A 71,695-nucleotide genomic window follows, 5' to 3' on the forward strand; every position below is an offset into this window, starting at 1 on the left:
CATTGTCTGTTCTCATTATAAGACCTGTTCCATTGCGCTACCTCAACCAAAGGGTGACGGAAAACCGTTACGGGTGGTTCCAGTTTTTTCCGCACCATCTACAACTTTTGTCAGTGGGGCCACACGAAAACCCGTCCCACCACGGTCTACCCCGGCACAACCAGCGCAGTGGGACTGTAGCTTATGTCATGAACTTGCCAAAATTAAGAAAATTACTAAAATGCATTCAAAAACAGACACTTGTGCCATGAAATCCTAAGACAAAGGCATAGGGTATTTTGTAAGCAGGAGGGCTTCAGCACACAGAGATGTCTGCCCTTCATATGAAAACAACTGAATGATTTCACCACAGACGTGCTTTATGGGCATTTTAATGATGTTCATGAATGTTGTTAATTAGTAGGCAATGAAGTCGAACAAGCATGTGGACCAGGGAAGGAATGTTAAATAAGAGTTTAATAATGGAGTAGTGGAAACTGCGAGCTCACAGCTGTGGCTTCAGGACAACATTTAACCCAGTTTCACCTGCGTGCTGTGAAGCAAACACTGCGGTTCCTATTTATGATGCAAACATGTGACTATAGCAACATTTCATCAGTGTCTGATCTCATTACAACATCATTTCGAATGCTGCTTGCACTGGGACAGCTGACAGGACATGATGGATTCCAGTGGTTGATGGATTCTTGTGGTGTTGTTAAAGTCCCTGGTTTCCATTCCATTGACTTTTTGTTGATGGGACCCCGACACTCATTCATTAATGTCCCATCTTTCCCCAGTCAATCCTTCATGTTGGTTTGATGCTGGTGGGTGTGCATCTGCAGCTCTCTGCTTACACCCTTGCACTGTTTATTTGTTTGTCATGTGTGTTGTGATGCCATCGTCTGCTCTATGGATATAACCAGGTCAGAGCCAAGGACACTGGACGGATAGACTGTGACCCTTGTTCACAAATCAGGAAATAGGGCATGACTGAGAAGAAAATAATTTGGTTCTCTAAGTGGGGAGCACGCCCCTAGTGGAGGTCGAATGGAACACTTACATTTTTTATTAAACCACAGATTTATTTTACAACCAGATGAAAACGCCTGAATTCTTATAAAAACGGTACAGGGCAACAGCGTCCTCTAGTGGCTCCTTGAAGTGACTGCATCAGATTTTAGGAGCCGTGTTTATGGGTTCTTTCACGTCAGCACTGTTTGGTCCGGACCAGAGTTCATCTCAGGGAGAGTCCACTTGGACGGCATCTCAGTGTTATAAACGCCACATCAGGGGAACAGCGTGTTTCAGTCACTGTAGTGTCGGTATACCACCTGTTGTTAGAGTAGATGACCAGTCCTCCTAATCTGCTTTTCCCTGAGATGCTCGTCCGGTCGGCTTAGTGTGCTGTGCATGATAGCTTCATCTGCTACACCCAAGTGATTTTTGTTAGAAAAATTAGTTTTGATTCAAACCGTCTTGCTCGTGGTTTCTTAATTCTGTGTGATCCTATGTAAAGTGAAAAACCTTAGTCAAGAATTTCCTGGGGTGCAATTCCCCTGGTGGTGTTGTCAAATGTGATATTCAATAATTTCTTATGACACCCTCTTCTCGTCTGAGTCAATGAGTATAAAGAGCCGTTGCATAGCAGATAGATAACTTGTGTAGCCAGAGTAAATGCCTTGTGTGCACAAGTCTCTTTCTACTACATGTACATCACATACAATAAGCCTCAGAAACTTAAATAGCAAAATTATTTAGGAAAATAGGAACATTTTACTCACTAAAAATCCTGATTATTTGTATACAAAACCCATCCTCCTTTCCTTCCTCAAAAAGAGTTCAATTGCTCTGTCATGTAGATTATCCTTGTTGTGGCGAGATCAATGTATTGTTTGTTTTTGCCTTTCCGACAACGCCACCTGGGGAATTGCGCCTGAGGAAATAATAGCTAAAGTTTTGTAATTATTAAGGTCACACAGGTTCAATGATACCACGGGGGCAAGACGGTTGCAATTAAACAAACTTTATTTCCAAATCAATCATTAAAACGATACCTCCCTAAATCAGGATCACACTCCAGTAAACAGATGGGCGATGGGGGGGGGGGGGGGGGGGGGGGGATTAGGTCAGGGCTGGGGAAGCAGCGCAGCCGGGGGAGAAGCTATTAGAAGAAGCAGACAGATCATTTGGAATTATTTAAGAAGTATTCATGGACAAAATATAATCAATAATCAGTCTGTAATTCAGATCTTTTTCTTCGGCCCTCAGAGAAGGCCTTGCGGGCCCCGACGGCCCGCCACTGACTGGACCTTCAAATGAGTATCACAAATGAACACACAACCTGCACACACAGGCAGTTCAAACGCAATTAGAGAGAATGTTTGACTCACCAAGTCTTTTTCCACGAATACTTTTTGCTGCTCCTGCTGGATTCCAACAGTCCTTTGTCCATTTGCACAGCCCGGAAGAAATATTTGCATGAAAAGTCACAAATCACAGAGATCTGAAGTTCATTTTTGATCAACTCAGTGTCGCACTTGTTTTTGGAGTCAGACCTTCAGCAAAGCAAAGCTCAGAAAATTGTTCGGACTTTCATGTGAATTTGTGCCGCAATAATAGTTTCAGCACCGAAGACATCTCAGCCGTACGAGTTGTGTTTCTGTATTTCCAACATAAACAATGGAGGCACCGCCGTGCCATGAGCTATATCTTGTTGGGAGAGTCTGGAGACTGCTATTGAATAATTGTTGAAGTTTCTTTAATGGCGTTTTACCATCTTGATTTTGTTAGATTAACACTTGCCAGCCGAAACATATTGTAGCATCACGGAGCTGATCGCTGCAATGCATTATGGGAGTTGGGTCGGTGGTATTACAAATGTCTTTATTTGGGGTTAGATTAGGCTTGTTGTTGTCGGTAATGACTGTGTTGTGTTGTGTTTTTGTTGCTTAGTTTGTATAGTTAGTTTGTTGACCTAGTTTAGTTTAGTCTAGTTTAATATTTGGAAGGTTGCAACCAGGAGTGAAGAGGGTTTTGTGTGTCATATGTTCCTGCCATGGTGTTCCCCCAGGGCCTTGGCTGGTTACTATAGTTATGTAGGGATAAATACAGCTACACTTGTTAATACTGTGTAATGAGCTGCATTACAATACTGTCATCGTCTCACCAAGAAACTGACAAAATGAATAATGGACTAATTTTCTCTGGGGGAAAATGCAGAGCCTACCACAAAGCCTTTATTCAAATAGTTATTGGATTTATTACATGGAGAGGATTAGAAAACTCGATACATTACAAAATTTTACATGAGCAAAGTAACCCGTGACTTTCTGATGGTGTTTTTTTTTTTAAACTGTATTCATATGCAGCATTGAACTTCTTCCGATCACATGATATATCTGTGTTGTGTTCAAAGTAATTTTTTTTATCGACTTTTGTTGATGAGGTCCAAACACAACATTGTCCAATGTCACTCTCACGGTTAGCCCCCTCTGTGGAAGCAATTATAACATCATGTATTGTCTGATTTGTCCATTCAGGAGACGAATGATTGTAGTGTCACTTGTTCCGACTGTGAAGGTTAGTTAGGTGCTTAGCTTTGACCTCACATTACACTTCTACAATAGAGTTTCCACAGATCACTCCAGCGTCTTCATAGTGAGCACAGTTATGAGTCCCGATTCCAGCGTGTCTGCAGTCCAGCAGTCTGGACTCAGTCCCTCCACACTGAACGTCATCCAGGAGAATCCGCAGATGAGTCCCTTCTCCAAACTCTGAGTTCTTACTGGCCTTTAGAGCCAACTGGAAGCCCAGCTGGCGGCAGACTACCGCAGCATTTTCGGTCGTCCACAGGTCGTCACAAACGGTGCCCCAAATCCCGTTGAAGTAGACCTCAACACGTCCGCGGTCACCGCGGCCGTGCTCGTCACCCGCGAGCCTCACTGCTCCGTTCTGGAGCTCAGGTTCACTTCCAGCTCTGGATTTGCCCTTTCTACGCCGACCTTTCCGTCTGGAGCTTCTTGGTTTGACTGGCGCAGTGGGTACTGATGGGGGCAGGTTTGCTCCGTGTTCTTCAAGACGATCAAGGAGCTCTTGCAGCCAGTCGTTCGACTCCGTGGGCAGTGGCTCTACGTTGCCTTTTGGTGGTTCAAGTAGAATAAGTGCTAATGCAGCAATGAAAGAAAATACAGCAAATACATATATAATGCCTGATAAAATGTTGTGTTCTTTGATTTGAATGCTTTTCAAGGCAGACTTACTTTCCTGGGGAACAAACCTGATGACATTACTTTTCACTCTGACAGGAAGAGGTTCATAGTGACACTGTCTTGGTGGAGCACGTCTGAAAGACAGAAAACAAAAAAACACGTTGACTGTGATCATCAAAAGGCAGCACGAAACACTTTGTTACCTAAGAGCATCTCATGTGGAACCAGTCCCAGTGTGTGGATTTAGTGGATTTGTTGCTTGTTGCTGTCTGTCCTGTTCTTTTCTCGTTTTCCATCCTCGAACAACAGAAAGTCTCCACCTCTAAGTCTGGTTCTGCAGAGTTCTCTCTATTATTCCAGTGCTTTTTAAGTTTTGCTTTTCCACCGCCTCTTCCTCCTCAAGTGGAATTGTTGGGTTATTCTCTGTAAAAGTGCCTTCAGATCATTATGTACTTTTTGTTGGTTGTGAAAGACCCCACATCTGAAGGTCTTCAGCAGCTAGAGGCCAGTGGCTTTAACATCCCACCCTGGAGAGGCTGGTCCTCGCCCATCACTGCCTGATGGTGAGGCTTTACATGGACCCGCTCCAGTGTGCCTACGAACCTGGTACTGCGGTGGAGGACACCGTCATCCATCTCCAACATCAAGCCTTGTCTCACTTGGAGAAGGCTGGAATCACTGTGAGGATCATGTTTTTTTTTTCTCCATTGCTTTCAACACCATGCAGCCTGTGCATCTGAGGAACAAGATGAAGCATGCAGGGGTTGACCATCACCTTACATCCTGGGTCCTCACTGGTCACCCACAGCATGTGGACACGAGACTGTTTTTCTGCCGTCATGGGGTCTCATTTATAAAGGTAGAATACACACAAAACGGGGCCTGAAAGTTGTGTACACAACTTCCCACTCAAAATGGAGGGGGGATGAAAACAAACTTGCCGGGTGAATTTCAGCAGGTGAAGCCACTTTTAAGCAGTGGTCTGCTGGAGCATGTCATCTCTATGTAACTGTCAACCATGCTGCTGTGACTCTGCAATTTCCCACTTGCGGGACTAATAAAGGTTTATCTTATCTGATAGAAATAAAACTGAACTGTATGAACTTTACTGTACAGCTCCGGTAAGGCGGTATAGAATGTGGAGACAACAGGACATCAGGACCGTTTCATAATGAAGATTTATATTTCCCACGAAGTTGCTTAGAGGCTGTTTCCCTTGAATGAATGCATTTTGTGTTGGAATATTAATTCATCACCCTGACGGTAGAGTAGATAAAATTCCATAAATTCATATTTCTGCAGTTATATCAGACGTGACCAAAATGTTTAACCTCATTATTACAGATCAACCCTTGTAGAGCTAAACAGACTTCATAACAAGTCAAAAACAAGAACATCCTTCAAAGCCTCATTGACGAGGATTTATTTTATTATGTCATAAAGATTTCTCTAAACACACCCTGCTCCGCTGCACTCTGAGTATACCAAGTGGGCGGTACAATCCACCCACCAATCAAGATATTCTAATAAATAAGCAGGTAATCTTCCATGAGATCTGAGAAGTCGGTGCTTTTACGCTCTCATCCGGAGTTAAACATCAGAGTACGGTGGTGATTTATCCTGGTAAGAAGTGGATCTGCTTCACAGTACACAAAACCCAGGGTTAACCCTGAAGTTACCTCGATAAGAGGTAATCCTGAGTTGTAATATAGGCCCGAGGTTGATTTGTGGCAACATGTTTGTTTACATGTACATGCCGTGTTTTACACTGAAGTCAAGTTTTACTACGTGAGATTTGGAATATTGAGCGTGAAGAGCCTGATACTCTGCTGAAGGATCTGTTAGTGTGGTGAGCTCTGTAGTCAAACCACACACTATCAGATCAGAAGAGCGATCTTGTGCGATCTGTCTTTTGTGGTCATCAAGTGTGTGGTTTCTAAATCTGTGAAGATTTGAGAAATCCTGTAGTGTATACTAGCCTTGAGAAGGGTTAGAGGTGTTTCTGACTCACCGTACTGAGGTGTAATGGCAGTTCCATGCTGCTGTGATTTTATTCCCTGAGATAAGAAGTTTTCCAGTTTTTAAAAGAACTCTAATAAGTGACGCTGTCTGGTTGGCAGATTTTTTCTGTCACACATCAAATAGTCTCAGCTTTGTTCTTCTGCAGCAAACAGTCATTAAATAAGTACCAGCTGAGAATGTCCCAAACATGAGTCACATCATGGCTCACTGAATGAGCTGAGGACACTGACTGACGTGAAGACATTATGTAGATTGACCTGAGGACACTGTGAGGACTGACTGGAGGACACTGTGAAGACACTGGGTCCTTTACTTCTGCTTTGACATACAACAGTCTCATGGTGAAGCTGAAGTTAATGCTCAGCTCACAGTTACAACTCAGTTTGGGGACATAAACCAGCAGTGTGAGGAAATCTGAGGACAATAAGACGTGAAGAGAAAAGACTTTCAGTGTCCACACAGCTTCACCCTTTATCAAAACCTAAAGACAGCTGGAAGACATTATGTCCCAGCTCTTCTGTTCACCTCAAAGACACATGATTAAAATCATTTCCAGATGTGAAGCAGCTGTGGTCAGTTTAAGGTTCCTGTTCTTCATATGAAGCAGTGAACACATCCTATCACACTGCTCACCTCGAGGGATCCACCAGCTTATAAACCACTCCTGAAGCTGAGGTGGCACTCGGGATTCCAGTGGACATGAAGTACAACTCACCTGGAGAGAAACAAACACGTCAACCAACAATGAAAACACTCAGCAAACACCAACCTTCTGATTCATTACCAGATTCATCTTCAGCGAAGGAGATGATGTACTGGTGATAGTTGTTGATCAGTCCAGGAAAGGCACAGGTCAGGCCCATCCCCATACAGATCTCATTGTAGCTCCATTTTCCCGTCCTATGGTCTTCCTGCAGGCTCATCAAACGCCTGCAACACAAAGTTCAATACATGAAAACATGTTAAGTTACTTTGTACTCTCTGTCAGAACTAAAATACCAGAATAAAGTCGATAAAGAATAAAACTGACGCATAAAAACCTAAATGCAGACTCTTGGACGGTTTCTGTGATTCACTGCGTTTTTCTGACATGGTTCATTTCCTCTCATCAAACCTGTAATATTAAAGATTCATTTATCCTGCAAATAACTCTGAATGTTTCTCTGAACTTCAACACATTGTGAAATAAAGTACTTTGAATAAATTAATTTTTTACTGTTGATTAGCTAGTTTTATTCCTTGAATTGTTTCAAATAGATTCAACAAATAAGTAATACATTACTGATTTTCTGCCCTGAATGTGCTAAATATCTTATCTTCCATGTGGTTTCATTTTAGATTAATGCAAGCTGAACATTGGCATTGATCACAAGCAAAATGTGCACGTTTTTATAAATTCACTGTCACATGGTATCTCTGATGCTAATCTGCTACTTGACCAGCAGTTTGCTCACGGTCACCGCAGCAGCTGAGAAGAATCTTTAGAGAAACTCTTTTCAGACAATCTTTTCTCTACCGAGGTTTTTCAACTTTGCAGTATCACCCTGCAGGCCAAAGTTAACCTTCTGGGGGGCCCGATTAGTCTTGCAGCATTCATTGACAAACTTGATAGATTTAACAAACATTTCTATAATGATGAGAGTGTCGTCTTCACACAAGTCACCAGCGCTCCCTGAATAATGTGATCTTATTGTTTCCGTTGTTTCCAGGGCATCAATACAACCTTCTGTGTTTCATCCTGAAAATATTTCCCGGCCATCTATCATGTCATACATTCTGCTATATATATGAACAAACCGAGCAAACAGAGGGACAGTGGTTGGGATTAAATACTATTTGGTAGTGTATGTAAAGGAGTTTGTTGAAGCTTTTCTTGAAGGGAGGATTTAGTCATTTCCGATTTTGTGAATACATTTCTCAGCAGGACTAAAGATTTATCAGCTCATTATTCAGGGTTAGGGGTTATAAATCAACCAATCTGCTGCTCTGGAAAGAAAAACAGTTAATACATAAAGTGAAGATGTGCTTCATAAGATTGATATAATGTTCCAAGTAAACGTGAAGCAAGTCAAATTCTGATAACAGATTTTGAAAAGTGACCTATGAACTGTTACCATGTCAAGATGGTCATGTACTTTATTATTTTATTTCGACCTACCCACTCATGAAGTCCCCAAATATGTACATCCCGTTGAGATTTGGATATTCACAGCCTCGGTACACATAACCACCAGTCACTGATTTTCCCATCTTGTGAGGATACGCATAAATAGGCAGGACATCATCTATGGAAAAAAATATATATATTATTCATTGAATTAACAATAACATGATGTCTGTGAATTGTTTTGTTCATTTTCCACTGTGTTTTCCAAAGTTTTACAGAAATGAAGAGGATGAAGAGTCAAAGTAAATACAACCCAAAAAATATCAATGCAAATGTGGATAGAGTGTGAACCCGTCATTGACAATACCTGCCGATTAGCAAAATGTTGCATGAACACTAAAAAAGTCTTAAAAAGACCTAAAAAGCAAAACATGCACATTTTGACTCTTTCCCATAATGAAAATTGTGAAGCCAAAACAAAAGCTTATTATATATTTTTGCCAGTAAAATGTGCGAAACCAATTCCTCAAAATGTGGGTCACTGAGTTCAATATAATTAAAAACTGAATTCCAGTTTTCTTATCCCCTATGGAAGATGGTATCACAGACAACACCGTTCACAGCTTCAGAGAAAATGTGAACTCAATTTGGATGGAACGACAGTAACACATCTGAAAACAGAAGAGCGCATGACAAAGCGCAAATCCAAAGGAGAACTCGAGCCATAATTAGGTTTATGGGTTAATTAACAGGTCAGACGGGCATTAAAGGAACATTTCAGAGAGCCTTAGAACACCCAGCTCTGAACGACAAGAGTATAAAGTCAACAAAGATTTAGAGTCAGGAGATATGGCCGCATGCCGGGACAAGGTCAAAGGTCAAGACTGAAGTTGGTGATCTTCGAAACTCTCACTGCATTTAACGACCGCATGAACTCCGGGTCACTTCCAGTAATCACTGTCCGTGAACACAGTTCATGGTCCTATTTGTACTTCTATTTTGAACATTTTACAGATTTTAAAGATATTGTCTTTACGTTTGAGTTTAGCAATGCAGAACCATTTGCTTTCTTGGTACTTGCTGCTCTAGAAATGACAATCTGAAGCCTCTTGAATCTCTTGAATTTGGCAGTCCATGAGTACACTTTAAAGCTGTTACAAACACTGCATCTTCTCTAATCCAAAGCTTTTTTGAGACGTGCTGCTGCCATCAAAATGAGCCAATATTTTCCATTAAACTGTGAAACGTCTCATTAAATCTGAAATGTAGCTTGTGTTCTACAAGCTGTGAGCTGAGCTTTGTAAATGCTTGTATTTGTTTTTTAATTAACTTTCCACACTGCAGAGACAAATCTTGTCACAAACATGCTGGATGTGGAGGACACATTTAAAGGACTCTATACAAAATTAATTAGAATTCTGATTAAGAAATCAAAGTGGGAGACATTCTGCTCCAACACATTTCAGGTTATGCTGCATTACTTATTTGGATGTTTGACGAACACGCATCCTTTTGGTGCATTACCTAATGAGCCGTTGCGACAGAGCTTTTTATCATAGCAGGAAAAGCCCTCTTTGGCTCTCCAGCCATAATTACGGCCCTTCTCAATAATGTCGATTTCTTCAAATTTGTTCTGGCCCACGTCCCCACAGAAGAGACGACCTTTGCCCTCTTTGGTCAGAGGGTCACCACGGTCCACCGAGCACCTCCACATGTTGCGGACGCCAAAGGCATAAACCTCGGGGCGTGCGCCGCGCTCGTGGATGAAGGGATTGTCTGGAGGGATCCTGTATGGCGCCCCTCTCTCACTCACATCCACATCGATACGAAGAACCTTACCCAGAAGAGCTGACCTGGAAAACATGACAAAGAAAATCTGAGGGGCATCTTTCACAGAAAAATACAAGTTTTCCTCATTCCAGTACAGAAAGTAAATGGACTACCCATCTTTTCTTTTGTAAAACGAGATTCGTCCTGAGGGCAATATGAAAAAAAATTATCAATGGCCATAATTGAGAAGGAAACATTACAAATTAATTGTTGATATGAGCTTAGAATGTCACAACTTGAGCACACACGTAATATAACAAGTGTCATAGTAGATTAATTAAAATTTGTGTAGATGCCATGTTTGCTTTCGGAGTACATTCAGTGTCGCCCCTCCAGTACATTCACTTCAATTGAGGAAGGACGTTTTTACAATTTTAATATAATCAGAACTCACTGGTTTCACAACAAATTTTCATCTGAGATGTTTTTTGTTTTGTTTGAATCTAAAATGCTCATACATTAAAAATGTATTTTTGATGTGAATTGTAAGAAAACCTGTTTGATATCACAATGAATCAACTTGCAATTTATTATGCGGTGTGAAAGGAGATGGTTATGCTGGTTTTCTAGGTTACATGTGCCACACGTGACACGTTCTATTGAAACTGTTTGTGGGAGGGAGGTGGATGCGGCGCACCCGACAGTCATCAGGGGCTGATCACCTCTCTTCCCTCAAAGGGAGGAGCCACAGGGATAGAGGTGTGACAGGTGGAGGAAGCACGAGGGAAGCATGGATGAAGGACACACACGCATTTACACGTACCCGGGTTTTTACAAAAAACGATATTTCCCCGTCGACGTTTACAAAAAAATCTTAATTTACATTTGTTTATAAAAAAACATAATTTATACGGACCCGCATATACACCTGGATTAGAGCTACTATGAGCATGCCAAACCCATAGGGGGCAGTGTAAAGAGAAGCATGAGCCATGATAGCCAATCAGAGTCTTAGAAAACGCACAATGTCCTCAATGCGAGTAATTTCAGTGAAAGTTTGTTTGTTGAGACCAATAAACAAGTGTTAACATGTGGGGTTAGAATATAAAACAAAAAAAGGAAAACAAAAAGCAGCTTTCACTGGATCTATTTTCATCACAGCGTTCAAACTGTAAACACAGGTCACACAAAGATGATGCTTCTCTCGCATATTGTGACGAAAATCTCCACCTACCCCGCTTTAGATGCAAACGGAGACAAGACTTTTTCCAAATCTCCACTGTGGCCGGAGTTTTCAGAAATCATAATTTGTTGTTATACTCGTAGCTGTGTTCATGTGTAAATGCAAGGCCAAATGCAGAGAGATATCATAGCTTTTGTAAATACCTGGGTAAGTGTCAACGTGGCCTGGGATACACACAGCAGCCAAGCAGCAGAAGAGCTGCAACATTAACAGTCAGCAGGGAAGTGTTTGCAGTGAGGTTGCTTTGGGTGGATGATTGTGCAGTTAATTGAATAAAACATGTTGACGAGGAAGATTGGCTCTGTGTCTGTGTCTGTAACCTGGAGTAGCAGGGTTCCCTGCCACACCGTTGAAATAAAAATAATTCATGGAAATATGGATGTGTAAGATGTATTGAAGATGCAATATTGAACAAGCATTTAGCAGCCTCCATACTTATTCTGGGCATTTCCAAACATCCCAAATGGATCTCCGGCCATTCCACCATCCCCCGTGAAAATGTACAAGTAACCATCATCTGCAAAGAGCAGCTGCCCTCCATTGTGGTTGGATGCTGGTTCATCAATTTCCAGAACAACTCTAGGAGTAAAACAGACATGACAAAACAGACAGATTTGTACAAACAGATTCTCTGAGTTCGTTAGAAATCGTAGTGACCTCTGCTAACTAATCTGGAACTATAATCCATACCTACCGTTCAGAGGTGTGATCCGCCACATTCATGTCATGGCTCGACACGCGGAACTCACTGATCCTGATCCTCTCATCTAGACCAATCTCCACTGAATAGTACACGTAGAACTTCCCGTTGTATTTGTACTCGGGGTGAAATGTGAGTCCCAGGAAGCCTCTCTCATCCCCCTCCCAGGATGAAGTAAGCACAGCCTTGGTAATGTTTAGAAATGGGTTGTCCAATTTGGAGCGATCAGGAAGGAAAGTCCAGACCAAGCCCACCTGCTCTGCCACAAAGAACCTATGTGTACCATCGTTAGCATGCACCATGGCTAAAGGGTTGCGCAGGCTGTTGGCCACTTCTTCCAGACACAGCTGGAGACAGCCATCCGAGTCTGACTGGACACTACCCAGCTTCTGGTTGAGCTTCTGGTTGCTGAGTAGATGAGGATAACAGTAGTCCATGTCTCCGAGCTCCAGGTAGGAACAGACACGTGTCTGGTCATCTATGACCCGTGCGATGTGTTGGTCATCAGTCAGGTAAGGTAAGGTGGAGTGGCACTTGGTGTAGAACTCAGAGCAGTAGTCAGGACAGAGTCCAGGGATGGTCCGGACCGGGGTGCTCGGGTCCTCTGCATCAAAAAGGTGAGCGGCATAAGGAGAACATTCCTGAGAGAGATAGAGGAGAGAAGAAGGAGGAAAAAAGTTTTTGGGTTTTCAAAGTTATCTTATTTTGAAATTAGAAAAGACAAAATGATGTTATGTATTTTTTATTTTAACAACTGTATTAATCCCTTTTGGGCAATTTGACCGAATGACCCATCGGTAGCAGCGACAGAGAGCAACACTGGGGGGGGGGGGGGGGGAGCTGGTGAGGGCCGGGAGTCTTGCTCAGGGACTCGCGGGGCATCTTTTTGGGACTGTGGGAGGAAACTGGAGTACCCAGAGGAAACTCACACACACATGCAGAGAACATACAAACTCCAAACAGAAAGGCCCCGTCTGATATTTGAACCAGGCAAGCAAACCAAAGCAGTTAGTAAATCATTAGTTTCCAGAACATGAAAGTCCAGTTTTTGCACCCAAATCCAACCACAAAAAAATCAATCCACTCGTTCTGTTCACAGTTCTTCTGTTTTGCTGAGATAAAAATACTGCAGAAGAAAAGTATGTGTGTGTTTACATGCGTGCATGCGTGTTGGGGGGGGGTCCAACTATGCCCAGTGAGATTATACGCATCTGTGGGTCTTGCCAGAAGTCAGAGTGATTTTCACCCATCCAAGTTTGGCTACCAAAAGAGTCCTGATGGAGCCCGATAGACTGATGCTAAGATCCCATGCCAAGAGCCTCAGGACCCGACACCCTGACACCTGAATGACCGCAGAGAACGCCCACAAGCCCAAAGACCCGGAGGCACAGGGGCCGCCGCCTGAGGCCCCGGATGCCCACCCAGAAGGAGCGAGGCAACAGGTTAGCCCCCCCACCCCGACCACCGTCAACTCCCACAAACCGTGTAGGTCGGTGGTGGTTCACCCATCTTGCCCCCGCCCACCCAGCACCCAGGAACCCACTTCACAGAGTAGCAGCTAGCCAAACGTGAAAGTGCTGGCTACCATCCCACAGGGCAGCAGGACATTACTGCTCTGGAGCCTTCCCACTGGAAACCCCCTCCCCGGTCTGCCCGAATCCTTCACTCCAGTTGTGGGGGTATGTAGTCGGTTAAAGACATGCTCCACAGGTGTGGGGCTTGAAGATGAGTACAAGGTGTGAAGAAACAGTTTAAAGTCCTGACAAAAACAACTCTCCAGATGTAGGATTTAGCTCCCTGGTGAAATCAAATGAGACTGTGACTGTGGCAACAATGCTGCGGTCAGTGAAACCTGCAGAGATTATTCTGCTTATTGCTATTTTGATGCTGAGTGTCTTTAGAATTAGGACATTTGTGTATGATATTTATGTATGCCAGCATTTTGTCTTTCCAATAAAATACAGTGATGATGGAAGAAGAGTAGTGGACAAAACTGTGTGTTGGCATTGTGGTACCAGAAAGTAATATGAGAGATGGAATACCATATAGTTCCCAATAGATGCATAGTGCATGAGATAGGTAATTAGCTCAAAATATTGTACTTCAATTCCATTCTTCTCCAAATAACAGTTGGGACATGAGTCTCCATTCATCAAAAAACAGTTTGTTAAATTTAGCTTGAGTTAATACTGCTTATCGACCACGTCTGATTTGTGTGCATCGTTTAGTGAGTCATGTCTGCTGTAACAGACTAGTGACATTTCTGTTTCAAGAGTTCATCATCAGTATCACCAGTAGCATGCACAGATAAACACTAGGTGGTGGTAGAGAGCACTTACCCATAGCTCTCTGGACCTTGTCCTTATGAAAGTTTTTTCTTTTTCTTTTCTACTTTTCTATCTGTAAAATCTGCTATCATATCTGCCATTATAAGGCTGATATAATAGGTTCCATATGCTGCACAAGGTGCCTTTATTCTTCACTGAGCACCTGCCCCCAAAAACGCTGCTGAATATCACGCATGTTTTTGTCCCGTAATTGTATGACAACATGTCATTAAGGGGAGTACAGGCACTTATTTGTTTGCACTTAAAGCACTGCCCCAAAACAAAGTTTGGTGAAAAGCTTTTACACTACAACATGAAGTGGGAGGAGAAATATCCCTGGCTTAGCTATTCATCTTTAGAAGATTCTGCATACTGTGCCATTCGTATATCATTTAGCACAAAAACAACATACGCAGTCTTCATCAATGAAGGATTCCGTGACTTTAAAAAGGCCATTGGGGACAAATGAGGTTTTAATTCATATCACAGTTGTAGTCCAGGACACCAAAAGGCTGCTGAGTGTTCTGAGGATTTCATGTCTGTTGCACAAGGACAACAGAAAAACATTCATGCTGTACTGTGCGATGCCTATGAAGAGAAAATTTGCACAAATCGCAAAGTTTTGCTTTCCATTCTAGATGTGGTCATTAACCTGTCAAAGAGAAATGTTGCACTCCGTGGAAACGGGACAGGAAAAAGTGAAGATGGTAACTTTAATGATTTTCTAACATGGAAAGCTTCATTCGACACCATTCGCCAAAACATGCCAAATGCAGTAGAACCTCTGAGGAGTGGACCTGGTAAGAGCGGACACCCAGTACTGGGCAGACACGTCACTGTGCACGGACACATATTTAACTGTTAACACACCTTAATGAGCGGACAACCTGCCTGACGCGGACAACGGACAGGTTTTCCTGCCAAATTTCAAGCTGAGCAGACACTGAGACGGCCAAAATACTTGGGCTGGACCCTATCATTGGAATATTCAGGCCACGGGTGATACACGATTGCCTCCATACTACACTCCTGGTTCACTTCCATGCGCGTTCCATAACATAAACATCCCGAAAATCCCCGCAGAGGGTCGGAGCGGAGCCTAGCGCACAGGATGGATGACGATTTTGACGTCACGCGTATTAAAGTTTCACTTTCCCTCGACCGCAGAGAACTTAAGGCCCGTGGGCCAAAGCCGATTTGGGAGGACATACATTGTTAAAGAAATTAAAAAGGCCAGGTTATTTACAGTGCAGATGAATCCATGGATGTAAATGGGACTGAACAACTGTCTATCTGCATTCGCTATGTGAAGCCTGCCAATGCCAAAACAACAACATGGATTTCTACTTACTTTCCTTCAAATCACTGCTTCTACAAGACATCTCGCATACAATATTTTAGAAACTGAAAGAACATGAGTTTTTTTTATACAGAGACAGAGAGTCAACTAAACAACAATACTGAACCTAGGAGCGAACTCAAATCTAAACACTACAGTATGAGCTAGATTTGATATATTGGGCACATGTGAGAAATACTTATCTGCCATTGGTTGTATAACACGACCACCAGCCTCATATGTGGACTGATGAGGGTGTTTAATTCACTTAACTCCTCAGAAGGAAATTATTCTTTAAGTTTACTGAAAGTAAAATTCATCTTTTCACAACGCTGAGCGGGGACACAGCGATAAACCACTACCCAAGTCAATACACTCACACCAGTGTTTCTAGATACTTGCCGGACCAAGATATTAGCTGCAAACTCCGGAGCAGAGTGCACAGCCCGCCGCAGAGCTCCAATGTGTCCACAACAGAGTTAATATCTTACCTCTCAAGGAGCTGTTGATCCCAAAATCGAATCGATTGATCCTTGGACAAATCATATTTGAAAATTGTCATGCAATTCCAGCCAGTGTGTTTTTTGCAAAAAGCTGGTAAAATACATACATACTCTGAGCTCACTTTTAAAGCTGAAATGATAAAATACCAAATGGAAATATTTAAAAAATACACAACTAAATGTATAACTGGCCTTGATGTGGCTCAGTTATCTATAAAGTTGATCATTCATTATAAAACCATGGGTTGAGATTATACATAAAAAACGTAGAGCAGTAGAATAAAACCAAATTGTCAAATGAAATGCTTTAATAATAATAATAATAATAATAATAATAATAATAATAATAATAATAATAATAATAATAATAATTAAAATCTCAGATTTAATCCATCATTTCACCAGTCTTTATCCTTTATCCTTTAATAAAAAATTGATTGTATACCGTTTTTTTCAGTATCGAACCAGCAACCTTCAGGCCCCGTTTACAAGACAATAAGAGACAATAAGACAATAAGAGTGAAGAAGAGTGTATCTCCAAAACTTTCTTCACTTTTGGGGGATGCTGTGTAAACGGATCCCCCAAAAGTGAAGAAAGTTTTGGTGTTCAGATTCACTGCATCCACCGGCTCCTAAGGTGGAACGTTTCTTTCGCGGGTGCAATTCCCTCCTGCAGAGACTGCTGGAGAGCTGCGACCACACATGTGTATCCCACTCCTGCTCATGTGCCTGTAAACAAACATGGCTGTCCCCGTAATGGTATAGCTCAAGTTTTATAGTCTATATTGGTAGTTTAATAGTTGAGACTCATCTCTAATAGCATCTGATTTGTCATCAGCCCATACGAATGTCGGGTGCTGTCAATTTTGTTCACATTTATAGCGTATTGTTCTCTGCACACGTCTGTGTCGTTTCATTACAAAAACAAGCGACAGCGCTCTCCCATGGCCCCGCATACTAACTACATCGTTGTCAGTGTGTCCGTTCCTGCTGTGTAAACGCAAGACTTTTCTTTAACGGATTCGGTGTCGTCACATCTAATGTTGTCGTGGGAATGGGACCTCAGTTTACCTGGCAAAGCAGCTCCAGCACGTAGCCTGCACACCTCTCATATCCGCGGGAGTCCAGGTGCTCCATGACCCGGTAGAAGGAGCGCATCAGCTCCTGGTCTCTCTGGTGGTCGCAGCAGCCAAAGTCCTTGTACATGACACAGAACTGCAGCGGAGAGAGCGGTCTGAAGGGTGGCTTGAAGTCCAGACACTGCGGGTGTGACGTTCCAGGAGTGACACACAGGCTCAGGAGGATGAGGAGACTCAGAGCCCGGGAGAGCCTCCAGCTGCCCGGGTTGTGCATTCTGCCTGAAGCCGAGCTGTGCAGGAGCTTCCTGCGCAGACTTTGCTCTGACATGTGTCCTCTGACAGCCTGTCTGCTGCTGCTCCACAACACTGCCGGCCTTTAACAGCCACAAAAACAGGTTAAAGTCCGAGCCGCAGTGTGTGTGTCACTTCACTGCTCCTCTCCCACCGAGCCAACAACAGCGTCTTTCCTCATTCCTGTCCAGACTCTCCTGAATTCAATTACAGTCTGCACTGCATTGTGGGAGACTGAGTTCTCCTGACAGTTCTCAGAGAAGTGACCAACATTGAGGACAAAGACTTCACTCTTATTGGAGTGTTTGTGTGGGAGTCTGGTCTGAGCTCGGACCAGAGGGTCTGACTCACCAAGAGTTTTCCCACAGTGAAGTCATCAAACTACGGCGACCCGTACAATACGAAGACCTGTAACAATATCCGTAAGGAGACTCGTACGATATGAAGACCTGGACAAAGACTTGTATGAAGACCTGTACGAAGCTCCTGAGCATGCTAACGAGATTCTATCTGGTTACTACGTGTTAGTTCATGTCTCTATGGACCCTCAGGGTCTCCGTATCAAATACGTTTTTGTTTGTTTGTTGTTTTTTGTACTCAAGGCCATGCGGTATCCTTTCACTAAAACATTTGTGCTCATTGTTAATAATTAATCACAAATAACAAACTGTGGCAGTTGACCATTTGAAGTCATGCCCTGAGCTGCAAGCACAGATAGATAGAGAGAGAGAGAGAGAGAGAGAGAGAGAGAGAGAGAGAGAGAGATGTACTCAGTCCAGCACCAACAGTGCAACAGTACAAGACTAACGGTTTTTGATATGATATGTGCAGGACTGTGAGTTAACAGGTTACTAAAGTAAAGATCAGCATGCAAACCCTGTGAGACACAGCTAACATTACTTCACAGGGGGGTTAACTGCTCCTAATATCATCACCACTACAACTCCATCACAAGCAATTAAATCAACACATGTTCATGAAAGTCAAACATTTATATGCGTAGCTGTGCTCAGCTCAACTTGTAAAAGACCAGTTATAGTTACCACATGCTCTGAGTTTCTTTATTCTGGAGGACTTTTGCACTTTTATTGATTTTTTTTTTCAGTCAGGTTCAGTGTGTGTCTGGCTCCACAAACGAACATGGACATACATTAGATTAGGGGTGTCCAACCCCGGTCCTTGAGGGCCCCTGTCCTGCATGTTTTAGCTCTTTCCCTGCTTCAGCATACCTGAATCTCATGATGATGTCATCCCCAATGTTGTGAAAAAGCCCAATAACCTGTGATTCAGTTAATCACTGTGCTCTTGCTTGGCGCTGTGACATTTAACTCTTCGACCGCCCAACTTTTCTCTGCTGCCTTCGACCAGCTCTGCGTCTCCTCTGAATTACCTGGTACAGAGGAGGTCAGTTCTTGCTTTAACTCATCCTGCCTCACCATACTGGACTCTGTGGCTGCATTAAATCCTGGACAGCCTGAAGCCAAACCTGAGCCCTGGTTCACTGGATGAACCTGGGCAGTCAGACGGGAGTGTTGCAGAGCTGAGCGCATGTTTCATTTCAAATTTTAAAGGAGTGCTGGTGTAAATATCAGGACACTGTAAAATCCGCTAAAAGTGACTACCTAGCAAACATCATTATCTGAAACCGTAATGACCCACGCGTGCTTTTTAAATTCATTGGCTGTTCTTAATAACCCAGTCTGTCTGCCTGGAATTATCCCCTAAAATATGTGAGAACTTCCCGCACTTTTTTATTGTTAGGGTTGTTGCCACTTGGGCCCTAATTCTAGCTCCTCTCTGGTTCCTCTGGTTCTGTCCCTTGTTCAGTTGTGTCTGACCAGTTTAAGCTAACCCCCGGAGAGCTCAGTTGGTAGAGCATGAGACTCAGAATCTCAAGGTAGTGGGGTCATGTTCCACGCCAGGCGCCACCTTCCCGTGGGCTCACCACCCGCAGGAAAGATTCTTAATTAGTGCAATGTGATCTGGGTGACAGTGCTCAGACTGCCGCCACCCGGAAACGGATAAACGGGAGAAGATGGATGGAAGTTTAAGCTAGTGACTGTCACTTTAAGAGGATCTGGTTGCTCATATTAATCCTTCAAGTTCACCCTGTGATGCTATCGCTCTTCATCTTTTTAAAGACACTTTTCCCAGCAAAGGGCAACTCATCCTCACGTTATAAACAACAGTTTATAAAGGTTATTATGGACAGCTATTATAAACAGAAGTCTGTTCTCTGGTCTTGTTCTTGTCGATTTTAAACCTGCAGTAGCAGTTTGAAACTGTTGGCTAAAAGCAAACATAAATACCGTAAGATTGTAAAACAAGGGAGGAAACTGAGAGGATCAGACGTCTACGTAAATGAACATTTGACCAAGAGGAAGGCGGACACATATACGGTATACACACACCGCACTCACACTGGCAGTACAAAGACGAGTTTGTTTCCTGTGCAATAGAAAAAAAACAATAACATAAAGAATTTGTGTAGAGGGGCTGTAGAGCCACATGTGGCTCCGCATCTGCAGGTTGTAGACCTCTTCTTTAGGGTAAACCAACCGTCAGGAGTGTTTCTACAATGTGAAGACATTGAAGGCCACTTTTCATTCTCATGAAAATCTTGTTATTACATGAACACCATGCCAATTTAGATAAGTGAAGTGTCAATGTCTCGGGCAGGAGCTGATTTTCAATTTGAAAACACAGAATCGGTTTAAAAATGGAATCCACAGGAATATGTTTTGTTGGTTTATTAGAGGCAACTGAACCACAAACAAAGACCACAACATGACAGCAAGTGGAATTTATGCACAAAGCCCACAGAGCATTTTAATCATTCAAAAGGGAAACAGTTGAAAGAAAAAAAGTATACAGTGTCAGGATAGTGTTGATTTGATATCATAATATAACGTGTTTGATTTCACTGCCATGTACATTCCCATAGCATCCTGGTGTAGCGTCACTGTGTCACTGAGTCAGAGGCTGCTGAGAGGTGGTCATTGGTACCTGAGTGTTGATGGTGATTCTCTGCCTGGTCTGACATCGAATCATACCGATGATGGCTCTTCTGAATCTGCAAGAAAGAAAAAACGTGAATTATCAGAACGTCATGATGATTTTCATCACATCAAAGCAGCTGCTAAAGCCTGCTTCAGTGTTTGATGTTATGATGCAGACTGTCAAGAGTCAGAAACCTGGAAGTGAACAGCCAATGTATCCAGACCACATAAACCTGTATGTATACAATGTAGCCATATATGATATACAAGTTGTAACTTTTAAAAATGAAATACATATACAAATATGTAACGTTATCACACTGGTACATGACTGTTGATACAGACTGTGAAAAGTATATGAAGCACTATTTTAATAAGTCCAGAATAAATTACAGTAGGTATCAGGATCAGTGAAACCAGAGTTATATACCAGTTGTGTACCAGAGTTCTCCCAGTCATTTAATTTAAAGGACCACACCAGAGTAATTCCATCATGATGTAAACTGGGTTTTTATTTCAAATATGTTAATTGCATTCTTTATCTACACTTTTATTCAGACAGATGTGTTGTAACAGCAGTAAAGGTTTTAAGCACCATAGACTTATTATCAACCTCTCTTCTAGGTTTGGCCCTGAGTCTGTGCACATAGATAGGACATTAGATTGCAACACTAGAAGGTTGAGAACATCATCATTATTAATGTTAATATTATTGTTATTACCATCACTTGTGGTTTTCACTTCTCAGTTCCCCTAGTCACAATATAGCACAAGAACTTGATGTTTTAGGACTGTATGTTAATAGATAAAAATAGAAAACACACACACACGTACAAACACAGCTCAGTGATACAGACAGACATACACTAACGTCAGATGAAAACAACGTGGGATCAGACCGGTTCTGGAATATCTCATGGCTCTGCCCTGGATACCCACAAAGATTGACAGCTGCAGATCAAGAGGACCAAATAGATAACTCCTATGTTAGAAGAGGCCCCGCCTCACAAAGTTATATGTTTCTGAACCCATTCTTCAGGGCTCCTTTGCACTAATCCTGCATGGTGTTGACAGTTTGAGTCCTTGGTTGAACGTGCATGCTTCCTGACAAGACAATAAAACATCAGCTGAGACCGAAAATAATTTTTCTGGGATTCTTTTCCACATCGGACCTAAAAACAATAACTTATGAATGCCAACATCGACCAGATTTACCCTCAGCTTCAGCTTCAGCTATAATCAGTTGTTAATTGTTATTAATTTAACAATTAATTCAAAATCCAAATGAATGGTTTAATATATCTTATGAGACTGATATAACTGAATTGGCTATCATTTCCTCTTTAATAGGTGGTGCCCCCGAGGTATCTGATACAGATCAGATTCCATTTTCAATGAAATAATTACTATCTTTGATAATTATGACTTCATCGATAGCCAAACTGACAAAACCCAACGTTTCTGATGATCCCTATGTGGTAAGAAAACTCTAAAACAATAACAGCATTGTCCTGCAATTAATTCTTTTTTTTTTTAATAAGTCACAACTTTTACGCGGGAAATGGCGTGCACATTTTTTAGGCCCCGAAAGCAACGTATATAAATGAGTCCCCTGGTCCTCCAGTCACACTGAACGATGTTAGGGCCAACCCATGCCTATTATTAGGACTCTAAACACAATCCTTTTTAATCATGTATTGTACTTTGTACTCGGATTATGTGGAACAGACTTGGACGCTCTCACATCATTTATTTCCAGACTGTGCAGTTTAAATCACTGAAAAATGATAAAATGTTTGCAAATTGTAAGATGACCTGTTGGCTCTTCGAAAAGACACTACTATGTGTTATTCATGGTATAGTTTCAATAAAAGCTATGTTATTTTTATCCATACAATCCCTCGGAAGTAAAACCTCTCAATCACAGATCATTGATTCTACCAATAAAATGATTTCAACTCAGTTTTATGCACAAAAACTGTTAATTGACTACCAAAATGAGACCACTCACTTTTTGTTGGCGATCACATAAATGCAGGGGTTGTAAAAGGTGGAGGACTTGGCAAAGAGAGGAGCAATGATAGCCATGGGGGCCGGGATGGTCTGGGGGTCTCCGAATGAAGCCCAGAGACACACAATGGAGTATGGTGACCAGGCAACCACGAACATGACGATCATCACAATGGACATCTGTGTGCAACATCACAACATCAAACACAAAGAACCGCATGTGGCTCCACAGCTGCAGGTTATCATAACTCTGGTATAAACAGAAGGAAATGGTGAAGTCATTCTCAAGTTAAGTCAGTAAAGTAGAAAACCTCAATCTGACAGCTATTGTCAAAGTGTCACGTGAGTGTCACATGTTAAACATGGCCCTACGGTCACTGACTGTAACTGAGAGAAGAGTTGTGTGGCTTCACCTTGGTCACGTCCATCTGATCCGACCAGTCCACGTTGACGTTGTCCAGACAGTTGCTGGCTTTGTACCTCCTGACAGTGACCGACACGTTGTAGTAGCAGTAAAACATGACAGACAGAGGAATGACGAAGTTCACGGCGATCACTGCCATGGTGTAGGAAATGAAGGAGCTGTGGACAGAAGAGGAAACACTCACGCTGATGTCCTGAGTCGGGTACTGGACACCAGGCCCAACGACCCACAATGCTTTGCTCATGGAGAACATCACTGTTCATAAGTAGACAGAGTCAGATTGCTCTTTATACCCATCTAAATATGTCCACAACACATCCGTCCATCTTCTGTGGACACCCTGAACCCTGAACACCCTGAACAGATCTCCAATCCATCACAGGGCAAACACACAGAGACAAACAACCACACACATTTACATTCCCACCGAGGGACAATTTAGGGTCACTAATTAACCTCACATGTTCGGACTGTGGGAGGAAACCAGAGAACCCGGAGGATGTATTTTGAAACAACAACCTTCTCGCTGTGAGGCGAGAGCGCTAACCACTGCGCCACCATTTGGTGTAACACAAACTCCAATGTAAAGAAAAGGTTTGCCTGAAGAGACTAGTAAATTGGAAATCTCGTAATTTTACTATTTCATGGACAATTTGAGATTAATGTGACTTTGATGTCAGCAACACCTCCAGTTAGAGCGGCAACAAAATGGTGAAAATGAAACTGGTACAAATCTAAAGCATCTGTATTTCACCAGTACTTGACAACTTGATTGGTGGGTTGGCCTTAGTTAAGAAGCACTCACATTCACATCTATAGGACAGATAGAGTCACCAACTAACCTCAAACACATGTTTTTACCTTGTGGAAGGAAACACAGGACACACAATGCATGGATTTTATATAGCGCTTTTCAGGGACACTCAAAGACGCTTTACATTGCATTATTCATTCCCTCCATACTCGATGGTGGTAAACTCCGTATGTAGCCACAGCTGCCCTGGGGTAGACTGACGGAAGCGAGGCTGCCAATCTGTGCCATCGGCCCCTCCGACCACCACCAATCAGTCACTCTCACACTGCATTCACCCCGGCGGTTTGGGCCAAAGGACAGCCGGTGGCAGGTGGCACTGCACCACAGGAACCAAGAGGAGAGAGAGACCAGCCAACTCATTTTCGTTCAGAATTCCGTCTGTTCAGGCCAGATCGGTGAAGTAATATGTGAGTATAACAATAACTAATAACTGCAAAGGGTTCCTCAGTTTCTATTAGGGATGTCCCGATCACACTTTTTTGCCCACGATACCGATCCGATTTTTCAGAATTGAGTATCGGCCGATACCGATACCTTCCCGATCCGATACTCACATTGCTATTGCAAATATACTCAATAGTCTATTTTTGGAGCAACTAAGATGTCTGAAGCTAAAAGCACTATTGGCAGAAGCTTTGTTTACCTAGAAATTATTGTAAAACTCACTTATTGAATCAAAATTCTTCTCTTTCTCTTTAGTTGTTGTTGTAAACTGAGGGTACATCCACACCACGAAAAAACGATCTTTTTCCTCCCTGGCCTTCTCCCAACAAACCGTCCACACCTCACTATGAACACGGCTCAACACGAGGCTTCAGGGCATGTAGTACACATGCCAGGCCTTTAGGGGCGCTGTGACTCAGCAAACACAATAAAAACGCAGAAGAAGACAGACCACATAGAAATTTAGAAGTAGACTTCTGCACATAAACACATAAACCCCTATATATAACTCTAGTTTTATAGGTCTGTGGCTCCGCTCCGCCTGCTTCTAGCTTCTGCAGCTCGACCGGAGCTTCTAGTCCGTGATTGTTGCGGTTATTAGGTCACAAATCACTAATATCAGCCCCGATCCGATATCTACCGATCGGATCGGGACATCTCTAGTTTCTATGCAAATCAAATATGAGTAAAATAGTCAATTTAGCTCAACTTCAAAAAACAAGGAGAACTCGAAAACACTAGAAGCGCTAAATATGTTGTAAGTTTCGGTAAATCAGTGCTGGGAATCATGAAGGTCTGTTATAAGGCATTCTGAGCACTTAAAAAGGTAAGTCATGACAAATGAGGTACTGTAACAATGAAAGTTATACTAAACAGTCGCTGAATGTACAGAATACTCAGGCACAGGCAGCTTGTCTGAGCTGTGTCTGCAGACTTTATCTTCTTTTTGTTTAAAGTCTTCCTGCGGAGTCTTTTCTCCTGTCAAATCTACTGGAAAATTTGAAAATCACAAATCCAAAAGCATCACTACTACCACTACTACTACTACTATTATTATTATTATTATTATTATTATTATTATTATTATTATTATTATTATTATTATTATTATTACTACTACAAACTGTAAAGTGTATGAGAGCACCTACACTGTACTATATATAATAATATCTAAGCCTCCACCAAAGCACTTTGATTGTTTCATTCTTTTTATTTTGAGTAAGAGAGGTGCTTTACTCTGTGGTTGATTGAGCAGGTTTCTACTGTATTGTTGATTTTCCAGTCAGGAGTTTCGGTATCTACAGTTCAGACTGGCAGCGCTTGTGTTTTATATTTCTTTTGTAACGTCGGTAGCCTTTGCGGATGTAGAACCTGATTTCTCAAATGATTTACGGGGTGTCACTGGACAGTAAAAAAGAAGCAACACTATTAGTAGAGGAAACAATCTGAACCATCCTGTGAAGCACCGTGGTGAACAGCTGCTCCAACGAGAGAGCCACAATGAACCTTTCATTATAAAGTCTGACCAGTTATTTTCCTTCTGCGTTTGTCATGTTTAATATGATTAAAAAATCTTTTTCTTTTAAACCAACTTCATTCAATGAATTGTCTTTGTTTTATTACAGATGTCCACCTGTAAGCTTCTGTTTCCACCGGCTCTGTGATGAAGGAGAAGAAACCATGCAGGCAGGATATTCTTACTGTTTTCAAAACTCAGTTTATGTTTAATGAATGTGAAGGTATTGTTCTCCCTCTGACCCGTCACCCGAGTGCAGAACTGAGAACTCATTTTATCTACTGACAGTCCTTTTTATCCTTGATAGAACCTTTTAAAGCAAAAGCCTTTTAAATGTGTTCACAACCCGTGACAGACCTTCAAAGTTCATAAATAATGCTTAGAAGAACCGTCACGATGAAACGCGTAGTAGTTTGTGAAGACTCACGCGTCATTCTGTCTCCAGTTGATGGTGCACGTGGCTCCTGTGGGGTCCGGAGCATAACCAGCCCAGCCCACGATAGGCATGGAGGACCAGAACACAGCATTCAGCCATGCTGCCAGAATGAGAAGGTTGTAGGACTGCCTGGTCATTTTCTGCCCTGCAGAGACAAACCGATCAACTCTCAGTCCAACATTTGTTCAATTGTGCTTAATTCTTTTTAACTCTTCACAACATTTCTACATAAGATGCTCTTTAGTGTCGCCATTGTCAGTTTGTCAGGAGAGGAGCATCCCTGGATTCAAGGGGCAACTGACAGATGAGTCACGCATTCATGAGTTCAGAATGCTTCAAATGAATCTCTATATGCATGCATGGAAGAACAGGAGATCTGTGAATGGATACCGATGTCTGGTCTGCAGATGGTCAGGTAGCGATCTATGGCTACCACCGTCAGAAGGCCAATGCTGGCCATCCCGAAGAAGATGTTAAGAGCAGCGTAGATCTGGAGACAGAAACAGAGACAAGCCACAGTGAAGCATCCTGGGAATGTTCATGTGTGTTTACCAGTTATGGAACACCGGGCAGCGTGCAGAGAGCAAGAACTGAGTGGCTCACGAGAAAAAAGAACTGATATTTTGGATTCAGAAAGAGAAAATCCTACAGAGCTGAGTGTGAGTGTGTGTGTGTGTGTGTGTGTGTGTGTGTGTGTGTGTGTGTGTGTGTGTGTGTGTGTGTGTGTGTGTGTGTGTGTGTGTGTGTGTGTGTGTGTGTGTGTGTGTGTGTGTGTGTGTGTGTGTGTGTGTGTGTGTGTGTGTTAATATTAAAAAGTTGTTTTGATTGGGTGCTCTCGGCGAAGTGGCTGCAGTGCCTGAAGGTTTTTTTCTGCTTCCTTCTCTTGATCAGCGGATAACAATACTGGATCTTGTTGGTCTCACCTGACAGCCCGTGTAGCCAAACTTCCAGCTGCCGTGAATGTCGGAAGCAGCCGACAAGGGATAACCGATTCCAGCCACGCCGATGTCGGTGAAAGCCAGGTTGATGATTATGAAGTTGGTGGCGGTTCGAAGTTCCTTAAACTTCACGAACATGAGCAGGACCACGATGTTGCTGGCCAAACTGACGACACCTTTAGGATCAATAAGATGTTAGTGTGGAGGTCAAGTGGTCATTCTTTAATTATCCTGGAGGTGCACCTACCCTTGGAGGGTAGGTGTACAGACTCAGGTGAAACCAGGTTTTCAGTGAGACAATCATGTACAATGTCCGACGTGCTTTCAGTTATCTCCCCTCCTCTGACACTCCTGTCCTCAGCTACTCTATCGTATTTCAGTTATCATGTTCACTAACACAGTCCACCAAAGTGCCAAAGAGATTTTTAAACAGACAGTAAAAGCAGAGCAAGAAATCCCAGTGAGATGAATGAAATGAGAAGCAACTGGTGATTTAAACCAGAAGAAAACCAAAGGTTTCTCACCATCTATGGTAACATGTCCTCCATCTTACCATGAATTCTTTCAGAGGATAGGAACACGCTTGAACAATCCAGCAGGTATTTTTTTTCATATTTTTTCTTCCCTATAAGCACCAGAACTGATTTTAGATTGTGTATCGTGCTCGTACCACACGTTGGCTCTCAGATGTTAAATTAGAGATGTTTGACATGTTCATGTTCAAAGGCTGCTGTAAAGATGAGTCACATGTTTTTAATAGATTATCCAATATCTCTATTGATTATGAAGGTTTTTAACCCTTTAGGTGGCAGTTCGATGACGTGATTTCTTGCAGATTTCTTACACCAAAAGAAAAAAAAAACAACCATTGAGTTATTTTCCAGGTAACAAACATTGGAAGCTGATCAGTCTCAGATATTTCAAATCATCCAAAAACTGACTTTGATGCATCAGTACTTTTTGAGAACTTCGCATTTAAAAATTAAAACCGACCTTGGGGAAACAAATTTCATATCCAAACAAATAACTCTGTATTTTTCAGTGTTCATTTTTTTTTAAGAATATTAATCATATTTGGCATTTCCATCTATATTTATATTGTGTGATGATATTGTAGTGATGATGTTGAAGTGTCTGCTTTTATGTTCCTGTGACGTGCCCTCCTTGTGTTCTTTTGGAAAAGTATTTCAATAAAAACTAAGTATAAATTAAAAAAATAGACAAGTTATTTCCTTACAGACCTGTTAAAGAAATATTTTGCACTTTTTCATTGAAATCATTTTTAAATTATTGTTGGATTAATCAATGAGTATTTAAAATATTTTTGCAGTTTCTGTATTTGAAAAACAACTTTAACATTTAAAATGAACGATAACTAACATATCAGCATCACATTATCAAGTTGGCCTTTAGAGAAGGTCAATCCTGAAACATTAAACTTATACAAGCTCTAGAAATATATATTCGTAGTATTTTACAGTTGTTTTAGGAGGTGTATATTTTTGTCATTCGGGGCAATCAAATGTTTTCATATTTGAGATCTTTTGAAGGTTTTACCAATTCAGTATAAAATATGGATTTTATTAGAGTTTTTCATTTGTCGTCTTTGACTGCTGATTACATAAGTTCTGTCTGTATTTCCTTTGAGGGCAAAGCGCCATGAGATGATCATGTTGGGAGTGGCGCTATAGTCCAAAAAGTTTAATTACATAGAATTTTAATCAAACCGTTTCCCTCAAAGAAACGGAGGTTTTAAAAGGAGAAGACTTTTATTTTTTTTAAATAATAGATGTGCGCCTGGGGTGAGAGTGGTTTACAGCTCTTCTCACTTCAATATCAACTCCATCCCTCCTGCCTGCTACACGTTGGCTCATGTGAAGGGAAGTGTGGACATTTGGGTTAAATGGAGGCTCCACAGAGCATGTTCAGCATGGCGGCCATATTGGGTGAGTCTGAGTAAAAGCATCATCACTACAGCTTCCATTCACAGAATTACATTACTTTTCATTTCATGACATTGATCAATAATCTTGGCTGTGTATATTTATAACATTTAAATCTACTGTAATTACCATTAGTCGAATGCCATCATAGCCAGCAGCCAGATTAGACCAGACGTGGTTAGAAGTTAGCGACAGCGGCGGCATTCAGGGCTGAGAATTTATAAATCATGTGAATAATAGTCACATAATAGTCACATTTTTTTCCAGGCTGATTTTTGAACAAGATTATCTTCAGATCTGAGTGGCAGTCATGAATGTGATTGTATTAGCTCTGGAAACGTGTTAAAGAAACAGTTTATAATCAGTAAATCAACAGGTTTCCCGGAGGTGATTATTGAGCTGCCGTCTACCATTTGTTAGAGGCTGTGCTCCGCTGCTGGATTTGAAGTAAAGAAGGAGGATTTATAAGCAAGGGTTCATAGCTCACACTGAAAAACTGATGTTTGGATCTATTTTGAATCCAGACATGCTCAATACCAGCTTTGTATCTTGTTGAATGGGAAACACATACAAGAATACATTTAAACATTATTTCTCATGAAGAATAAAATGTCATGTAAATAATTATCACCTTTTTTTTATGACCTCGAGAAACTCAACACAATTTTCTCTTTTCTTGCAGAGTCCACAAAGAACAATTCAAAGCCATATTTATCCTTTTTACTATAGTGGTAAACAAACAAAGTGTTTGTTGTATCTGCGTGTATGTGCGTGATCAGTAGAGTCACGTTAGTTTTAAGCTTTAATTTGTTTGCTTTTGACGCAACACATAAAATTAAAGTAGAAAGAGGATAACAGCATCAAGTGTAGAATCGTAGTCATATATGTCAGCTGTAGTAGTTACTACCTGCAGTAATAAGATATCCAGCCACTATATTGTGCTCCAGTTGGGTAAAGGCACTCTTTCCTCCGTAAGGTGTCAATTCATCTGAAATGTTGACTCCAGGGTCCATCCCCATTTTCTGAGCTATTAGGGGGGAAAAATATGAAAATAATACTTGAAGTGATGATCAAGTCTTGGAAGATATGCAGATCCTGGGGAAATCAACCAACTAAAAAACAACTAAAAGGAGGAACAGGGCTGCGTAACTGCAGTCTCCAGAGCTTTATTGTGGAGGAATGGAGGTCATGGGGCTTTAAACCACAGCAGCAACACTTCACAAGAGAGGATTACCTCTCACGTGGAGGCGCTCACAAGTTGGACTCTGGCCATTAAGTTTTATTATTACTGGACTGGATAATGGCTGAACGGGCTCACGGTGAAAACTGCACAGATCACAGAAGATACACACACACGTCTGAACCCCGTCTTTCATTCCCAGGACAGACTCACTCGTCTGTCGATTTACCTGCTGAAAATGTCACAAATGATCTACAATCACTTCTGTTCATTCTACCCATCAGGCCTGAGTGTAGGAGCACAGCATGCAAAGATAAAGGGAAACCTGCCTGTGGTCCTGGAGATTTGTTCCAGGTGACCAAACAGGGAAATACTGTACAGGACATCATGCTCTGATGGGTTGCATCGAAAGAATCCAACATTCAGACACTAAACAAATGGATTTCTTTCATGAATGTCGAATGAACAATAAAACGGGCTTCTTGCAAATATGAAGATCCATCCATCCATCTTCTACACTGTTTATCCAGTTCAGGCTCACGGGGCAAATATGAAGAATCAAAGTAAAAATCTAAACTGATTCAAAAGTCCCATAGAAAAAAAAAGTCAGGAGAAACATAAGGAGCTAAAAAAAAGACTTGAAGCATGGATAGAAACAGACGAACCACCAACCCACAAACCTGAAGGCACATTGGTACACTGACTGAACTGAACACAGGCCGGGGTAAACAGGAGGACACGAGGGGCAATTGGGGCAGTGTGTGGCCCAGCAGCGAGAGATTTGGAGTTTGGAGGTTTGCAGGTTCTATCTCCACAGCAAAGAGGTGATCACTGTGGATCCAAGACCTTTGACCCCCATCAGCTCCTCAGAGCGCGCGAATGTGCCATCCTACAAATAGGATGGATAAATGTAAACAAAAAGAATTTCCCCAAGGCATTAACAAAGCATAACAAAATAAACATTTAAAACACACTGAACACAGCAACCAGACAGGGACCAAAACTACAGCCAGAAAACACACACACACACACACACACACACACACACACACACACACACACACACACACACACACACACACACACACACACACACACACACACACACACACACACACACACACACACACACACACACACACACACAGACTTCAGGTTAAAGGCTGGCCAGGGGGGATTCTAAAGCTCCACCTCCAGACAACTTGGGTCTCCAGGAAAACGACCAGCCCTTTCTTAGAAGCTCCCGATTGATGTGCCGATCGTGAGAGGAGCGCTTAGGAGAGTTTGCAGGGAGAGATGTGAGGCTCTGGACATAATAGAATAAAGCCTCGTCGCTGACTGCATCTGTGAACTTGTCCCAAGTCCGTTCAGCTTCACTACAATTGCATCTGAAATAATGAGGTTAATAATAAAGGTGACAAACTGATTTTGGGCTGGTCCTGGGGTTAGAGCTGAACTCTGTTCTTGATTTGTCGTTCTTACCGTCACGTGAAGCAGGATGTTTTTACCTTGCTGACATGTTTCGGCTGCGCCTGCAGCCTTCCTCAGAGCGACGACCGACGTGTCCGTCTTTATCAAGTGACCGGCCTGACAGGTACAGTGGATCAAGCAAGCCATCGAAATCAGAAAGCAGACGTCCATGAACTGGGACGAGGGGGCCTACAGCCGGCCTGAGAGATTCTGACAGATCTGTCAGGCCCGCCACCTGATAAAGACCGACACGTCGGATGACGCTCTGAGGACGGCGGCAGGCGGAGCCGAACATTTTAACGAGGTAAAAACATCCTGCTTGACAGTCAAAAAGAAATTAAAACGCATATCATGAGGTTCCAGGTACCCTGTACACAAGATGAAGCACTATAGAAGGATGTTTGTGAGGTGTGTTGGATACTGTTCAGTAATTTATACTCCACAATGACTTCTCTTGAGACCAGCTATACTGTGCACACATTAAGCCAAAAAAAAGGTTGAACTTCAATGTTCAACCCCCCCGACCTCCCACCCCCAGGCGCACTGTACCCTGGTCCCTTTCAGAGTTTGAACTACTGGTACGTTAGTCTTTAATACATCAGAATCAGAAGATCAGTCCATCTGTCAGAAGCTGCAGAACCAAACTGAAATCACTTCATCTTTTTAGATTTTATACCAGCACATTGTCGCTTGCTGATCAATAAAATACTTTTTTTGGGTCATCCATACAAAACTTTTTATGTTGCCAAGCTTGATGTACTCTTGTCAAGTTTGTCAGAATCGACGAATGGAAGCAGTACAGGGTAAATGTTGCAGAACACGACTGAATTTTAAGCCACGGTTCCACCTTACAGTCTGTACCGGAACGGTACCAAACTGTTGTGCGGTTCCACCGCAGAGTACGGTTAAAATGTAGATGGGATTGTGAACGGAGCATAACGCAGCACATATATAATGTCGTTTCGCTGCAGTAATTGCAGGATCTTCAAGCACATTTGTTGCAGCCACTCGTCCGAATAAAGTAGTGAGCCTCTGTTCTCTACGTCACAGCAAAACATTCACATTCTCAACCGCAGCGTCTTTACAGCGCCTGCTGAATCTCCTCTCTTGTTATGGAGAGGAGAACCTCTTCGGGAGACCAGGATGCTATGTAGTGCGCAGCCATTTCAATAAACCGAGTTAACAAAACAGCCAGTGTGGACAAAGCAGCGTATGTAAACAACAGGAGGGTTTAAACAGCAAATGACATATTTTAATATTTCAGCTTGTCCAGAGCGATGATCATCACTACCGATCTGCAGACGCTCTGTTGTAGCTCCTCCTTATGGAACCGTACTGATGTGCTCGGCACCTCAACGGAGGGGTGACGACCAAACTTAATCGCTGGGTACGGTTCTTCCAGTTCCATCCACAACTTTTACCTGTGGAGGTGCTCAAAAATCTGTTCTGTTGCAGCACGTACTGCACAGTGGAAAGAACATGACTGAATGTGAAAGAACGTGACTAAATGTTAGAGAACGTGACTGAATGTTAGAGAACGTGACTGAATGTTAAGAGAACATGACTAAATGTTAGAGAACGTGACTGAATGTTAAGAGAACGTGACTGAATGTTAAGAGAACATGGCTGAATGTTAGAGAACGTGACTGAATGTTAAGAGAGCGTGACTGAATGTTAGAGAACGTGACTGAATGTTAAGAGAACGTGACTGAATGTTAGAGAACGTGACTGAATGTTGAGAGAACATGAGTGAAAGTTTCAGGTTAAAAGTTTCGTATAAAAGTCACAAGATAAACAAAGTAAGATCGGTGAATGTAACATTTATTTAAGATTTCTTATGAGGTAACATCTATGACAACATTTTCACCGAATCCGAGGGGATGTTTCAAAGAATAGCAGGTTTGTGTCAGTGGAGTAAACAACAGTCAGAGCGGTTTCAGAGTGAGAGCTGAAGCTTGATCCATATTCCTCTCTGCAGTGGTCCCCCATGGAAAGAAACTGCAGAGAGCTGGGAGGAGACAGTTCAGAGGTCCATGTTACTCTTTTTTCTTGTAGTCCTCCAGGTGGGCCAGGATCCATCCAGACGGTCCCAGGATGGCCAAGCTGAACATGCCCATTGCAATGACGGTTTCCTGAACAACAACCAAACAGAAGGAAATCTGTCAGCATCACATTAAACAGGATCCAACGTCTCCATGTCACAGTAAGAGATGTTTTCAATCAGAGTACCAACGCTGGAGCCGAGACTACGACTTGGGATTTTCTCTTATCGAGGTAACTTCAGGGTTAACCCTGGGTTTTCCGTACAGCGATGCTGGTTCACTTATTGCCTGGTAATTCACTGCCTTGTCTCACTGCTCCGGAGCAGGTTATGTTCTGGATCGTAGATCAACACGCAATCAGAGGACGGACAGAAAACGGCAGAGTACCGGAGCTGCTCTGCAACTAATCAAAAGTGGTGGCCTCGAGGTAAGAGAACGGGACTTCGGACTGGGATTTCCCAGGTTCAAATCCTACAGCTGTCAGGCCACGGTGGCTCCCTGAGGAAGACCCTTGACCCCTATCAGCTCTCTGGAACGCTGTGATGAGGCTGAACCTCCACAGCCTCGTAATAGCATTGTTCAATGCAGAAAACAAAAGGAATTTCTCCAAGGTGATACGTTTTAACACATCAGCTGGTCCAAAGCAGCCTTTTTACTCAAGTCAACTAAATGAATAAAGACACCTATTCTCTGGTAAGGAGAGCACCTTACACTGAGAGAATAAATGTTATTATTCAGTTTAATCTGATGTTGAAAGAGATAAAATTACCTTAAGAGGTCTGCTTTGTGGACGAGTAGTCCACCTTGATATACCGCTACATAAATTAATAACAAGGAAACTGTGTACACATGTTGACAGTGAAACATGTCTAATAATGAAAAAAGTCTCCTGTAGGTGATAAAACAAGTCTAATTAAAATATCTATGGCAGGAGATATAAATACAGTTTGTGACCTCCTCCTTCAAGGACGTGTGGAGGCTGCAGCTAGCAGTGTTAGCAGTGTTAGCATCGAGTGTTGGAGGAGATTAAAACACACGAACCAATGGACCAATCTTCTCCTTGGCCGGTCTGGTGAACAGATGAGCCCTCTGAGAGCCAGCCTGTGTCCGCAGGACAGGGCCAGCGCGGCGGAGAGCGGTCAACAGGAGCCCCGACATGTCGAACAGTGTCTGAATCCCTGAATGGAAGCGGAAGTGACTCTTCTTCAGTGGAGGAGGACTGACAGCGGCGAGCTGTGTAGCGCCCTCTGTTGGAGGACCAAGGACCTGCACGTCTCAAACCTGTGTTGACTTCTGCGTGTACTGCAACACATTATAACACCATTATTAATTTCAGCGGGGAAACCCTTTTTTAAGCTTTGCTCCAAACAGAATAGAATAGAATGGAATAAAACGTTACAATATGAAATAAGACAGGATACAAATTAAATAAGAAAGTATCAAATATCAATATGTACAAGGCTTAATGGTGACTCATTATACATGGAATGAAAGGAATTGACAGAAAAACAAACACTAATTGAAGGACATTCATAATTATTTCAGTGCCTTCTTTGTCTGGGCAGCCTATATGGTAAACTGACAGAATATTAGATGGTGTAAGCCCTAAACACACATATTCTCCACGACACCGCTGGCTTATATTCAATCTACAGCTGAAGTTGTTGCTTGTTTGCCTGCAGGTTAGCGTGCACATCATGTCATGACACTTTAACACATCAAGCGCAGCTACACAACGATAACAATCGCAAACTGTCAATTGACAAATTATGTTTAGTTCTGTTGAGCACTGTCTGACACCCATATTTCCACATTAAATACGTCCAACTGGATGTAGCATACCCTGTTTCGAGAGAAGGTGGAAGTTGAGTGACTGTCTCTGTGAAAAGGGTCTATTCCTTAGACAGTCACAGCGATAGCGCCACCTGATGGATGGACAGGATTTGCTGCATAACTAGCCTGTACATGCTTCAATCTGCCTAAAACTTTACATGTATGATCACAGTCGGCCCTCATCACATCCATAGGCCAAAATACAGTCAGCACCACCTGGGGGACATTTTTCCAATGGCTCATCAGCAAGGCTGCTTGCAGCTTTAATTTTGCTTGTTAGTTTTACAATTTTTGTTAATAAAGTCTCTGTTAATTTTTGGAAGTGCATGGCTCTGCTCAGCGTTTGTTTGACCTTGTGTGACCTTTCCCTGCTTATTGTCGGAGGTGGTGTTGGGTAATAATTTCTTGGGGGTGACATTCCCGGTTCTTTAACCTCGTGACGTCATCCACGGGGTTAAAGTAAAGTCGATAGATAAGGAGATAGGAGGGACAATTCGGACGTAGCCAAGGCCTGTGGTTACAACAAATGACTATAAGTGGAAAGACAGCAATGTGCCAGGTGGCGCCCATCCTGCCCAAAATGCTGAAGAAGAAGAAGAAGAAGAAGAAGAAGAAGAAGAAGAAGAAGAAGAAGAAGAAGAAGAAGAAGAAGACAACACAGGTTTGAGATGTGCGGGTCCTCGGTCCTCCAACAGAGGGCGCTACACAGCTCGCCGCTGTCAGTCCTCCTCCACTGAAGAAGAGTCACTTCCGCTTCCATTCAGGGATTCAGACACTGTTCGACATGTCGGGGCTCCTGTTGACCGCTCTCCGCCGCGCTGGCCCTGTCCTGCGGACACAGGCTGGCTCTCAGAGGGCTCATCTGTTCACCAGACCGGCCAAGGAGAAGATTGGTCCATTGGTTCGTGTGTTTTAATCTCCTCCAACACTCGATGCTAACACTGCTAACACTGCTAGCTGCAGCCTCCACACGTCCGCGAAGGAGGAGGTCACGAACTGTATTTATATCTCCTGCTAGAGATCTTTTTAATTAGACTTGTTTTATCTCCTACAGGAGACTTTTTTCATTATTAGACATGTTTCACTGTCAACATGTGTACACAGGTTCCTTGTTATTAATTTATGTAGCAGTATATCAAGGTGGACTACTCGTCCACAAAGCAGACCTCTTAAGGTAATTAATTTATCTTGTTCAATATCAGATTAAACTGAATAATAATATTTATTCTCCCTGTGCATGGTGCTCTCCTTACCAGAGAATATGTGTCTTTATTCATTTAGTTGTCTTGAACAAAAAGGCTGCTTGAAAGAGGAGGTCACAAACTTTATTTATATCTCCTGCAAGAGATCTTTTAATTAGACTTGTTTTATCTCCGACAGGAGAATATATGTTAGTTAGTCACCATGTGCAGCTAATTCTTTTGTTTTTATTCTTAACCATAGCAGTTCACTCAACACAAATTTAAATGGAACACTTTTGTTTTTCCTCCCATTTTTCACGAGCTGAACTCAAATATCTAAGAGTATTTATATATACACACAAAAGGACTATTTCTCTCATTGTTTACAAATATGTCTACATCTGTGTTAGTGAGCATTTCTTTCCAGATCCGGCCACAGTGTAGATTTGGTATTGATTATTTGAAACTTGCAACAGCTGTGGCATTGTGATAAAACAGCACATTTTATTGTGTCCACCCTGTGGCCCCGTTTACACGTACCTGGGTTTTTACAAAAACTGATATTTCCTCCTCTACATTAAAAAAAAAAATCTTTTTTTTAAATTAATTATTATTTCAGATCAACCCTGGTGGAGCTCAATGGACCCGGGATAAATCCAAGAACAAATGCACCTTTCAAAGTGCTCAGCAACAAGGATTTGTTTTATTATCTCAAAAGGATTGTGTCTATCTTTTAAAAACTCTTTCTCTCACAAGCGCTCCTCACGAACAGGGATCTTCTAAGAATGGGCAGGTCATCTTCCAAGAGATCTGATTGGTCAGGAGGCAGAGCTTTAATGCCCGTTGATCTCTGATCCAGAACATAACCTGCTCCGGAGCAGTGAGACACGGCAGTGATTTACCGGGCAACAAGTGAACCAGCATCGCTGTACGGAAAACCCAGGGTTAATCCTGAAGTTACCGCGATAAGAGAAAATCCCAAGTCGTAGTCTCGGCTCCAGCGTTGGTACGCTGATTGAAAACATCTCTTACTGTGACATGGAGACGTTGGATCCTGTTTAATGTGATGCTGACAGATTTCCTTCTGTTTGGTTGTTGTTCAGGAAACCGTCATTGCAATGGGCATGTTCAGCTTGGCCATCCTGGGACCGTCTGGATGGATCCTGGCCCACCTGGAGGACTACAAGAAAAAAGAGTAACATGGACCTCTGAACTGTCTCCTCCCAGCTCTCTGCAGTTTCTTTCCATGGGGGACCACTGCAGAGAGGAATATGGATCAAGCTTCAGCTCTCACTGTCAAACCGCTCTGACTGTTGTTTACTCCACCGACACAAACCTGCTATTCTTTTAAACATCCCCTCGGATTCGGTGAAAATGTTGTCATAGATGTTACCTCATAAGAAACAAATCAATTAGAAGACTGATGTGTCTTCTGGGGTTAATGATCTTCCAACCGGCTCCTCGGGACACCAAGCCAATCCCAGGAAGAAACCCTGCAGACCAATCTGCATACCTAATTACATTGTGGGCGGGGCGATGACATAGCCAGCCAATCCCAGGAAGGCACCTGCACAGATCAATTTACATACCAAAACACACACAGCATAGAGGAGGAGAGGATGCACTGTAACATACATTCACCAATCTACTGTTTATACCATGTGACTTTAATATGTAACTTTTAACCTGAAACATTCAGTCCTGTTCTCTAACAGCGCTGAGGAATAATTACATTTTCAGCTGAACTTGATCTTTCCAGATGGAAGAAAGGTCTTTTGGGAAATGTGCTGTTGTTTGACAGAAGAACTCTGGACATTGAATTTATTTATTTATTTAGAAAAAAGATTAAAATACTTAAAAGCCAGTTTAAGCTTGTAGTTTTCAGTTTCTGAGCCGTAGAGCTTACTCGGGTGAGTTTTAGAGAATAAGTGTCCGGTATGTTCAGATCATTAACAGAAAGGGTAAATATATACAACAAGATGGATGAGGAATAAAGTGCTGAAGTCACATGAAAGTTAACAAAATACAAACTGCAGTGAACTTATCTATAATCACTGGTGTTTGCTTGGAGACCTGTTCACCGACAGCTGAAATCAAAGAATATACCAAGAGGAGCAGAGTCCAGAGAGCTTCTGTGGAGCAGAAGAACGATCAGAATAATGTTACTGTTCAGAGAAAGTGCAATGTGACTTCAGGTTTGGTCTCCACACCGTGTGACCACTGTGTTCTAACACAGCGCTCACACGGTGTGGAGGAGGCGTGGATGTCCGTGATGCTCAGTGTGAGGGGCCCCTCCGTCACCGGTGACTTCAGATTCTGTTTTTGTAACTGCTGTTGGTCCATTGGGTCCTGGTAGATTTTACCCACAGGGACATAGGAGAGCTGTTAAATCAACATTTTAAAAGTCAGTATGTTGTTGGAGGATGGTCATGTACTAGAAGACCTTAAAGCCGATATGAGGACAGTGTCATATCAAATCAAACTTTATTTATATAGCACTTTTCATACAAAGGTTTTAGCACAAAGTGCGTCACATACTATAAAAAAATAACACATACGCATGCACAAGGCCATAAACACACCACCAACTCCAACTGCCCACATCAAAATATAGAAGCTGATGTAAGAATGGCTGAGCACTGATGATCCAGGAGAGAAACCACCATCCTAGGAGGCCGACCACATGGAGAGGAGCCACCGCCCACAGCTATGGGGGGGGGGCTCTGCCACAGTGGAGTGGACTGCCCCGCCCCACCCGGACAGGAGCCCACACCACGGTCAGCAAACCACAGTGCAGAGCGCCCACCGCCATGGCCAGAACAGTCCCCAGGACAACGCGCCCCCATGAGGAAACACGGGTAAAATAACCAAGAGCTTATAAAATGATTCAGTAAATGAAAATTAAAGAAATTGAGCGAAAACTTTGGCTACATCAGAAAGACAAAAGTAAAATGTAAGTAAAATAATCAGCTAATTAAAAATAAATGGGAGCTTAAAAAAATCTATTGATAAATGAAATAAAATAACTTAAGCGAAAACATTGACATTAGAAAAAAAGAAATCGTAAGCCGAATAATCAACTAATTAAAAGCTAAATTAAAAAAGTGGGTTTTGAGTCAGCTTTTAAAAACACCAACAGGCCCTGAGGCCCTCTGGCAAGCTGTTCCACAAATGTGGGCCATCGTGACAGAACGAGGTCTGACCATAGGTCCACTAGGAACCCTTAAGAGGCCGGTGCCAGAGGACCTCAGGGGCCGCGAGGGCTCATATTGTAAAAGCAGGTCAGAAAGATAAGAAGGCCCAAGACCATTAAGACATTTAGAAACTCATAAAATCTTAAAATGGCAAATCTACAACTGCACCGCACATATTTCATCTTTACTAGTGACATTACTTTAAATGGCCCTAATGTATTGAGTTCTATTGTTCAAACAACACAATTAAGAACAAAGATTAACTGGACTACGTTAGTCAGCCGAACTTCCAAGGAAAATGACGTAAAAAATAAAAACACTCTGGTTTGCATGCTCTCATGGGAAATAGTACAAAAAAGAAAAATCCCACACCTAAATGAATTGGCAGCACAAATACTTTTCAACATTCCAATATTTTCTTCATTTAGTTTGGAAGATAGATTAAAAAGTTAACCAGATAAGCTCCTCTTATGTGTGTTGGAGTTTGTCACACCATGTTTTTTTTAAACTGTTACACACACCATGAGATTCATGTACAAATCACAAAGCAACACTGCAAATACAACAGCTATTTCACATTTTACAACTTGCGGTGTGTTTGTGAAACGCAACTTCCACCTGCTAAACAAGCTCCTGCTTATTTAACTCCAACTACCTCCAGACGTTCTTATTGTTGACGTCGCAGTAGGAGAGGACTTGATAGAAGTCGTAGTTGATGTATTTTGGACTCTGCGGGATTCCATACTTCGTGACGCGCTGCGTCACCTGACCGGACATTCGCTCTCACTTTTCAGCAGGTAAACACGTCAATTTATCTTCGTTTGACTTCATCTGACACACTTTAAAGACGTTACGGACTGTTTTTCATGTATTGGGCCAAAGTTCCTCTGACATATAGACTTCAGTGTTTCGATTAGCCTGTTAGCATTAGCCCCTGATGTATGAAAGTATTTTACAGACAGACTGAATTAAAGTACAGATTTGACCGAAAGAGTTTGTGAAACTTCAGCTGTAGTTGTGGAAATGAAAAAGGGCACATTTTTACTCTTTTTTTGAATAGTTGGACTACTTTGGACCAGGTCCGTTTGTACCTAGACTCCTGAAATGTAAACTAGATCATCCTCCAGAGGCTAGACTTTCATAAAAACACTGCTTCAGATTTTTTTTTTAACTTTAACTGTATTTGTGAGAATGAAAAAGGGCACATAACTGTAACAAACAAAGGACTTGACATTACACTGTATTTTCCACATATTGAACAAAGCATGAGACTCACAATCTCAAGGTAATGGGTTCGTGTCCCACGCCGGGCGCCACCTTCCCGTGGGCTCTCCACCTGCAGGAAAGGTTCTTAATCAGGTGCAATGTGATCTGGGTGACGGTGCTCAGACTGTCACCCCCGTGACCCGGAAACTGATAAGTGGGAGAAGATGGATGGATGGAGAACAAAGCTTCCACCAGACTGAAACTGTTTAGGCCGCTTTCACACCAGGATAGTCTTTGGACTGGGTTCAATTTGCTTTGCTTTCACACTGCACTTTTAAAAGCGGACAACTGCCTAGACAATGTCACGCATCTACAACAACTGCTCATTTGGGGGCCCTATTGCCCTGAAACGAACACTGATCAGAATTTAACAAAAGCTTGAGGAAGAAGAGACGCGGCTCATTGATTGGTTCAAACCAAAAGCAGAAGTCCCGCCCCTTTAGCCGGCCAGTGGCTAACGATAGCCGCAAGCAACCACGATATTGTCGTCAATCTTCAAATGTGCCCTTTTTTCATTTTCACAAAAAACTGTTTCAAAAATAAATCTGAAATGTTACTTTTAAGAATTTTTAGTCTCTGTAGGATAAATTATTCTCTCTGGGATTTGGTTTTTTTTGTGATTGTTGTGATTGTGACATTTTGCAGGAACTTTTCTTGAATATTTCAATTAAAGTTGTGGTTTTTTTTAGGTGTTTGTTGCAATGAAAATGCAAGAAGGGAAAGTTTCACTGAATGGTTTTTCAGAGTAGTTTAATATTGTTTTAGGAAATGAGTAATTAACATTCTGAATTAATGACATACTTTGACTGAAAAACAAAAGCACTTAATATGTTCTTCTACGTCACTTTAACATGACAATCGAGATTACCAGAACTCCAAATATGTTATAAAATACTTTACTTATCCAAAAGGAAATGCAACTGTTGGCAATCCAAAAGGACAACCAGGAACACTGAATAAAATGCTTTTAAAGTACATTCATCTCATCTGTTTAAGACTTTCATCACAGCCAGAAAAACCCCAAAGATATTCACAGTTCAAAAGGTAAAGTTCACAGAATCTCACAGCAAATCCAGAATGTAAAACATAAAATAAAAACAACAATAAACGCACAATCCACTGTCTCATTGGAAGCACACATACAGCATACACACCCCACTGGGAATTGACACATTCCGAGGCAGCTGCCACTCGTCCCTGCTGACCCCCAGTACCCACAAATCAACTCCTTTGTTCCATGATGTGATAGACCTGTGTTTGCAATAGACTGCCTCTGCAGTTTGAGAGCAGCCGCCACGCCGAGCGTAAAGCCACTCATGTTATCTCATGCTGACTCTGTGCATCGCACTCATGCAGAAAGCATAATCCAGCCTTAAAGGATGCATAAAACACTGAACAGGTCACCCCCCACTCTTATGTAAGACATTTAGGAACAGGTTTTTTTTCTGTCTTCAACCATAATCTTTGTTGGTAAACGTGACGACATGCCGATATTAATGCAGAAATAGAAAAAAAAATTCTGACATCACACTCTTGTGGCGACTCGTCATAATTGTGGAAAAGTTACAGGGATTGGTTGAATTTGCATTAATAGTTGTGATCACAATATTGTGAAATCCTGGAAGGTCTGCCTATTGGGCACCCCGGCTTTTAGCCTAATAAATAAGGGCTGCATCACTGTATTAGGCCCCGTTTACATGGCAACGTTTCACGTGACAACACCTAATCTTTAAAAAAAGAAAGAAAAAAAGGCGTGCGTTTACACTGCAGCAGCGGACACACTGACAATGATGTAGTTAGTATGCCAGGCCACGGGAGGGCGCTGTTGCTTGTTTTTGTAATGAAACCACACAGACACGTGTGCAGAGAACAATACGCTATAAACGTAAACAAAATTGAGAGAACCCAACATCCGTGTGGACTGATGATGAATCGGATGCTATCGGGAGAGTCTCAACTATAAAACTACTGATATGGACTAGAAAACTAGCATATGGACCGCAAGTCATACCGCTATGGGTCCGCCATGTTTGTTTACAGGCGGATGAGCAGAAGGAACTATTTTCAACGGGAAGGGAGGGGAGACATGCTCATGCACAGTAAGAGTGCTCTGCATCGTATGACAGTCTCTGCAGGGGGGAATCGTGGTCGTAAAAGAATCGTTCCACCTTGGGAGCTGGTGTAAAAACTTTGTGACGACAGTGGATCTGCACACCGGTGCCGTGTAAACGGACCCCCCAAAAGTGAAGAAAGTTATGCGGATACACTTGTATTCGTTGTCGTGTAAACGGGGCCTTAATGAGATGAGTGTCAGGTCTCTGTGTCTGCCCCTGTGTGGCTCACCTCATGTTCCCAATCAACCTATGACCTTCTCCCTCTGTGTGCTCCCTTCGTTACGAGTTCCACCTGTGTCCGCCATTTCCCTGTTTATTTAAACCCCTCTCCCTCTGTTGTCTTGTCTACATGTTACTCTTGTGTCCTCTGTGTTTCCTGGAATTCTGTGCAATAAACCTGATTTTACGGAGCTCCGTGAGTCTGTGTTTGGGTCCCTCCTGCACTTCCCTGACATTGAGTCTGAATGAGACAAATACATTTAGTTTATTTTGTCTGCGGGATTTCTCATCGTATGGGGTGGCACGGTGGCACAGTGGTTAGTGCTCTCACCTCACAGCAAGAAGGTCTGCGTTCAAATACCAGCCGGGCCTTTCAGTGTGGAGTTTGCACGTTCTCCCCATGTGCACCCTGGGTTTCCTCCGGGTGCTTCGGTTTCCTCCCAGTTAACAACATGCATGTGAGGTTAATTAGTGACGCTCACTCTCCACTTAGTGTGTGAGTGTGAGTGTGTGTAGTTGTCTGTGTGTGTTTGTCCTGGCGACTTGTCCAGGGTGCATTCTGCCCTCGGCAATAGTAACCTGGGACCGGCTGCAGCGGCCTGCGACTCTGAACACCTTAAGTGGTATAGAAGATTTCTCCTCGTCAACTCACTCCAAAGTAGTTGATGTGTTCGGCTGCAAAGGAGATAGATCCTGGATAAAATAGCATTTCCATAAGACATAATTATCACAAATGAAAACAACAAAAAGGTTTAAAGATTTCAGTTTATCTGTGATAACTTTAAAATATATGAAAGTTTCAAAAGCTGAATATTTTCAATTAGTTTTTTGTTTTTTTTTCTGTTTATTTTCATTTCACTGGTATTTACAGAAGAAATTAGAAACATTTTCCAGTTAAAAACGGTGTGTTAAAATAAAAACCAGAATATGTACACAATAATACAAAGTCCAATAAATAGATACGACTCAGAGCATCGTCATCAATCCACCGCACAAATAGTCCTTATATGAATCTTATCAAGAAGTGTTGTCTATTTCTGTTTTCTCTATTCCCAAGACCACTGTGAAAAGTAAGTAAATATTAATGCCACTGTGTTTCTACTAGAGCTGAAGCTATGAAGCTGGTTATCCTTGATGACTACGAGCAGGCCAGTGAGTGGGCAGCAAAATACATCCGCAACAGAATCATCCAGTTCAAACCCACTGCAGAGAGACACTTCAGTCTGGGACTGCCCACTGGTAACACACACACACACACACACACACACACACACACACACACGCGCACGCACGCACGCACGCACGCACGCACGCACGCACGCACGCACGCACGCACGCACGCACGCACGCACGCACGCACGCACGCACGCACGCACGCACGCACGCACGCACGCACACACACACACACACACACACCTAAACCTAAGTCTCTGATCTTTTCTTTCAGGAAGCACTCCTCGTGGCTGCTACTTGAAGTTAATTGAGTACTACAAGAGAGGAGAGATTTCATTTAAATATGTGAAAACATTCAACATGGATGAATATGTTGGTGAGTCTGAACCTTCAGAATGAGTGTTTGGTTCTTGTGGTGAGTGGCTGTAGGGGGCCTGTAGGGGGCCTGTTTCTCTGCTTCAAGCTCAAAAGGTCAAAGGAGAGACTCCGTCTTCCTTCCAGCAACGTGACGCCATTGATGCTCACTCTCTCAACAGGTGTACTGTTTACATGACCTCAGTCCATCACACTGCAGGGAAGATTCATATTCATTACTGCTCTTTTCACTGACTTGCTTTACACCACATTCAGAGGAGATATTCTCTGGAAAAAACTGACTTTTTTTTTTAATGTATTCTATATTTATAATCTGGTATTTGGTCTCTTGACTCTTAAACTGTGGCGATATATAACAAAACCAGTATTTTGTGAGCTGTCCAAGGGCCGGTTTACACTTGGCATTAACATGCATTTGGAGTGATCAGATCACATGTTGTGAGTCCAAACGCAGACTGTTGACACTTGTCTCCGTCATGTGTTTGGGGCTAACCACTAGAGTTTGTCCTTACACTAAAGGTAGGACGGATCCTCTGCCCAGGCCGCTATAAGGCTCCATGTGTCTGCAGACCTCCAGGCAGGACGTCCATGCTCTTTTCTATAGTTGGAAAGACTGAAACTCCGACCAAAGCATTCACATAAACAAAAACATGGTGTGCACCGATGACGTCTACATATTACGTATGACGTATTTTCCTGCTACACCACTGTGGTGACACTTGACTGTTGACACAGTTTTGATATGTCTTCATCATATCTATATGTAGCAGTGAGAGCAAGTAAAACCAGGACTGATATTGTTCCACCATCTTTAGAAAGACTTTAGGAGTCTCTGTTCGGACTCTAACCCATCGAAGGAGTTATGAGTCAGAAAATCGTGTAATTCTAAAATTAACATCTTTCAACAGTTTTAGACGGGAATGGAGGAATTGATATGGGTCAGTAATTCTATATTATTGATGAATCTGGATTGTTATTTTTGAAAAGCAATTTTTATGATTGTTGCGTCAAGGTATGGATATATTAAACAAGTGTACATTCATCAAAATAGCATTAAAAACATCTCCAAAGATGTCCCCTGGTGCAAAGAAAGTTCTCTATTTGTAGCTTTTTGTGGCCATAAGTGTGTTTTTATAATCTTCCAGTGTGGACTAGCTAATGCTGCTGTGTTTTCCACTCTTATGTAAATACTGCAGAAAATATCTGACAAACAGCAGCTACTTTATAGAAATATTTCAGTAAGTGACAGTGGTAACACTTTTTAAGGTCATCCTTCAGTCCAGAATTGACCTTGGCGGGCCTGTTTAACCCAGTGGCTCACATTACTGTATTTGACACCCTCTGGTAGTAAAAGTGGAGGATGCTTATGTTTTGTATTGGTTTTAAGAAGAGCCCAGTGAACTGTTGGCTAACAGTGGCATTAGATACTGCTAAAATCTCATTTTAAAAATAGTATATTATCCCCCAAAAAATAAACAATTAAACACTCCCGGCTTAGGCCAGCAGAACTATTAAATGTTGTGCAGGAACCATTTCTTGGGCAGTAACAATTGTTTTTTCATCCTATTTCTTAATGATACCAAGAAAACCGGTATTTCTCCATTTTCCAGGTCTACCTCGAGTTCATCCAGAGAGCTATCACTCCTACATGTGGAACAATTTCTTCAAGCACATTGACATTGATCCAGCGAATGCACACATCCTCGATGGGAACGCAGAGAACCTGGGGGCAGAGTGTGCGGCGTACGAGCAGAAGATAGCTGAAGCTGGAGGAATCGAGCTGTTTGTTGGAGGTCAGACACAGCCTGCAGATCTCTGAGGATTGGCTCTGCTCTGCGATATCATGCTGTTTCCTTGCTGTAGGTATCGGGCCTGATGGTCACATAGCGTTCAATGAGCCCGGTTCCAGCCTTGTTTCCAGGACCAGAGTGAAGACATTGGCGAAGGACACCATCGAGGCAAACGCTTGCTTCTTTGGCAATGACCTGTCCAAAGTACCCAGCATGGCTCTGACTGTGGGTGTAGGAACCGTCATGGATGCCAAGGAGGTCAGAATCAAACACTTCATCAAACACAATCAAACAGGTCTGATAGATGAGAAGAATCTCAATCACTGGACACTTTGTTAGTCCTTTTCAGTTTTTACATTTACAATTTTCCATTTAACACCCTAATTTAAACACAAATGTCTGTACTACTCCTACTTCCATCCTTCTAGCTGTGTCATAAACCTCTGTGGTGATGAATCACAGGTCAGTGAGACATGATGATCTGTGAGCCCATGGTGCTGGGGTACTGCAGCATCCAAAAACGGATTTACCCAAAAACTCATAAATCAAATAAAATGTGAAAAATGAACTGGAAACACTGATAACTAATTTGTTGCTGTCATTAATGGCCATTATTCATTTTGTGTCAAACCAGTCGCACGAGGTCAAGTCTCACGTATTGTCACTATCATGTAGCCTCGCTAACTGAGCACTGACTGGCGCAAAAACGGATTTGGGGCTTTTTTGGGATGCCTCAACACAACACAAGATGAGTAAGCATCATAGAGTTAGCAGATGCAGACTCGCAGTGCAGTCCAAGCACTCCTGAAATGACCAAAGCCGCAGCACCTTCCCCAGAGTGTGTCGACAGGAGCCGTGTCCCCGAGGTTCAAGCCAACTTGGACAGTCAAAATGGAAAAGTTTCAGATTCACCGCATCACCCAACTAGCTGCAGTTTTCCTGGAAGACTCTTTGAAAAATTTGTTGCTCATTCAGTGCAAGCGGGTTCACAAATAGAGATGGCTGCATTCCATTGAGGCTGGTGATCAGGTAGTTTGTTCCAGCTATGTTAAAGCAGTGGAGAAAGTTCTAATCAGTGAAGATGGTGTACAGTTAGGCAGCTGTTTTGTCAAGGGAGGCTTCACAGACTGACAGAAAGCCACAGAAAGATTCAAGCAGCATGAGAAACCCATTGTTAGGAGAGATAACTGGCTCTCGGACACAATTCAGAATGTAGTAATTCAACAGTACACCTGCGCCATTCACAGTGAGATTGCATCTCGTCCAGCAAATAGTCCGTACTTTGGACTCACAGCCATGGACGCCGGTACAATGGAACGATTTTCATTGAAGCTGCAATATGTGGACGAGAGAATGGTGACTCATTCTGATTCCCGTGGATGTTACATCGCTCCTGACAAAGAGACAGGGAAGACACTGTTCAAGTGCATCAAGGATGTATTTCTTAGGGTTAACATCCCAATTGAACGTCTCTAGGGATATTGTCTTCACAGAGCGAGTAATATGTCTGGTCTCTGGTCTTCAGGGGCGACTGAAAGAACTCTTTCCCGAGTCTCTGTTCGTCCACTGTGTCAACCACTCACTTGACTTAGTTCTTCAAGTCACAGTCACAGATTCGCCTGTGAGGTGAATCTAATTGCAAACTCCATGAACTTTGTCCAGGACAAAGCTATGGTAATCCGTGAGAAACGCAAGGAGCTGTACGAGTCATTGTTTGGCTGTGACGCAGTAGTTAACATCGCTATCAAGCATTTATGTAGTGCCTACAGACGAATCATTCACACTTTAGAGCAGGATGACAGAAGTTTGAGAGGGGAGACCAGAACCAAGGTAAGCAGGCTCTGACAGCTAAAACCTCCTGTGGCTTCCCGTGCTGTGAAGCACTTTTCGAGCCGCGTGAGTCAGTGGCCAGGAGTACACAGTACGACAAAGCAGCGCACTGGGAGCCCTTAAGTATGCCGAATTACTGAGAAAGCAGATGGAAGCACTTCGAGATGACGCAGTGGTGGAGAACGTACGACACACGGTATCCACAGTAGGACTGAAAATGCCAGACGAGCACAGGGTGACAAAGACCCAAGTCTGTTATCGTCACACAACCAGAGCGGCAGCACAAAACTCATGGCAACATTTTCCACTCTCAAGACATGGTTCCGCACAACTATGACACAAAATCGACTGACACACCGAGCTGCCATGCATGTTTATGGTGATATTTGGAAAGTCTGGACATTAACAGGCAAATGAGAAGCTTCATCATTACCAACCTGGAGAGGCAGGCCACATTTAGGGTTGTGCAATGAAGGCAGTAAGTTGTTTATTTTTTTTAATGCTGTTGCCGTGTTCAGCACCACAGACAGTTCTACAGGTGCTGTGCCGTGGTTAGTTTCACTGAATAAAAATTAGGCACCCATTTAATGCACCATTGTGTACACCTATCTGACAAGCACATTACATGGAGCATACCCTTAAGTAACAAAGCATAAAAATATGCAGGATAGGTCTACAGGATGTCGCTGAATGAAAAGGGCCTTTTGGTTTTTGTCCTCATTCATTTTAGGAACTGAAGTCGCCTCATTGTGCGTTTCATGATTTGGTTTTGATTCCTAATATGAGACCTGTCAATGCTTATCACGATACATAAATATGCTTCACTTGTTTGTGTATTTCCTGGGTGGCTTTGTGACTAAATAACACAGTTGACTATGTGCCATTGCTGTGACAATATTGCAGTGGCGTCGTCAAGCTAAAAAGAAGTATGCCAGCATATTTCTTTTTAGCAATTTAGCAAGTGGCGAGTTAAGTGCCATACGAAGCTTGCTCAGCATGCTGAGCCACATGTTGTTGTGTTGTATTCAGGTGCTGATTCTGATCACAGGTGCTCACAAAGCCTTTGCTCTGTACAAAGCCATCGAGGAGGGAGTGAACCACATGTGGACGGTCTCAGCCTTCCAGCAACATCCGCACACTACTTTCATCTGCGATGAGGACGCAACCTTGGAGCTGCGAGTGAAAACTGTCAAATACTTCAAAGGTACGAGCTGCAACAGTGATCGTTTTGAACCAGACTGCAGGACAGAGGTCTGCAAGCTGCTTGACCGGAAGAGAGACGGTCCATCTGTCCGTCCCTCCCTCTTCTATGTTGCTTTATCCTGTTCAGGGTTGCTGGAGCCAATCCCAGCTAACTATTGTCGAGTGCAGGATACACCTGGACAGGAAAGGGCGGATTTAATTCAATATTAATTGTGTAGCGTGAAATACAAAACAGTCATATTAAGGCACTTTTACAGCGAAAAAGCCAGAGATTTTGGGGAGGGATTCAAACTGTGGTTCAGGTAAGGGGGAGGGATTCTCTATTCAGTTCAGCAAACAGATCAACTCTTATGTGAATAGTCAGTGCAGTACATTTCCTTAACTGTAAAAACATTTACAGAAGGTTATAGATGAAGGTGAGCTTAGTGGCAGAAGTTTGTTTATTTATTCTTGTTGAGTTGATGTGATGTACAGGGTGGGCTGAAAAAAACAAACAAGCATTGCTTCTGCCCAAACCCTTTGTTGGTTGTGTTCTTGAAGGGAATATGCAATCGTTAAATGTAAACAACCAAAATAAAACTTCATTTTATTTCAACTCCCTGCAGACAGATCCACTGGCAGCAGATGGGTGGGGGCAGGGGTCCCAGACCACGGACTGATCCTGCAGGGAAAGAGGGTGGGAGCAGCAGCAGCAGAAAAAGCTCTGTCTCCCCAGGTTCAGTGCTTGGTTGTTGGTGGGGGGGCCGAGGAGACAAGGAAAGATTGAAGACTTTCGGAAGCAGTGTGGGGCTGGGGCAGTTCTGTGAGGTGGGGGAGGGGAGGGGCTTTGTAAGTGAGAAGTAAGATCTCTCTCTCTCTCTCTCTCTCTCTCTCTCTCTCTCTCTCTCTCTCTCTTTCTCTCTCTCAGTTTTCAATTTAGTCAAAGAGGACACTGTTGACAACAAACAAGTATAGGCCTACATTATTATATTTACTGTGTGTGTGTGTGGGGGGGGGGGGGGGGGGGGCATTAGGATGTGAATGGCTTGAGAAATGAATCTCCCCCTTTGTCTTCTTTCAATAATTATTATTTTTTTATTCAAGAATTCATTCAAATATGTTTCGTTCATTTTAGAGATGCAGTTTAGTTTATTCTTTTATTTTTGATGGGCTATCCCCCAGCGATCCCCCAGTGATCCCCCAGTGCTCAGTTTTTGAGTGATGTCATAGAACAACCATCTGGTGTGAATCCACCCTCAGATCTGTAGATGAAGCCTGATGAGCAGGTTAGCGTAAATGGTGTGCATGCGCAAATGACTCAGGTTCACTTTGATGAACAACTTATGAACCCTTGAGTCAGCTAAAGGAGTTGGGTTTCCGTCACTAGTATGTACTGTACTGTACTACAGCACTACCAAGAGCAAGAGTTCTGAAGGCTTCCTAAGATTCACCGTGGAAATCCACAGTTTCCTGATAATTCCACTCATTATTGATGAGCTGAGACAGAGATTTGATGTTGTGATGTTTCTGTTTTTCCTCTGTAGGTTTAATGCACGTCCACAATAAGCTGGTGGAGCCGCTGCTCAGCATCACGTGACGGACAGAGGAAATCACCCAGGGGGAGGAATTGAGGTCAAACGCTCACCGTTTTGAGAATATTCTCTTCGATTTCCTGTCTCTTGTTCTTGGATTGAAGTTACCTGAGAAAACTGTTGCTTTCAGACTGCTGCAGGGAAATCAAACATCACCGCTCTTATCTTGTATTTGAGTCTCATGTTTCTTTCCAGCCTTCAATGAGGCGTGTGCAGCCAACATTGGATTTAAAAAAAAGAAAATTATATTTGTTGTGTATGAGGAGTTGGAATTGAAGATATTCTGTTCTGACAATAAAACTGAATCCTTCAGTCTGTGATGTGGATCATTAAAATCCATCGCCATCATGACACTGGTATGAAATGTTGTGGTCATTCTTAAAACTGAAATCTACAAAATTCAGGAGTTGGTTTTGGCAGAGGCCTTAATCTGGCGTTTGTGTCAGAGAGGCGAGGCAGCACACCTGATTCACACTTAATCACCTCTCTGCCCATAAAGGAGGAGCCGCCCACAGACACAGAAGGAGAGCCTGAAACAGGCTGTGTGTCTTTTGTTTTCATTTAATTTAATAAAAGAATGGTGTTTGGATAATCTGTCTCTGTCCCTCTGTGGGTGGCAAACACAGCTGCCACAGCATATTATCTGGTCACTGTCCTGATCTGCATCACTTTTACGACATCGTGAGTTTCCCTGAGCGCTTGGACGAGCGGGTCCCTAAATGTGGTCGCCGCAAGGAATTGTGGGGCAGCATGAGCTGGTCTCCTTTGGTAAAGGATGCACCAGTGGTTCCTATCCTAAAGGAGGTTATAAAGGTTATAAAGCCCAATGGTGCAGGAGTGAGTTTAACATTGGGGGGGGGGGGGGGGGCAGATTGGAAACCTGACAGATCCGTAAATAGTTTAGGCACAAATATCAAAAAATAACTACATTGCAAACCACTCAGAAAAAACTGCTCCTCCCTCTTTCCCCAGAACAAAATGGCTTCGAGTTTTAAAGCATAATGATTCTGTCATTCAGGACTTTACACTTACTAGCAAGTTAAGTATTTCAGTCACACAAAGACATTTAGTAGCACACACAGGTGCACATTTTAATACAAGGTCCTGTGCTCCTGCACTTAACGCCTGATTGTCAGAGGATTTCTTCAGAGTCAAACATGAACCGACACACAAAAGGTTGAAGTATTCGAGTAGTTTTGAGTTCTGACCAAACCTGTGGTTTCATGCATAGAGACTGTTTTTTTGGATTCACATAACAGTAACCTTGGTAAGTTTTTGCATCAGTGCCACACGATCAATCAGCAAAATTTTATTTTATCTAAATTAACTCAGCATCAGCAAATTGTTTCTTAGCTTTGGCAAGGTTGTATGAATCAAGCGATGATGCTCCGTTGCGCTCACTTGTGCCAATGCTGACGTATCGTGGACACGGAGGGCTTGTATCACGTTATGTGTTCAATTTCTGTTTTGCGGCTGTGGGATTTTGGAGGAAGTCTGCAATAAATCTGGCTGCATGCAGAAAGTTGAAGTGATGATCCACTTTGCTGACGGCTCCGGTCCGCTCAAGCATGGGCCGGCAATATAAAACTAAACTGTTCAGTCCAGTCAGAGTTGAACTGAAGCTTTTCCTGCTCAACTTTTTCACGCTGCAGTTCAGGTTGTTCCTTTTTTAAAAATCTGACTCACTGTTGGATGACGTGGGGTTTCGCGGGTCGAGATGTTGAAATCTGTGGACGTCAGAGGTGAGCAGCATTGAGCATTGAAAAGGAAGAGAAGCGTATTGTTTTACCCACAATCACACTTTATTTCAAGTTGATGTGCAGCTCATGGGCCTCCGCGGGCCGCCTACTGAGGACTCCTGTCATAAGATCTTTTTTTAAGAGATGTTTGATTGTCACGGACCCCTTGCAATTACACCACGGACCACTAGGGGTCCGCGGGCCCACGGTTGAGAATCACTCAAGACAGGCAACTTTTTGAGAAACACAAAAGATCATATCGGTGTGTAAGTACTATGAGTGTGTTGCCGATTTTCTGTGAAAAATGTATAATATATTTAAAAAAAATATTTGCTTCAGATTATAGTGACAACACTTAAAAAGAAAAATGAAAAACCTGACGTTACCACCACAGCTTGAAGGAATGGAAACCAAAGAGGGATAATCCTCCATGACGTGCTCCAGATTTTGAATGTAAATTGTTGTTGAATACATTTTATGAGTCATAAGTGTTTCTAGTAGAACCATGTCATTTTGGATGTAAATGAAATGAGAGGGAGGTTGAAGACCACAATAACATTTACTAAGGTACTGTAAAAATAAAACTGAGCAGGTCTAATGGTTGTCTTTTTTCTTGTGTTTTACAGTATATTTGTGGCGACAGATGTGATGGGAGTTGCAGCAACGTATTTGAAAGATCTCAACGACCACAAACAAAAAACCAACTCTCTGGAAAAAGAGCTGAATGAGTTGCCCTAAGAAGTGAAAAATGGCAAAGAAAGAACAAGCCACAACAGAAGCCAATTGGATAGGTATGTGATTGTTGACATAACGAGTTTACAGGATATCTTCTAACACACATTGACGGATAAGCAACTTTCTCTCTTTCTTCACAGATATTACACTACCCATAAGTCCTGCAAGTTTGCATTATGCGAGTTTTGATATGATGAATATCAGTTTGTGGTTTATTACAAATTGCTGCCATGATAAATGAAATTAATAAATGACAAATTACATTTATGTCACAAATCATCATACATTCAAAACTCTAATTATTTTGTGACGTCTCAGGATGATGTAAATGGATGAGGGTATTAGGCTATGTGTGTATGTTTATATGTAATAATGCATTTAGCATGACTGTTTAATTAGGTGTGCATCTATTATAGAATGTTAAGTACGTCTTACTCACAGCATACGCGTTATGTATGATGTGTGTACTATGTGTGCTTGTGTGTGGGTATAGGTGTTTGTGTTTGTCTGTTGATATGTATGAATGGACGTGTATGTACATATATATATATATATATATATATATATATTCTATGTACTGCACAGGACGTGTGTGTGTGTGTGTGTGTGTGTGTGTGTGTGTGTGTGTGTGTGTGTGTGTGTGTGTGTGTGTGTGTGTGTGTGTGCGTGTGTGTGTGTGTGTGTGTGTGTGTGCGTGCGTGTGTGTGCGTGCGTGCGTGTGCGTGTGTGTGTGTGTGTATGTATGTAAGAGATGGAAGGAAGTTAATTATACTATTTACTTTAGGACAAGGGGTGGGAGTAAATAAGTTTTACTTCTTCTCACTCCTTTTCAAATACTCATCTGACGATGTTTTTCTTGATTTTACTGTTTATTTATTTGAGAGGAAAACTTTGTTGTTGTTTTTCTTTTTTTTTCCTTTTTTTTTTGGTTTCGTACCTTGATATTTGAAATAAACATTTCAAAACAAAAAAAAAGGACGATCAACCAGGGAGGTTGTCCTCAGTGCAACAAGACTTCACTGGAGAAGTAAAGGGTTCACCTAATGAAAAGGACTTGGAGGATTTGGACCTTTCAGAGTCTGTCACCAGGTATTTGTCCAAACTTGATCTCTCTGATGATTTTGAGTCTTTTAAACAACCAGACCAATACAACAGCTGCTCAGTGTGTGGAAATAGTTATCATTATGCTTTTGCAAGATGTTGATTTTAATGATCGTTTACCTTCCAATGTCAAATCTTCCGGCAAACACATGGTGGCGTGCAACAGTCGCACCTCTGATAGCGATGATGAACACGTTGAGCCAGCATCACCAGGTCCAACAGCAACCATTTGGCCAACCAACATTGTTTGTCTGACCTGAGCAATGAGGACAAGATGTCTTCTTGAGTGAAGAAAAGACTTTAAATAATGAAATACACTTGGAGGATTTGGACCTTTCAGAGTCTGTCAACAGGTATTTGTCCAGACTTTATCGCTCTGAGGAGTTTCAGTAATTTAAGAAAAAGGACTATAGCTAAACTGAAACTAACAATTTTCTTTCTTGCTTATTAAAGATCACCTCAACAAAATGAAGAGGAGACACAGTGCACGGCGTGTGACTGCTCCCTTCCCCCCTGAAGGAAAAGAACCAATCCAACAGTAACACAAGTAAGCACATCGATGACAAGATAAGCTGTTATAATTGAAAAATGACTGGATCAGTTGGATGGGCTTTATTTTACATATAGTTAATTAGATAGCTGCACCAACCTTGGTTGATAGGCTGTTTCACCAGCATTGTTTTACATCATTTTGTTTTTCAGATCTGAGACTTGGAAACAAATTTGTGAGCAGAAGACGACAGAAAAAAGCGAAAAAAACAGAAAAAGAGAAAAGCTTGTCAATGGTGAACCTGAGACCCCCCCCCCCCCAAAAAAAAAGCAAAGGAGAATATCTAGCGCGGGGATCGGAAGTTTGGGCACCCCGGATCAAAATGTGTATAAATGTGAAGGTAAGCTGAAAAATTCTCCTTTGGAGATATTATCAGACATAAAAAATCTGCTTTATCATCAAAATCTCTAACTAATTTCTTAAGTTCCCGTCTCTTAGCTATCAGACTTCTTGCAATTCCACTGAAAGATGCAGACTAAAAATTCAAACGACCTGAATATCTTCAATGAAGTCACCATCATCTCTGTCTTCACCTTCCTCATCCTCTGTGTCAGACCGGCTGCTGGACTTCTGGACTGCCACTTCCTGACCTCATATAAGCAGGAAGTGTCTGAGGGGAGTCATTCTTCACTCCAAGAAATGTTTCTGCTGCCTCAGCCACAAACTTAATTACATCTGACCTTGATTTCCTTTCCCGAGCACCATAAATAATATCAACCATGAATGCAAGGGGGGGCCTCCCTGTCGATCACAATTTCCTGCTTCGAGAGAACATGAGGAGGCTGCTGCCCAGGCACCACCGGCGCTCTCCCACCAGGACCTGAGGCTCCAGGCCTTTCCACTTTCTTAGAGGCTTTTATTTATTTACCTTAATTTATGATTTTATGCTGGTGTCTGACCTCCTGAACCTGTTTTGCTTTCTGAAAATGTGCACACGCTTTAAATGAAGCCATGTGATTCCCTCCACAACTGCAACACTTAGAAGTCAGCTCTTCACATTGCACCACATCATGGTGTCCTCCACACTTAGCACACCGCCTGTTCCCCCTGCAGGATGCCGCCGTATGATCTGATCTCCGGCACTTGAAGCATCAGGAGGTCTTTGATAGGGCCTGACTTGGAATGACAAACATCCTATAAAGAGCCGAGCTGGAAGAGGACTTCCTTCAAAAGTTATCAACACTGGGGTTTTTCTGTTTCCACCCTCCCCGCCCCCTCCTAGTTGCTCTGCTGTTGGTCTGCAGCACCAGCAGGGGGGGCTGTTTGCCTGCAGGAAGTGCAGCAGAGCTGAAGCAGAGGGCAGATGAGGTGAGCAGCTGGGTGGCAGCCACAGCCAGAAGCCTCAGCACAGTAATCTGATCAGCTGAATCACACTCTCTGCTGGCCTGTCTCTCACTCTCTTACCCTCTCACCCTCACCCTCCCTCACAATCTCACTCATTCTCTCACCCTCTCTCGTTCTTTCGCCCTCTCACTTTCTCATTGTCACACTCACTCACTCACTCACTCACTCACTCACTCACTCACTCACTCACTCACTCACTCACTCACTCACTCACTCACTCACTCACTCACTCACTCATTCTGTCACCTTCTCTCATTCTCTCAGTCACTCACTCTCATTCTCACATTGCATGTCGCTACACGATTTATAAGCTGTTCATTCTAAAGGTTTAATTTTTTTTAAATCATCCATCCATCCATCCATCCATCCATCCATCCATCCATCCATCCATCCATCCATCCATCCATCCATCCATCCATCCATCCATGTTCCCATGATCCCTGTTCTCTGTATGTCTGCAGGTTTAAAGGTTTAAATAAAGTTTAGAGGTATCAATAAAGTTTAGAGGTCAGGATGTGAAAGCTGCCAAGTATGCAGCTTATATATTCAGTCATTCATGTGTTGGTATCAAAGCATTAATTTACTTGTTGTTGGGATTTCTGGTTTGGCTATTAGCATTTAATTACTGTAAGTAATAGATTACTGAAAGTAATAAATCACTAAGTTATTGTATGAAAAATTTAAATTATTAATGAAAGTAAACTGTCATTTACTCATTAACAACTCCTAAAGTAATTGAGTAATTACTTAAAGTTAATAAATTATTGGAAAGAATTTATCAATGAAAAATTATTAATTTGAATAAACTCGTTATTTATTCATTAATAATAAAAGGGGCACCACCAGTGAATCTGGAAATAGCTAATACCAAAATATCAGTCTCGGGGGAAATCCTTCGATTTGTGGCCGCGGGCAGGTCTTTCGCGGGAAAGGAAGACCCGAGTTGCGTTTTGCGGGGTGGAACACGGGTGAGTGCCCTGTCGCTTCTTGCGTGGCTGCAGAAGCAAGCTTCAGGTTGGCCGGCACGGGGAGCTGCGTGGCTGGAGGGGAGACAAGTGGGCGCGCAGCGGTGCTGAGTGTGTCCGTAATATCCTAATGATGTTCAGCGTGTGGCCTCGCTACTGTGTGAGCCCCAAACGGTTTTTGCATGTAGCATGTAGCATATAGCACAGCTCGGAGTTACATGCCGCACCTGATTGGACAAACGCACCTCGGGGTCTGTCAGTTCCTGGAGTTAAAACCGGACCAACCTGGCGGCTCGGACACACAAACTTTCTCTTTTATTATTGAAACAGTTCAGCAATTTTTTTTCCCTGAAAACATTTGAGGCAAAAAAAATAGGCTAAGCAGTTGAAAAGTTAAAACACCACTTCACACCCTCTCGCTGTATCATCAAAACGTTGCAAGGAATGTGCCTGCGGTGAGGGGGCGTGGCCTGTGAGTTCGCACAGCATCTTCTTGGAGTGTGAAGTGTCCTGACAAAAACTTCTGCAGCTGGCTTTAATTGTAAGTTTTTATTTTCAAGTTGTGCACATAACAAAACACAAAATACAAAGTCTATTATTGTGATAAAAATAAATACAAAAATTTTTTTATTAAAATTACCAACTGAATAAATGCCAGACAATATAGACAAGCGAAGTGACGGAAATAAACTCAGCAAAGCAAAATTTATAGATGAAGTAGAAACTTTCTTTTCCTTTTCCCTTCTTCTTTTTCCTTATTGCCTCTCTTCTCCTTTCCCCCCTGCTCGCTGGCCTGAACGGAACATTTACTCTTTTTCAGTTGTTTGGCAATTTTAAATAATTAATTGCCGGAGCCCACAGAGTCAAGAACCGACCCATTTGGCCTCGGAGTTTTGTTGTTCTTTTCTTCATTAAATAAACGGACTTTATCCTCTCTTTCCATTGGTGAAGAGTGGGAGGTATTGGTTCAAGTCAAGTCAAAGTTATCATTTTTCCGGCTACTAAACACGTGGATGTGTAATAGTTGTGTTCTCTTTTTGTCCATAACTCTATCTGAAATGAAGCCTCATATACAGTATTGTGGGTCCAGTGGCAAATCGATAATTCAGGATGTGTCGGAGTTCGGTTTGAATCCCGATCCAAAAATTCAATTGGAATTTAAGTCCCAGAAAATGTGTGTGTGGTCTCACAGTTTCTCCACCACAATATGACATTTTATCATGTTTTGATGTGACAGTGGGAGTTTTCGAATACCCTCATTCTTAATGTCAAATTAAATTCTTCCTTTTAGACGATGAATCGGCCTTTAGAAACACCATGAGATCAGTTTGATTTCTACATGATGACATAAAGACGCAGAAATGAAATGAGAGTGCTCAAACAGTCACTCCTCCACTTGGATCTGTTCACATCCTTCACACGCCTCTTATCAATCCTTCACCATTCTGACATGAAGTCTAGTTTACTGTTGGAAACTGTTTATGTCTGTAATCATATGGAACCCTGAAGGATTCACTGTGTGACAAACAGCTGAGTGGATCCGGCAGGAACATGTATGGCGTCATGATTATTGGTGAAATATGTGAAAGTGATGCCCTGAGCTCTAATTATCATGTTTGCGAGTGCCAAGCCTTTCATACTGACACCTCCATAATGACTGTTTGCAGGATTTTATACAACATGGTGTGACACAGCCAAGATGTTAGTCTGGGTGTGAAAGCTGATCTGAAAGAGTGATTCACTGTTTTGATGCCCTTCTGTAACCCGTGGTTTCTTCTGAACTCAAAGGATGTGGCTTCATTTGTACTTTTTATTAGGTGCAAAAAGGTGCCATTTTCTTTTATGAGCTGAATATCCAGCAGATTTGAGTCAGATTTGAGTCTCCTAATGATGGAAAAATTGGAACGTTCATTCATCCACAACTGTCTTTTTGTCTTCTGTATGTTTATTAAAGGTTTACACACCTCTTTGAAGTTACTTGATTAAGGAAAGAAAATTCACAGATATGTCGTTTTGATCATAGATTCACTGAAACGTTGCCTACAATCTTTCATCGAAAGCACAAACGCAGAATTTCAAACCTGCCCTGAATGGAGGGGCTGTAAGCAGGCAGCATTCTTTAAACTCACATTTTGATCAGTTAACAATGAGCAGGAATAGGCTCCAATGAACTCCTCGTAAAATTTCACCTGATTGATGCTGAGTGTGATGCTGCGAGCAAACACTGTAAGTACATCCAGGTGCTGGTTTCATTCTACGTCTGGTTCCAGCTCACAATCGCCCAAGCGTGAAAACAACATCAGCGCAACGAGTGGGTCAAAGTGCACACAGGACGCTGTTTATTCACAACCAGCGGTGAGGACATGACGGATGAAGCACGCACACACACACACACACACACACACACACACACACACACACACGCACGCACACACGCACACACGCACGCACACACGCACACACGCACGCACACAAACACACACACACACGCACACAAACACACACATACATACACACACACACACGCACACACGCCCGCACGCACGCACACAAACACACACACACACGCACACAAACACACACATACATACACACACACACACACACACACACACACACACACACACAAACACACACATACATACACACACACACACACACACACGCACGCACACAAACACGCACACAAACACACACACAAACACACACACACATACATACACACACACACACACACACACACACACACACACACACACACACACACACACACACACACACACACACACACACACACACACACACACACACACACACACACACACACACACACACACACACACACACAGCAGCATGTGGAGGGCGACCCTGAAGAAGAAACTTCTTCAAAGAATCCAAACAGGAAAGTTCAGGACGTGCTCCTTCAGTAATCAAACACGTTGGAAATGTCCTCCAAACAAGGAGCCGAGAGCAGCTGCTGGTCTGAACTTCATCCTCTGATCAACCTCAGGGTTTCTCTTCTGACTGGAGTCACACACTGAGTGTCATTGCTGATATAGTTCAATCCCTTCGGCATTGAAGGTATTAAAGGGCCACTGTGTCCGATTCATGTCATTGATGTTCCCTGACCTCCATGTGGCTCTCATTTACTCAGTGATTGTGCCTCTCATGTCTGATGAAGTCTTCATCTCCAGTTAATCTGTCCTTAATAACAGAAAACATCAGCTGTGCAATGTGGCGCCACTTTTAAAGAACACAGTGAATACTCCTTCTTTAAGAATTTATTTATTCATAATTCGAGTTTGGAGTCACTATAAACTTTGTCTGATGATGAAGGCGATGAGGAGGACCCAGTGAGTTCTGCCGGTAGTTTATAGTTCTCAATGACAGCCAGAGGATAGAAGAGTCACATTAGTCAATGACACTGACTGAAGCTCCACGAAACTGAGTAACCTGAGGTGACCTCGTAAGATCCAATAATTAAGTGACAGCACAGAAAGCAGAGCTGCTTGTCTCTGTGGAGCATTAAAGATGACCCCCCCCCCCCCCCCCCCCCCCCCCATCCCCCGTCACCCCCACCCCTGTTGAGGCAGTCCGGACCACACCCTGAGGTAAAGCCAGTGCAGACGAGTGTGGGGGGCCTCGTATTGTCGTGGCTGGGCTTAGGAAGGATTTAAACACTACTACTTATCGGCTCTTACCCTCACTGACCTTTTTGGAACTAATACAAATCCTGTTGTGCTGGAGAATTACATTAAGCCCTCGGTTTGAACCCAGCAAGCAAACAGACCGGAACATTTCTGGTGATTTTCAGCTCCCCCGCTATGAGTCGTGTGGCTCTGCTCTGACACTTAATGTGCTGGAGAGGCGTGGACCACACAGCATTTCGCTTCTCTTCTTCAAGTCAGAGCATGAAAACAACCGTTGTACACGAGTGACTTTTACACAGTGTCTCATTTCCTGACTTTCCTCAGTTGACATTTTATGGATGTTTGCCTGTTTCTTCAGCCAAACTGTTTGGTCCCGGAGCAACAGGAAACATCTCAGGCCAAGAAGAAACCCCTCAGATGTCAGAGCTAAACCTCATTTGATTTCGCTCTGACAGCGTTCAGGGTCTTAAACTGTCGTCTGAATTCAGCCACTTCAGATACAATCACCTTTATCTCTCAGAATCTCTTTTTTTTTTTAATTTCAGGTATTGTGTAATCATACAAAACCTACGGACAGTAGGAATATATATTGCTGGTAAATACCTGATTGAAGCTCATCAATGCACAGAACAGCATTCAATAGTTTCTTCATATTGAACAGACTTTAAAAAGTAAAGAGATTAGTTTGTAGTCTGCTGGTGTAAATGTTCTTTTTTCTTTTTCAAACATCTGCTCTTTCTTTTTCTAGCGCGAGTACTTTTTAATCTACCACTGCTTCTTTCACACATAGTTCATACCATCTGAAATAAACTGGTTTTTTTTTATCATTCAAAATGTGCAAGAAATTTGTATAATGGATGAAAAGCTTCATGGAAAATCTTCCAAATATCTTCATTTTTCACTGATCTACTTCTGTGTTTTTGTGTCATTCTGTAAATGTGTGATCATATATTTTCGGCAACATCTCCTAACATTAAAATCTTGAATATATAATATATATACAAACTAAAACATCACATTTGGTTCCCAGTCATCAGTGTCCAGTCCTTCCTCTCTGACCTGGGTGTAATCCTCACCCTGACTCCAGCCTGAACCCAGCCAGCCTCACACTGCCCCATAACATTAATCCCAACCCATTGATTAAACATTCAATCTGTGACTGCTTTCACATGGATTTAGATGTTTGATTGTCATTAGTCTCAGTTCTACTTTTTCTTTTTTTCTCTGCTGTCGTTCACTTATAAAAGAAAAAAAAAGAAGAACACTCATATATAAACAGGTATATAAACTAATACAATTAGTTTGTTCTAATGTTGGAGTACCAATGTTGGATACGCTTTAGTTTCCACGGTAGAGGGAGCAAACTGATAATAAATACATTAAAACAACAGCCTGAGGTTCCCAGGTACATCTTAATGTACATGCATTCATAAGACAGTACAGTTTATTCTCAAAGTAAAACATCATTCATTTAGCCAAGATTGTACTTTTGTTGTAGATGGAACAATGATAATTCTGAACTACAGAAACCTTAATAAAGGAGACCAAAAGCTCAGCTGTAACACATCTGTTCGCATTATATGAAAGCAGTGTTTCCTCAGCTGAACTGAGTCAGCGCTGGTCAACATCCTTCAATACTTCCAGTAACAGAAAGTCCACCGGTCCCAAGCTCAGACTGGAAACCGCTCGGTTCTTCTGCCCGTAAGACAAGACAGGCTGATTCAACACCAAATCACTAACATGCTGCTTTTCAGGAATACCCTTCCCCAGACAATAAAGACACTTAGTCATGAGTTAGTCCAGACCTCTGCACATTCATGACCAGAGGAGACATTTCTCTCAATTTCTAACAAATTAAATCCATCTGGAGCCTCAAAAGACATAAAACCTTTAAAATGAACAAAGCTCAGCCAGTCAGATAAAACGTGATCAGTAAGAATACTACTCTCATGGTCCATTTTTGAAATGTACTGTTATAGTATGTATGTAGGTAGGTCGATAGGTAGGTAGGTGTGTGTGTGTGTGTGTGTGTGTGTGTGTGTGTGTGTGTGTGTGTGTGTGTGTGTGTGTAGGTAGGTAGGTGTGTGTGTGTGTGTGTGTGTGTGTGTGTGTGTGTGTGTGTGTGTGTGTGTGTGTGTGTGTGTGTGTGTGTGTAGGTAGTTAGGTAGGTAGGTAGGTAGGTAGATAGGTAGGTAGGTGTGTGTGTGTGTGTGTGTGTGTGTGTGTGTGTGTGTGTGTGTGTGTGTGTGTGTGTGTGTGTGTGTGTGTGTGTAGGTAGGTAGTTAGGTAGGTAGGTAGGTAGGTAGGTAGGTAGGTAGATAGGTAGGTGTGTGTGTGTGTGTGTGTGTGTGTGTGTGTGTGTGTGTGGGTAGGTAGGTAGGTCGGTCGGTCGGTCGGTCGGTAGGTAGGTGTGTGTGTGTGTGTGTGTGTGTGTGTGTGTGTGTGTGTGTGTGTGTGTGTGTGTGTGTGTGTGTGTGTGTGTGTGTGTGTGTGTGTGTGTGTGTGTGTGTGTGTGTGTATGTATTTTCTTATCTATTCATTTATTTCAGTTTGAACGTTTTTGGCCGTTCCTGCTTCTTTAGCCATTATTTGTGATTCTGGCCATTTTTAATCATTTTAATTTTTGTGAACATTTGAAAACGTTTGGTGATTTTAACCATTTCTCTGAGTGTTTCTAATAGTTTTACCTTTTCGGTCAGCCTTAGTCATTTTAACTAGCTGTTTTAGCCATTATAACTATTTTATCAGTTTAGATATTTGACTGTTTTGCCTCTTTAAGTCATGTTTTAAGCTTTCTTTCTTTTTTAGCCTTTCGAAATGTGGTTTTAGCAACATTTCTTATCAGTTTTCAATTATTTGAGCTCGTGTAACGATTTGAGTAATTTTACCATTTGTCTCACCTTTCTTTATCTGTGTCAGGTGGTTTTATCAGTTTCAGATCGTTCCAGTAGTTTGTCAGTACATATTAAAGGTCCAAGTAAAGCGGCAGGTCGTCCTTCAAAGTAAATGAGTGAAAGTTGCTTTATTTGAATTTATACACATGTGGCACATTAAGCCACTTTACAACTGCACCTTACACCTTAAACTTCTTGTTTGCTTAATTGCAGATTCATTGAGCGACTAAAGACCAAACAAAAGTAAAGTGCAATATGAAGGAAGACATTTCCGAGTAAACTCTTTGAGTGTAGTGGATAAATGAGCATTTGTATTCGTTCTCCTTGATGGTTTGAAAGTGTTTAACTTTATATTACCGAGCACATTTATTCAGTTAATTGCAGCTGTGTTGATTCTTTTTAAACTCACCTCCTAAACAGAAAGCAGAGCCCTGTTTGGGGGAAAGACTAATGTGAAAATAAGCTGTGGTGGCTCATTCCCTCAAGCTCTCTGCTGGTTATTTCAAGGGCAAAGCTGTTGGGCTGGCGTTCAAAACTCTTTTTTTTTTTTTTTGGCAAGGGAAAGCTGTTTTAGGTTAACAACCCCCTATTCTTGGATAGGCTGATACTGTAGGCTACAGGGAGAGGCCTCCCTGCATAGTTTATGAAAACCTCAGGGAATACTCTCGGTAAAACTCAAGACGCACAACACAGAAAGTAGGCCAGAATGCAGAGGGGCAATTTTCTCACTCAATTTGCATCAAACCTCGCTCTCTTGAGGAAAGGCAATCAAAAAGGTTTGAGCTTATTGAGAATTATATGATGAACACGGAAATATAAGCTGAGACTTAGTCTGTGGGAAGAAAACAAAGTATATCGTAAAGCAGCTAACAAGTATGTGGGCCTCACAGATGCCGAGCACGTCCCCTCCACATACGTTCTGCTTCTCATTATTCTCACTTACATGCTTCTCATTATGTTCAGGCCATCCTCCCCCCAGGCCAATAGCCTTATAGCCATTTATGTGTCAAGTGAATTTGCACGGACCAGCTTCTCCCTCTCAGATGAATGTGTTCTCCTTCCTCCGCCTGCTCTGATGTGTAGCTGTGATCCTTTCTGATCCTGGAAGAAAGGTCCCCCTATGGTGCCTACATCCTCCGTGTGGACTTCTAATGGACACGGCTTCCAGAGGACGAGAGGCTCAGAAATGATCCGGTGTTTAATATTTAGCGACGGCGTCGTCAGGTCAGAAACATACAAGCAGCTTCATGTCGGAGCTTTTGGGATCCTGAAATTCTCTCTTTGTCGTATGTCTGCTGCTTTCTAAAAGCCTTTTTTTTTTTTTTAACCGTGTGGCTAATCTCGACACAGAAAGTGTACGAGCGTGTCCTCGTCTGAACTTCGGCTGGATGAGAAATGCACATACACAGCTGACTGCCGCTCTCGGCTCTGCTCCACTTCCACCAGGTCTGAGCTGGACCTCTCGTATCAGTCCGTGGCAGGAATGTGGGGAGAGTTTCAAGGTGGACGAAGGGGAGCAGCACACAAACACATGCTGCACGCAAGTGTACACAATCACACACACTCACACACTCACCAATACAACAAGCAGACACGTCCAGTCATCTTGGTCCTCCCGAAAAGTGCAGCGAAAGCATAGATATTAGAAAAAAGAGGAGTTTTATTTCCATGGCAACAAGAGAAACCCCAAAAATACTGCATTGCGTCACAGCGTTAACCCCCGAAGTGTGAGTGAATATTATCTGAAGCTTCACTCCAGAGTCCTGCAACCAGGACAACTTTCACTCTTTGTTCTAAAGGGCCAATAAAAAAAACCTGCAAAATGCATTTCTTTTATTTCAAATGGTCCAAAGAACAGACACACATACTCAAACTCAAACATCAAACATACAGTTGGTGGGCTGAAACCTGCACACCTCAATCCAGCTGGAAGAATTTATACAGAAAAATATACATTGACTGTAATTTTCTATTTTATTAAATTCAGTTTCTGATTTATTGAAAGGTGATTAAAGTGTTTTAGTAAAAAAAAAATATATTTTTAAAAGACACAACACGAACCAGAATGTTGCATTAACATTGGCACTCGCATCAAAAGCCCCGTTTCCACGGTGCCCCTTGGTGCCGGTACGGGTCAGGTCGGAAGCGGTTGTTGTGCGTTTCCACTGACTCAGAACCGTTACCAACCGGTACCATTGGTAACCATTTCTCGCTACCCCTCCACTTGGGGTACCAGGCACAATGTGCCGGATATGAGGGGGAGGAGCTTCAACACTGCCGTCTGCTCATTGGTCCGTGACAACCGCTGTTCTACCAGCAAGCAGCCATTTCCAATCAGTTCTTCTGCAGGAATCAGGAAACTTTTTTGAAAATGTCCTCCCGTTATGGCGTCGCATCCTGCATGATTACGCAACCGTTCATAACCCCTCCTACATTTCAAACCGTTCCCCGTGTAATGGAAACGCGGCACTGATACCCCCACCTGACCGGCACCGGTACCAAGGGGCACTGTGGAAACAGGGCTAAAGTCGCTGTGAGGATGAGTCTGTGAATGAAGACATGCTGAAGGCTGTACAATGCTGCGAATGGAGAACTGACGCATTGTATTCTCACAGGTCGAGCCGACCCCGGCTTTTAAAATATTCACATTTAAAAAATCTTTAAAAAATCTGAAATGTTTTTTTTTTTTATAGCATATGACAGACTGGAATAACGTGATAAGTTCAGTCACTGTGATGAAAACCGTTCATGTTGAGCCTGTCTTTCTCTTTAATACTATTAAGAACAAAGCAATAACGTAACTCTGCGTTTCGCCTCGTTCCAACAAATCACAACTTTCACCTCATTTTGTATTTTTGATTAAAGCCCGTCGTACTTTGTCCTTTAGTGTTATATTTTGACCATTGTTTGAACATGTGTTATCTTCCAAAAATGCTAAAAAAAATTGTTGTAATCATTTGTGAATTAGACTGTCAAAAAGCGTATAATGGAACCATCCATCCTTTTGTGTTTTCATGCAAATAGAAGGAATAAAACCAGAATTGGGACATGTGAAGTTTTTACACCAGATTGACCTGAGGAGAAAAGGAGGTTTAGCTTTTAATTGTTTTTGATGGTACAGGTGATTGTGCTGCTATTGTGTCCCTCTCGAGGTTGAACTGAACTGAATGTGACTTCTGAAGTCGAAAGTAATCCAACAAGTCTGGATTACAGGATTAATTAATTTGATGTTTCGGGATGTTTTTCTGTCAGAGATTCCTCAAGTTCTTGGCTTCATTACGTTTGACTTTGATGAGAGAAATGATGCATCGAAATCAGTATTCAAAATATAATCATCCAAATGGTGATCAGGATTATTCTCAGTCAATATTTTGCACACAGTCATGCTGTGATCGTCCCGCAGGTTTTAAATTTTCATTCTCACATGATCCCTGAGCTGCTAATGTTATCTTACCTTCTTTCCACATGGAGGTCTGTGGAAACGATGGACGGGAGGAACTTTCTTTCTGACAAATGTTGAAGTGGAAGCTTTGTTTGCTTCATATGAAAAAACAGATCAGCCTGTTTTTTTTTTCTGAAAACTTTTTATTGAGAGTTTTCATGAAGACTCGTCTCTGTGTGACTAATACAATGTGTGACTGTCACACTTAAAAAACAGACGTTATGTCTTCTCTATGGACACAAATGTCTGCTTTCAGACATGATATTCAGCATGTTGCTGGGAAACCTTACAGCCATTTCATTCTGTGCTTTGAAAACCTGATTAAACTGGAGCAGGCGATGAACTTCCGAGCAGGATTTCTTCACGCTCAAACTGCACATTCATCACTTCACGGATGATTCTTTAGTTTGTTACCAGTTCCTAAATGTGCTAAATTTGAGTCTTTATGGACTTCATTCAGGTCAAAATAATTTCAGTTTGGAAATGTTGGTACTTTTTGTAAATGAATCTTTCAGAAACAGAAATACAACACTGTTTGTGCTTTATATTTAGTCTGTGGTACTTGGACCGAGTCGGCCTCCTTGAAAGGAAACCCTGTGGGTCATTACATCTTATTACATCTCATCAAATCTGAGAGTCATACGCAGCGTATGACTCTCAGATTTGATGAATTTTACTCAAACAATAAAAAAAAAATACAATAAAAAGTGTTTAAAGCTGTGAATCTTTCTCCATAAATCCAAATTGCATGGTTTTAAGTAAAAAAAACAAAAGACAGTGGAGGAGATATGACTAATCTACTTACAATGTTTAAAAGAAACAGGTTGTATGATTTGCATTGAATTCTAGCAGCAGACCTGATCTCAGCGTGAGCCGGACCACCTCTGGAGCTCTGGCAGGCCGGATCACACACCCAGCTCTTAAACTCAATTAACTGTTTAACACCAAAACACATTTTTCTCCTCACCAGCACTTTAATTTATCCTGTTATTGTGTGTGTTCTCATCATGACCTTACATGGCCCGCAGTCTTTAGTTCTTCATCACTGAACTGAATGTGTTTAGCTTCATGTACTTTTAGTGTCTTTATGGGATTTTTGGGATGCAGAAATGTGATTGTGTCTAAAAAAAGACCGTATTCCAGCTGGCTTCAGTCTGGATTTCAAGGACGATATTTAATGGAAAAATGTAAATAACTTAAAGTAATAATGATACATTGCAATAATACAAGACTGCAGACAATGTAATCTATACAGGATGTCTATCATTTCAAGGATTTTATCATCAAGGTGATAAAATTGACCAAAACAGTGAGGTGACAAATGGAGTGAGGCAGCTTGAAGCCTTGCCTCTCCTCCGCTCTAAACAGTCCCATAAAAACTTGTTTGTGGGTATTTGCTGTCACTTTGAAAAAAAAATATGTATTTCATAAATCTTGGTGAAATATTTGATCATGCAGATTTAACATTGATTTCTAAAAATGCAGAAGGTGAGACAATCCAGCTCAGTCTCACGGCAAGTCATCAAATGGTCACGGAATTTACTGTATTTTTCGTGTTCTGTGACACGTTTTGCCCCTTTCGTGTTCCACATAATGAATTTCAGACGAATCAATTGGACTTATCTTTGGTGTCTGGGTCACACTTTTTTCCTCATTAGACAGCGCATATGCTGGGACATTTCTGTCCTGCTTTTCTTCCAACAATCAGGCATTAACTCATTTTACTGTACGGCCTGTTCACATTAATGACTGTAAAGTTCCCAATAAAGACGTGTGCAGCCACAATGGGGGGCATTAACATTTTGCCAGGTACCATGTGTTTAGCTCCGTATCCCTTCAAATATAAAATGCAAAGCAATATCCAGGCATTTTCTGGATGAAGTGAAAAACATTGGTGAGCTTTGTGGTTCTGTAGCGGAGCTGGTGGGGGGACAGGGTGCTGCTGGCCCAGACCCACGGTGACGCAGGTAGACACCCCCAAAGTGATAGCAGAAAAATAATGGAATGTCAGTCACTAGCCGTTAGGGATGTCCCGATCACACTTTTTTGCCCCCGATACCGATCCGATTTTTCAGAATTGAGTATCGGCCGATATCGATACTTTCCCGATCCGATACTCACATTGCTATTGCAAATATACGCAATAGTCTATTTTTGGAGCAACTAAGATGTCTGATGCTAAAAGCAGTATTGGCAGAAGCTTCGATTAGCTAGAAATTATTGGAAAACTCACTTATTGAATCAAAATTCTTCTTTCTTTTTAGTTGTTGTAAACTGAGGGTACATCCACACGACGAAAAAACGATCTTTATCCTCCCTGGCCTTCTCCCAAAAAACCGTCCACACCTCACTATGAACACGGCTCAACACGAGGCTTCAGGGCATGTAGTACACATGCCAGGCCTTTAGGGGCGCTGTGACTCACCAAACACAACAAAAAAGCATAAGAAGACAGACCACATAGAAATTTAGAAGTAGGCTTCTGCACATAAACACATAAACCACTATATATCACTCTAGTTTTATAGGTCTATGGCCCCGCTCCGCCTGCTTCTAGCTTCTGCAGCTCGACCGGAGCTTCCAGTCCCTGATTGTTGTGGTTATTAGGTGACATTGCGGACCGCGTTTTTTTTTTTTTTTTTTTTAGATTGGCGGGATGATCGGCTGGATTTGCCGATCCCCGATCACTCACAAATCACCAATATCGGCCCCGATCCGATATCTACCGATCGGATCGGGACTTCCCTACTAGCCGTATTTGTAAGGATACATGTGTAAAAAATGGGGGAAACAGTCGAGATCAGAGCATTTATGAAATAAAATTAAGAGGTAATGTTTCAAATTGGCAATTAGGGATGGGGCAGATCCGATCCAGTACCGTTATCGAGTTCTGATACCAACGTAATTCCCAGATCTGAAATTTCCAATTTAACCTGCAGAGATTTCAGATCCATGAAGCCTTGTCTGCTTCACTGTTGCTGAAACGACTCAACAAGTGTTTCCCTGCTGCTGCTCTGCTCGCTGGCTGCAAACTGTGGAATGGATTTCCTGAACGGAGGAGTAATGAGTCAGGAAATCCATTCCACACTTTGCAGCCAGCCAACATAGTAGCACTGTGGCTATCCAACTTTTCATGACAACATGTCACTGTTTGAATGTATAACACATCAACATGGATGTTTTTGCAAAGCCGTTGTACAGCCAGGCGGTCGCTCTGCCGCCAGACATCACCGTTTCAAAACGCCAGCTCGGCGAGGAGAACGGCACTGACCGCGGCATCAAAACAACGAAGAGCCGCTCAGCAGGAGATTCACACCTCCCTGAAGCTGCGTCCTACTCCATTGCAAAACTTACTAAAAATAGTCCCAATCGTTTGTGCTGCCTTCGTGCTGGAATAATTACAGTTTGTGCTGCGTTGCTAAAGAATTTCTCCAGGAATTAATAAAGTGATTCTGGTGTTTTAAAGATAGAACAAGTTTATTATGAGACGATGACGTCACGCAGACCCCCACATTGTCCAAACTGACTAAAATAGTTTGTACTGCTTCATTTCTGACCTGATACTAACCTCAAGTTGCCTTTTGAGAGAATACATGCAAACATTCCAACATTTCATACTTAGAGAGATAGAGAGAAGTTTACCACAGTCTCATGTAAAATCAACAATAATGATAATGATAATATTTAATCATAATATCGGTATTGACAGATATCCAAATTCAGGTATCGGGATCAGATC

At 42.3% G+C, this 71,695-nt stretch overlaps 4 protein-coding genes across 6 annotated transcripts; 1 reads left to right on the top strand and 3 right to left on the bottom strand.

Annotated features, from left to right (window-relative positions):
- Positions 1-3,183: 3,183 nt before the first annotated feature.
- Positions 3,184-17,792, bottom strand: hhipl1 (HHIP-like 1). Of its 2 annotated transcripts, none has more exons than XM_080480595.1 (9): positions 17,273-17,792; positions 12,027-12,673; positions 11,768-11,911; positions 9,844-10,172; positions 8,371-8,497; positions 6,997-7,142; positions 6,846-6,927; positions 4,242-4,324; positions 3,184-4,145 (listed from the first exon to the last, which is right to left on the bottom strand). In XM_080480595.1, the coding sequence occupies exons 1-9, from the start codon at positions 17,606-17,608 to the stop codon at positions 3,592-3,594; spliced, it is 2,448 nt and encodes an 815-aa protein (XP_080336721.1). In that variant the 5' UTR covers positions 17,609-17,792; the 3' UTR covers positions 3,184-3,591. The 2 variants fall into 2 exon arrangements, with proteins under 2 accessions (XP_080336721.1, XP_080336722.1); XM_080480596.1 differs by having other exon boundaries at positions 3,190-4,145; positions 4,272-4,324; positions 17,273-17,765.
- Positions 17,793-20,307: 2,515 nt separating this feature from the next.
- Positions 20,308-30,276, bottom strand: rrh (retinal pigment epithelium-derived rhodopsin homolog). 2 transcript variants are annotated; one of them, XM_080480565.1, is made up of 7 exons: positions 30,003-30,276; positions 27,138-27,328; positions 26,605-26,704; positions 26,206-26,359; positions 22,994-23,162; positions 22,582-22,760; positions 20,308-20,644 (listed from the first exon to the last, which is right to left on the bottom strand). In XM_080480565.1, exons 1-7 carry the CDS (start codon positions 30,112-30,114, stop codon positions 20,539-20,541), a joined length of 1,011 nt encoding a protein of 336 aa, XP_080336691.1. In that variant the 5' UTR covers positions 30,115-30,276; the 3' UTR covers positions 20,308-20,538. The 2 variants fall into 2 exon arrangements, with proteins under 2 accessions (XP_080336691.1, XP_080336692.1); XM_080480566.1 differs by having other exon boundaries at positions 20,318-20,644; positions 29,727-30,276.
- Positions 30,277-33,631: 3,355 nt separating this feature from the next.
- On the bottom strand, positions 33,632-34,975 carry cox8a (cytochrome c oxidase subunit 8A). Its single transcript, XM_080480471.1, has 2 exons — positions 34,829-34,975; positions 33,632-33,877 (listed from the first exon to the last, which is right to left on the bottom strand). Exons 1-2 carry the CDS (start codon positions 34,943-34,945, stop codon positions 33,782-33,784), a joined length of 213 nt encoding a protein of 70 aa, XP_080336597.1. The 5' UTR covers positions 34,946-34,975; the 3' UTR covers positions 33,632-33,781.
- Positions 34,976-40,736: 5,761 nt separating this feature from the next.
- LOC308119352 (glucosamine-6-phosphate deaminase 2-like) lies at positions 40,737-52,126 on the top strand. Its single transcript, XM_080479303.1, has 7 exons — positions 40,737-40,792; positions 44,700-44,833; positions 45,042-45,143; positions 46,753-46,935; positions 47,006-47,190; positions 49,792-49,966; positions 51,489-52,126. Exons 2-7 carry the CDS (start codon positions 44,710-44,712, stop codon positions 51,539-51,541), a joined length of 822 nt encoding a protein of 273 aa, XP_080335429.1. The 5' UTR covers positions 40,737-40,792; positions 44,700-44,709; the 3' UTR covers positions 51,542-52,126.
- Positions 52,127-71,695: the final 19,569 nt, after the last annotated feature.

This window comes from Lipophrys pholis, assembly GCF_963383615.2.
Source record: "Lipophrys pholis genome assembly, chromosome: 14".
NCBI classification, from domain to species: domain Eukaryota; kingdom Metazoa; phylum Chordata; class Actinopteri; order Blenniiformes; family Blenniidae; genus Lipophrys; species Lipophrys pholis.

Bases quoted from the DNA above. Each gene is read 5' to 3' on its own strand.
- cox8a (XM_080480471.1), bottom strand. From the start codon at position 34,945: ATGTCGGGGCTCCTGTTGACCGCTCTCCGCCGCGCTGGCCCTGTCCTG. The intron at 33,878-34,828 runs GTTCGTGTGTTT...GTTGTTGTTCAG, and splicing joins AGGAGAAGATTGGTCCATTG to GAAACCGTCATTGCAATGGG.
- rrh (XM_080480565.1), bottom strand. From the start codon at position 30,114: ATGGGGATGGACCCTGGAGTCAACATTTCAGATGAATTGACACCTTAC. The intron at 26,705-27,137 runs GTGAGACCAACA...TTCTGTCTCCAG, and splicing joins TTGGCTACACGGGCTGTCAG to ATCTACGCTGCTCTTAACAT. The intron at 26,360-26,604 runs GTATCCATTCAC...TTGTCTCTGCAG, and splicing joins CATCTGCAGACCAGACATCG to GGCAGAAAATGACCAGGCAG.
- hhipl1 (XM_080480595.1), bottom strand. From the start codon at position 17,608: ATGTCAGAGCAAAGTCTGCGCAGGAAGCTCCTGCACAGCTCGGCTTCA. The intron at 12,674-17,272 runs GTAAACTGAGGT...TATCTCTCTCAG, and splicing joins TGCTGGAGCTGCTTTGCCAG to GAATGTTCTCCTTATGCCGC. The intron at 6,928-6,996 runs GTAATGAATCAG...GTTTCTCTCCAG, and splicing joins CTTCGCTGAAGATGAATCTG to GTGAGTTGTACTTCATGTCC.
- LOC308119352 (XM_080479303.1), top strand. From the start codon at position 44,710: ATGAAGCTGGTTATCCTTGATGACTACGAGCAGGCCAGTGAGTGGGCA. The intron at 44,834-45,041 runs GTAACACACACA...CTTTTCTTTCAG, and splicing joins CAGTCTGGGACTGCCCACTG to GAAGCACTCCTCGTGGCTGC. The intron at 49,967-51,488 runs GTACGAGCTGCA...TTTCCTCTGTAG, and splicing joins AACTGTCAAATACTTCAAAG to GTTTAATGCACGTCCACAAT.